Source organism: Cherax quadricarinatus, chromosome 36, assembly GCF_038502225.1.
Source record: "Cherax quadricarinatus isolate ZL_2023a chromosome 36, ASM3850222v1, whole genome shotgun sequence".
Classification (NCBI taxonomy): Eukaryota; Metazoa; Arthropoda; class Malacostraca; order Decapoda; family Parastacidae; genus Cherax; species Cherax quadricarinatus.
Genome location: NC_091327.1, coordinates 21,240,767 through 21,312,855, shown reverse-complemented (window position 1 = coordinate 21,312,855; position 72,089 = coordinate 21,240,767). Strand labels below are relative to the sequence as shown.

At 41.0% G+C, this 72,089-nt stretch overlaps 2 protein-coding genes across 3 annotated transcripts; both read right to left on the bottom strand.

The window, feature by feature from the left end:
* Positions 1-15,880: 15,880 nt before the first annotated feature.
* Positions 15,881-24,558, bottom strand: LOC128691286 (uncharacterized). Its single transcript, XM_053780115.2, has 4 exons — positions 24,530-24,558; positions 24,134-24,320; positions 22,138-22,218; positions 15,881-16,503 (listed from the first exon to the last, which is right to left on the bottom strand). Exons 1-4 carry the CDS (start codon positions 24,541-24,543, stop codon positions 16,273-16,275), a joined length of 513 nt encoding a protein of 170 aa, XP_053636090.2. The 5' UTR covers positions 24,544-24,558; the 3' UTR covers positions 15,881-16,272.
* Positions 24,559-34,128: 9,570 nt separating this feature from the next.
* On the bottom strand, positions 34,129-65,457 carry LOC128691366 (protein unc-13 homolog 4B; the record flags this gene model as incomplete). 2 transcript variants are annotated; one of them, XM_070091554.1, is given in 21 exon segments in its annotated part: positions 34,129-34,390; positions 35,666-35,850; positions 36,426-36,631; positions 36,997-37,130; positions 37,572-37,677; positions 37,924-38,121; positions 38,772-38,987; positions 39,384-39,557; positions 40,486-40,702; positions 42,192-42,273; positions 42,507-42,625; positions 42,782-42,919; positions 43,225-43,338; positions 44,011-44,360; positions 52,210-52,413; positions 53,340-53,448; positions 53,811-53,855; positions 54,546-54,651; positions 55,312-55,378; positions 56,234-56,479; positions 64,894-65,457. In XM_070091554.1, coding segments are annotated over 21 exon segments (3,708 nt in total), but the record flags the coding sequence as incomplete, so codon positions are not given.
* Positions 65,458-72,089: the final 6,632 nt, after the last annotated feature.

Here is a 72,089-nt window from a genome sequence, read left to right as displayed (position 1 = left end):
ATTCCTAAGAATTTTCCCTCTGTGAGTTTTGTGATAGGTGATCCGTTTATCATTATGTTAAGAGAGACATCTGTAGCTCTGTTACCAAACTGAATGAAGTAGGTTTTGTCAATGTTTAGATTAAGTTTTTTAGTCTTCATACAGGTAGATATTTTCTGTAATTCGGTACTTACAGTATTGGCTAGCGTGACTGGGCTTGGGTGAGAGAAAACGTATGTAGTGTCATCTGCAAATAGTGTGGGTTTGAGTAGTTGCTATGCATTTGGTAGGTCATTTATGTATATGAGAAAGAGAAGAGGGCCTAGGACACTTCCCTGTGGGACACCAACTGTAATTGGCTGTGCGGAAGAGTTTGCCCCGTTTGTGTACACATATTGGCTTCTGTTGCTGAGGTAAGACTTTAGATAGTGGTTTCTTTACTATTTATTTCCAGTGTAGTGCATCAATGCATTATTTGTTGCTCATCTGAGGCCGTTTCACCGCAATTTGTCCTCGATGAAGCTGGATTTAATTCGGCTGGTTTTATCACCCGACTTCACTGAATCTCCATTATGGCGTCCCTCCCTCTACCCTACCCGCTCAGGCGCAGATTTTCCAAGAGTCAAATCAGCATCATTTTAATACACAATTATTATTTTATACAAAATTACACATGCTGACTTCCGGAAAATTCAAAATTTTCTAAACGTAAAGCATTTAAGACTATGGTCCTAAATCATCTCAGGAAATCGAACAATTTGTCCCCCTGGCTACATGGTTTCATGCAAAGAAGGAGCTTGCATCATTGTATAACCTCCGTTTTCACCCTGCACACTGATAGCTCCTACACTACCTTTCTTGATCTTAAATTTGCATTTGATATGTAATCACTAGCGAACTTGCCAGAATGGATGTAGGGGGATGGCTTCTCCGCTGGCCAACAGAAAGTTTGTGTTCCAGGGGCACAGAATTGTAACTAAAGACTTGCAATTAGGAACCCCACAGGGAGGTGTCCTAAATTCCATCTTATACAATATTCAGTTTAATGCTTTACTAAATGCTATGCCTAGTCAGCCAAATTATTAAATGATTAGCTTTGCTGATAATATAATGTTTCACACCACCGGATTCTACAATATCCAAATTATTATTATTATAATAACTAAGCGCTAAATATAATATCCAAAACATCTGTAACCTTGTTCGAGATTCACCAGAACCTGGGAATGATCATCTTCGATGAGGAAAAAAAAAAACGATAATTAATAGGCGTCCGTCGTGACAGGAAGGCTCCAGTACGCAGTACTTGGGTCCCACTATTTAGACTTGTTTTTACATGACTTTCGTCACCAGTACACACACAAAAAAAGCTGAGGATGCTTAAATCTATGACAGGGCTTTATCCCAGTCATGGAGCTAATGTAAAAGCTATGAAAAAGATTGGCTTAGCGCTTCTTTTTTGATTATAATAATAATAATAATATGAAAAAGATCAATTTTGCTTATATTTCATGTATTTTGCTTGCATCAAAAACACATGTAAACAACATTATAATGTTTGAATGACTGAATTCATGTTTGCAAAACAGCTCATTACGATTAAAAACCAGATCATAAACTAGTGAATGGCTCGTTATAACTGTAACTTGCGTAGGTATCAGAACACTGGACCCAAGTTCCTGGACCCATTATGTGCCTCTTAATTTTTTTGACTACCATCCACAGGATGGGTATTGGGTGCATAAGCCATTAAGCTAACTAGATACAATGTGTCACACTGATTTTGGTGGATTATCCTAGGTTAAATATATGTTGTGTACTATTTTGTAACTACATCTGTTTGCTGTCAAGACCACTAAAAATTTTTTGTTAGGTAGGCACTACAGCTAGGCTTTTAGTAGTAAAATGTTACAAGGACCCAATGAAAACAAGTCATTTGACTTTTTTGGGGATTATTCTAGGTAATTTATACACTTTACTATGTATGATAATTGCAATCACCTAAGTTAGTGTAACTGTACTTATGTGTAGTACCTAAATAAACTTGCTTAAAATAAAACTTATTTAAAGTTGAATACACAGAACGTCCGTAGTTCGATTCCCGACAAGGATGAAAACATTGGACGTGTTTCCTTACACCTGTTGTCCCGTTCACCTAGCAAGCAAGTAGGTACCTGGGTGTTAGTCGACCTGTGTGGGTCGCATCCTGAGGGACAAGATTGAGGACCCTAGTGGAAATAAGTCAGACAGTCCCTCAATCAAACACTGTCTTTCTTGGGTTATCGTGGGTGGCTAACCCTTCACACACGGAGGGCCCGGGTTCGATTCCCGGCGGGTGGAAACATTTCGACACGTTTCCTTACACCTGTTGTCCTGTTCACCTAGCAGCAAATAGGTACCTGGGTGTTAGTCGACTGGAGTTAAAATCCGAACAAAATCGTATCTTAATAGTGCGAGTAGAATGTATGAAGAACTCAAGTTCTCCCTGCTACGAGACAATTTTCTTTGACAAGTTCAAACTATCTCGTTTTCTATAAGTATAAGAATGTTATGGTAAACTTCTTAATAATAATAATATCTTCATTTCTACAAGTACATGTACAAGGTATACAGGCCTAGCTGACATTAATGACATACTATGTAGAAAGTCGCTTGTTATGTTGAGCATTTCGGGCAAATTAGGTCAGTTTTGTCCCAGGATGCGACCCACACCAATCGACTAACTCTCGGGTACCCATTTTGCTGACGGGGAACAGACAACCGGTGTAAAGATACACGCCAAATGTTTTTACCCTCGCCGGGAATCGAACCCGGACACTCACCGTGTGAAGCGAGAGCTTTAGCCAGCAGGCCACAGGGCACCGTAATAAATCTTCAACTTAGACAAAGTTTATTCTCTATAAGGATTACAATGTGAATTTACAGAATTTGGTTATTGTGTGGTTTACATGTAGTAAAATAATAATTACAGAGTGTACCACTAGAACACCTAGCATGGCTAGGCATTTCGGGCAGACTTAGTTTAATTCTTAATTTTAAAATATTACAAATTATGAGGTAAGTTGGTATTATGGCTAAGTGACTAAATACTAGTTTGTGAGTTTAGCAATGTGAATGCTTTTGTTTTGGCACAATACATAGTTTCAGTATTGGAGTATCATAGGCAGGACTAGTTAGGATTCATTATTTTAAGATTGAGATTAATATTTCTGTTTATGGTCAAATGGGTGAGTGAGCGTAAGTGTGAACCACCAGGTGGTATTCGTGTAGTTAGTTGACGGGGTGTATCAGGGAGATAAGATGTTTTCTAATGGTAGTTTCGAAGGTGATGAATGTGTCTGCAGTTCTGAGTTTTCAGGTAGGGTGTTCCAGATTTTAGGGCCTTTGACATACATTGAATTTTTGTAAAGGTTTAGTCGGACACGGGGAATGTCATAGAGATGTTTGTGTCTGGTGTTATGCCTGTGGGTTCTGTCACAACTATCAAGAAAGCGTTTTAGGACAAGGTTAATATTGGAATTTAAGGTCCTGTAGATGTAGATTGCACAGTAGTAAGTGTGGATGTACTGAACAGGGAGTAAGTTTAGATCTATGAAGAGTGGGGGGGGGGGGGTGTTGCCAGGGATGGGATTTAGTTGTGTTGCTGCAGTTGATTCCCAAGCACAAATAGCATAGGTGAGGTATGGATATATAAGTGAATGGTATAGTGTGAGAAGGGCAGTTTGCGGCTTGTAGTATCATATCTTAAAGAGGATCCCCACCGTTTTGGATACTTTTTTGCTATGTGTTGGATATGGGTGCTGAAGCTCAGGTTATTGTCGAGGTATAGGCCTAGGAATTTGCCCTCATTATGTCTGGCAATTAGAGTGTTGTCGATCTTAATGTTAAGTTGCGCAACACCTGCTCTGCTACCAAACATAATATAGTAGGTTTTGTCAGTGTTAAGCGTAAGTTTATTGGCTGTCATCCAAGTCGATATTTTGAGCAGCTCCTCGTTAACAATGGTGTTGAGGGTGGCAAGATTAGGGTGGGAGATGACATAAGTCGTGTCGTCAGCAAAGAGAATGGGTTTCAGGTGTTGGGATATGTTTGGAAGATCATTGATGTAAATGAGGAAGAGCAGGGGTCCAAGGACACTTCCCTGCGGAACTCCAGTATCAAGTGGCCGTATTGATGAGGCTGTGTCTTTAATGGTGACATACTGATACCTATTAGAAAGGTAGGATTTGAAATATGCAAGCGCATGTCCTCTTATACCATAGTGGTCAAGTTTGTGGAGTAGGATGCCGTGGTCTACTGTGTCAAAAGCTTTTCTTAGGTCAATAAAAATTCCTAGCGGATATTCCTTATTTTCCAATGCTGTGTAAAGCAGATCTAGCATTTTTATAATTGCATCATTAGTGCTTTTATTTTTCCTGAATCCAAATTGGCAGGGGTTGAGTATGTTTTGTGACGTTATAAATGAATATAGTCTGCTGTGCACGAGTTTCTCGAAGATTTTGGATAGCAATGGTAAGTTTGATATTGGCCTATAGTTGTTTAAATCTGTAGGGTCACCACCTTTATGTATTGGTGTAACCCTTGCCATCTTGAGTAGTTTCGGGAAGGTGCTAGTTTCTAGTGACTTGTTAAAAAGTAATGAAATAGCATGCGAAAGGACATGGGCCGCTCGCTTGTACAATAATGGTGGGACATGAGACAGATTCCCTGAGTTATTTTTAAGTGACTTTATAATCTCGGTGACTTCCGTGGGCTCAGTTGGTGCAAGATAGAAGGAATTTGGGAAATTCCCATCTAGGTAGTCCCCGGCATGGGCATTGGTATGTGGGATTTTATTGGCGAGATTAGATCCTATGGTTGAGAAGAAGTCATTTATCTTGTTAGCTGTGTCAGTGGGATGCAGTGGTGTTTCATTAGGTTTAGTTAGGACAATATTCTTGTTTTTTTTCAGTTTGTGGGTCCCTAGAATCTGAGTGTTTTTTCCAGGTCTATTTTATATCAAAAAGAAGCGCTAAGCCACAAGGAGGACTATACAGCGCTGCAGGGCAGGAAGGAAGCGAGGGCATCAGGTGGCAAAAGGGAGATGGATGAGCAACAGGTTACGGATAACAGCGGGGCAGTGGATGGTGAAAGGGTAAAGGGCAGCAAGAGACTGAACCAGAAAGGGCTGAGGGGAGTGCGAAAAGTATCATCAGAGTTTGTGGAGTAAATCAGTCGTTGTCAAGAAGTCAATGAGAGAGTCAGGATTAAAGGAGGGTCCATCAGCAAGAAGGGAAGGTAAAGAGAGAGTAGTAGAACGAAGACGACGTTGGAGGTAAATTCTGCGTGCTCGTTGATAGAGAGGGCAGTCTAACAGAATGTGGCTAATCGATACTGGAACTTGACACTGCTCACAGAGAGGAACAGGGTGCCTCTCCATGAGATACCCATGAGTAAGACGAGTGTGGCCAATGCGAAGGCGGGAGAGAGTGGTCTCCCAACCTCGGCACTGATGACAAGAAGACGGCCAGTAACCTATGCTCGGTTTAATAGAATGAAGTTTGTTACCGAGCAGAGTTGACCAACGTTGTTGCCAACGGGTGCGAAGGTGGGTAGCTATTGCAGCAAAATAGTCCAGAAATGGAACACCTCGATAGGAAATTGGTAGGTCATATACTGCTGACCGCGCAGCAGTGTCTGCCTGTTCATTGCCCTGTACGTCGACATGACCAGGGACCCAACAAAAAACAATATCTTTATGTTTGGTAGAGATACGGCGTAGCCAAAGTTGGATACGGAGAACTAGGGGATGAGATGTATCAAATTTTCGTATAGCCTGTAGAGCACTAAGGGAGTCTGAGACTACTACAAATGATGACACAGGCATAGATGCGATACGAATAAGTGCTGCAAGAATGGCATACAGTTCAGCAGTAAAAATGCTAGCTGAAGATAGTAAATGCCCTCGTACGACGCTGTCCGGAAACACTGCTGCGAATCCGACGCCGTCTGAAGACTTAGAGCCATCTGTGTACACAGCGGTGGCATGAGAATGGGAGTGGAAGTGATCAAGAAAAAGAGAGCGGGAAGCCACCGTAGGCAGTTGAGCTTTCGAGCAAGGGAGTGAGAAAGAACAGACCCGAACAGCTGGAACTTCCCAGGGGGGTAGGGAAAAGTGAGATGCTACATGAACATATAAAGGTGGTAACTGAAGGGAAGACAAGAGTGAATGTAGGCGAAGAGAAAAGGGACGGAGCAAACAGGGGCGGCGAACGAATAAAGAATGTCTACTAATATCGGTGACCATTCTATAAATGGAAGGATTGTGTAGATCGTGAGAGCGTACATAGTAACGAAGGCAATGGGCATCACGGCGATCAGACAAGGATGGAACATTTGCTTCTGTATAGAGGCTCTCAACAGGGGAAGAGCGAAAAGCACCAAGGCACAAACGTAAGCCTTGGTGATGGATAGAGTTAAGGCTAGAGAGAGTAGCAGGAGAGGCCGCGGAATAAATCTGGTCACCATAATCGAGTTTCGATAAAACGAGGGCTGAATGTAGGCGAAGCAGAGTTCGACGATCAGCTCCCCAGGAAAGATGAGCAAGGGTTTTAAGAAGGTTTAGCCGGCTGTGACAAGTTGCCTTCAGAGAGGTAATGTGAGGTTTCCAGGTTAACCGACGGTCAAAGAGAAGGCCTAGAAACCTGACTGTATCACGTTCGGGGATACGGGAGCCATAGAGATACAAAGGATGATCGGAGATAACAGAGCGTCTAGTGAAAGTAATTTGGTGAGTTTTGGTACTTGAAAATTTAAACCCATGTGTGGTGGCCCAAGTGGAAACACGGTCGACCGCATGCTGGAGAGAAACTGCAATAAGGTGACAGTCAGCGCCTGCACAAGCAATAGCGAAGTCATCAACATAGAGTGATGACCAAATATTGGGTGGAAGAACAGAGGCCAAATCATTTATAGCAAGGAGAAAAAGTGTTGTGCTTAGAACACATCCCTGAGGGACACCTTCAGCTTGGACGAAGTCCGGGGAAAGAACATTATTGACTCGAACACGGAAATGTCTGTCAGTTAAAAAGTTCTTAAGGAAGGATGGTAGATTGCCTCGGAGGCCTAAGGAATGGGCCTGGGCCAAAATATTATACCTCCAAGTTGTGTCATATGCCTTCTCAAGGTCAAAAAATATGGCAATAACTGAGTGATTATTCGCAAAGGCATTACGAACATACGTATCCAAGCGTAGTAAGGGGTCTATGGTAGAACGACCCTTACGAAAGCCATATTGACTAGCGGAGAGACTGTTGTGAGTCTCTAAATACCACATTAAACGTCGATTTACGAGGCGTTCCATCACTTTGCAAACTGCACTTGTAAGAGCGATGGGGCGATAGTGGGAGGCATCATGTCCTGTAGTACCCGGTTTGCGGAAAGGGAGAACAATGGCAGATTTCCACAGCTGGGGAAGAACTCCTTGTGCCCAAATAAGATTGAAGAGGTGTAAGAGGACTACAAGGGCTGACCGATGTAAATGTTGTAACATACGAATATGAATGTCATCAGGCCCAGCTGCCGATGATCGGCAAGCTGAGAGCGTTGCCTCCAGTTCTTGAAGTGTAAAAGGCACATTATACTGTTCTTCTCCGAGAGAAGAAAAGTCCAAGGGTACTAACTCTCTGGCAGACTTTGAGGAAAGAAACGAGGGGCATAGATGGAGCCCTCGGGAAATACGGACCAGATGTGTGCCAAGTTCAATGGCAACGTCGAGAGGGTTTGCTATATCAACACCAGTGACCCGTAGAACAGGAGCCGGGTCAGGAGAGTATTTACCACTCAATTTCCTCACTTTTTTCCAGACTGCACTCATAGAAGAAGCAGAGGTGATGGTGGAAACATAGTCTCGCCAACAAGTGCGTTTAGCTTCACGGATGACACGGCGAGCGATCGCACGCTTCTGCTTAAAATCAACAAGTCTCTCAGCGGTTCTATTGTACCGGTACCTGCCCCATGCAGCACGTTTCAAACGTACTGCACGAGCACAAGCAGGAGACCACCAAGGCACGCACTTCTGAGAATGCCTGCCTGAGGTTTGGGGTATAGAATGAGAAGCTGCGGTATAAACTGATGTCGAGAAGATGTGTAGGAGCTCATCAATGGAGGATGAAGAAGGAACCTCACTAAAAGCAGTGAGGTGTGAGTAAAGATCCCAATTTGCCCGATCAAATTGCCAGCGAGGGCTACGGGAAGGTGGTGAATAGGAAGGAGAAGTAAGAATGATCGGAAAATGATCGCTGTCATGTAAGTCTGGTAGAACAGACCAGGTGAAGTCTAGTGCAGTGGAGGAAGAGCAGACTGATAGATCGATGCAAGAGAGAGTATGAGTACGAGGATCAAAATGGGTGGGAGTACCCGTATTTAAAACATGGAGGGGGTGAGAGGCAAGAAAAGCCTCCAACTGAATGCCACGTGAGTCACAATGAGACCCCCCCCCCCCAGAGGAAATGGTGGGCATTAAAATCACCAAGTAACAGAAGTGGTGGTGGTAAGGATGAAACAAGAAAGGCAAAGTCTGGGATAGAAAATGCTCGAGAAGGAGAGAGATATAAAGAACATATTGTAAACCACTTATTCAAGTGGATACGGGCTGCAGTGTAATGCAGCGAGGTATGGACAAATAGTTGACAGTACGGAATATCATTGCGTAGAAGAAGGGCACTTTCATTAAAGGTCCCATCTGAGAAAGGATCCGAAGAATACAATAAATTATAGCCTGAGATAGGTTGGAAAACAGCCGAGTGTAATTTTGGTTCTTGTAAGCAAGCACCAACAGGGGAAAACCTGGAAAGCAACATCTGAAGCTCACCCCGATTACCCCTGAGGCCGCGGATATTCCACTGTAAATAGGCCATGATTGGCGATGAAGAAAATATCAGGAATCTGTAGGTAAAGGCACCTACGGACTAGAGGGGTTAGAAAAGTCAACGTGTGGTGGCATTGGAAGATGTTCAAGTAGCGAAGGAACGGAGCGTTGCGAAGAATGGGGTTGTGAAGATGGAGGAGAGGGAAGAGAAGGAACAGGAAGTGAATCAGTGTCCATTGAAGGTTTAGTCTCTGCAATATATTCTGAAATGGCTTCAAGTGTTTCTGAATTCAAAGATGTATGGGAAACCATATTGGAGATAGGAGGAGGAGGGTGAGTAAAGATTGGGACAGTAATGGACTGTACCAAAGTAGAGGGGGAGGGAAAAGTGTAAGGGACTGGAGATGAAGTGTGGGGGGGGACAGAAGAGGTAGAAACCTGGGAGGTGACAGAAGAGGGAGAAACTTGGGAGGGGACGGGGGTGGAAGGCATAGTACGAGGAGGAGGGTGAATCTCCACACTTGTAATAGAGCCAGAGAGAGGGGAAGAACTAGGTACAGAGACTGGAAAGGTAACGTGTGGAGGTGGAAGAAGGGAAGGAAGGGGCAAAGAAGATTTGAGCAATGTGGATTTTTTGGACTTCTGAGTAGAGGGGCGATTGGTATTAGGTGTCGTACGAGGTCTTGTCGATACTGGGGCTTGTGAGGAAGGACGCGAAGATGTGAGAACAGACTGAGTTGTAGTCGGGACGTCAGAGCCAAGGACAGCAAAAGGATTAGATGCCGTAGTGGCTATGGGAGGGGTAACAACAGAGGAGGCTGCAGAAGATGGGACCCCAGAAGTGGGGGGATGTTTGGAAACACGAGAATAAGAAACACGGGGTAGTCTCCCTTGGAGGCGGAGATGAGTAACTGCCATAGCATAAGGGAGACCTTCTGCCTCTTTGAGGCAACGGATTTCACGTTCATTTAAGTAGACCTGGCAACGGCGGGAGTACGAAGGGTGAGCTTCATTACAATTAAGGCAAGATGGAGGTTGACTGCAAGATGTATTAGAATGGTTGTCGGCACCACAGACTGGGCATTCGGCCATAGATCTGCAATATTTCGCTGGGTGACCAAAACGCCAGCAATTTCTACATTGTTGCGGTGTAGGTATCACCTTTCGAACTTGTAACCGATGTCCCGCGACATATACAGAGGACGGGAGTTCTCGGCTGTCAAAAGTTAAACGAGCCACATTGCAAGGGTAACGTCTCCGCCCCCGGGCAGGAAGGACATAAGTGTCTACTTTGAGGATTGGGAGATCCTGGAGTTCCAGCTGTTCAAAAATGTCATTGCCACATGACTGGAAATTCTGTTGGACTATGGTATGGGGCAGAATGACAGTACCACTACAAGAATTGAGAGAAAGATGTTTTTCAATAGTGATAGGAGTAGTATCGATATTCGAAAGGAGAGAAAGATCATGAGCTTGGGTAGCATTCTGGACAGTGACGATGCGCGTACCGCTCTTGAGAGCGTGAAATGAAATATCTCTGCCAACATGACGCAGGAGCGCTTTGGCAATACTATGGTCAGAAAGGTAGGCAGAAGAAGAAGTTGGTCTTAAAGTAAAGAATTTAGTCCATTGTGTGGTCCGAAACTGAGCGTGGAGAGGGAGTGCTTGACGTGTCGGTCGTTTCCGAGTAGAATGGGAAGGTAACGACGGAGCATCATCAGGAGATTGACGTTGGCGTTTAGGAGTAGGACCGGAGTTGGTCCGGCATGAAATGGGTGGGCGATTCGAAAATTGCCGTACCGTAGAGGGAGAAGCCGGAAGCATAGTCAAAGGAGAGCGGAGTTCAGACAAATCGAAGGAGTCAGTCGAAGCCCCGGTACCTGAAGCGGGTGAGGAAACAGCACCAGCAAGAGGTACAGGGGCATCAGGAGTGTCCGAAGAGTGGTCTAAACACAAGGCAGGGTCAGAATGGGGTGCGGTATCAAGAAGGGGCCCGGGGGTAGTGGTTTCATGGACTAGGGCTGCCATGGTTAGGTTACTCCTTTGCTTTTTGTTTTTAAGAAAAAAAAAGAAAGAAGAAAAGAAAATAAAAATAAAAAAAAGAATAAAAAAAGGGGGGAGCGGGGAGGAATAGTTCCCAGGAGGAATGAAAGGGCCGGAAATCTCCCTCCGCGCCCAAGAGGACTCGACACCGCTAGTAGCGCAGATGCAGCATGGAACCCGTGCCATACCCTACCCTTCATGCCAGTAAACCAGCAATCCGGGATAGCAACCTCACATCTGCCGAGCTACCTCGGTGGACAAAAGAGAGGGCGGCCGGATATCCGCCACAAAGCATACCTCCTTCAGCCACCACCCCCGGAATCCGAAAGGTGGCTTCCAGAGATACACCCGTCGCCCAAAAGACACCCAAAGCTACTCCGGGATACCGGAGAGGGATCGGGACATCCCTAGGCAATCCAGATTCCACGGCAAACTACGCCACCGCCAAGAAACCTCAACGGAATGGGATGGACCCCGGTGTCCTTTCCCCTACCTAGGAACTAGCGCGCCTGTGGGAGAAATCACGAAGGCTAAAAAGAGGAAGGGCAAAAGGGAGGGGTGAGGAGGAGGAGGAGGAATGGAAAAAGGGGAGGATGGGGAGGATGGGATAGGGGAGGGGAGAATGGGGGGTAATTAGGTTCGGTCTGAGGAAGAAGACCGACAGGGCTAATTCCTCAGACCAAGAGCCTCTTCACCACGCCAAGGAGCCCCCCTTGAAGAGGTCAATGGTTTGGTGATTTCTTTGTGTATTAAGCCCTGTCTATATTGCTTTTTTTTTTTTTTTGGCTTTTCACATCATCCTCGTGTCAGGAATCTGCAGTAGTACAGTTGTTTGGCTTTCTTTATTACTTTGTCCTGAACTGGAATAGTGTTTAAGAATATCTTTGGTATTAGCCCTGGGCAACCAAGCTTTTCGTATTGGTTTTCTTATCTGGATTTCAGAATGCTGCTGGTTAGCCATGGGCAACCAAGCCGTTTAGTGATCTGTTTCGTTTTTATAGGACAATGTTTGTTGTATAGTCTAAGTAATTTGTTAAGAAAAATGTCAATCCAGTCAACAATACCATTGGCCTTGGAGAATTCTGTAGGCCAGTCAACAGTCTCTAGGTCAGCTGTGAAATTTCTTATTGAGGCCTCGTCATGGAGTCTACTATTATGGTTGCACTTGTCTCAGTGAGCCTGGTTGGTTTAGTTATTGTTGGTATGAGAAGTGTGTTGTTCATATTGTTGATGAAATCAGTTACAGGCTGATCATCTAGTAGGCCAAGGTTGATGTTGAAGTCTCCAGCTAAGAGAAGGTGGTGCTTATTCATTTGTCTGTTTGTTATTAGTGCCTTTAATTTCTCACTGAAATTTGGGATGTTTGTGTGGGGTATCCGGTAAATGGCACCGATTGTTATAGGCGTCTTAAGGTTTTTTACAGTAAAATTAGCAAAAATGTATTCCCCATATTCATCACTAAAGCAAGTGGTGCTAATACAAGATAATTGGTTAGAGTAATAGATTGCAATACCACCCCCAACTTGGTATGGTCTGCAGTTGTGGATTGCTGTGTATCCTGGTAGAGGGTAGATATCTATTGTGTCCTGCTTAAGCCAGGTCTCAGTAAGAATAATGCAGGAGAAGGGTGTCTTTAGTGATTCAAGGAGTGCCAGGAGGTCATCATAGTGTTTGCTTAAGGACCTGATGTTGTAGTTAAGTACTGATAGACTTTTAGCATTGTTTAGGATAGTGCTGGCTTGTGATGCTGTGTAATAAAGGCAGTTACTTTCCAATAGGTTTTGAACCCCAAACTAAATCTACATAATACAATAACAGACGCAAACATCTTTGTGCCTTAGAAATCACAAAACGGTTGGGGCTTGAACTCATGGCAAGTGAGTTCCAAAACTCAAAGGCGTTAACCACTCAGCCAATTGGCTCAAGTAAGTTTCATCCTACTAGGTATATTTCTGTACATCACAGGGAGGTTAGCACTGGTTCAACTGTGACTACAAATGCAGGAATTTACAGGTGAATTCCACACCAGCGTGGCTGTGTCGTGCTCTATCTCAAATTCCTTCAAAGCCGCGCCGTCATAAATTGAAATTGTAATAACACGATTGCAAACAAATCAAGGAACGGTTGGGGCTTGATTATTATAATCATAGCGAAGCGCTAAACCCTATGGTGCTTGAACCCTCAGCAAGCAAGTCCTAACTTTCACTCCCAGTGCGTTAACCACAAGAGTTCTGTGCTAGTTAAATGCGTAATAGTCAGGTACGGTCTAACTAATTAAATTTTTTTTTTATCTCACCGATACTACAACACGCCTGCTCTTCAGTCCTGATGGCTCATGGCCTTCAGGACTGAAGAGCCAGAATATCGAGGGAGACAGCAACATCCAAGAAAGACGATGGAGATATGACCCAGGACTATCGACAGACGTTAGAACCCTGGACCACCGACAGAGACGTCAAAACCCAGGACCACCGACAAGAGACGTCAGAACCCAGGTCCACCAACAGAGATATCGGAACCTAGGACCACTGACAGAGACGTCAGAACCCAGGACCACCAACAGAGGTTAGAACCCAGGACTGCCGACAGAGGTTAGAACGCAGGACAGCGACAGAGATAAGAGAAGCACAACCAGATGACACAGCAACATAAGAGTGACTTCCCTTGCCTCCCTACAACCTTCTTCCTCGCCTTGTGAGCGCTAATATCCAACCATTTATAACCTTGTGCGAGTTTGTGACGAACCAATCAGGTTACCTAGCGGCGATTAGACCAGGGCGAACAAGCTGACTACCGATCGCTGGAGATCGTTAATGTTCAGTAGTGTTAATACTCCCTATATAAACATACCTAAATAAGCAAAATAACCACAGGGGGAGTTGTTATTGTGCATCTTTTATCACTCGTTTGCAATTACTGCACATCTAAATATATTTAATACAGCTAAAACAATATACCTGTACAAATATATGGGAGTGTGTTTACTAATAGGAGTGTTTACTAATCACGGAACGGGTGGGGTTTGAACTCATGTCACGTAAGTCCTAAAACTCACTGGTCACTTCAGTGAGTTTTAAGACTCACTTGCCAAGGGTTCGAATCCCACCTCTTCCATTGATTTGTTTGCAATCATGCGATTGCGATTTCTCGAGTGGACTTATACGCACTTAAATTCACTTCAGAAGTCCCAGAAAATTATAAATGTTTTTATTAATGGATCCTGGCTCCATGATACAGCCTTCGGCTTACAACCGAATTCCCGGGCTCGATCCTTTGACGGGTGGAGACTCGAACATGTTACTTTAAAACCAGTTTCTGTTCATCTAGCAGTAAGAAGGTACCAAAGAGTTAGCAGTAAGTAGGTACCAAAGTGTAAGCAGTAAGAAGGTACCAGAGTGTTGGCAGTAAGAAGGTACCAAAGTGTTGGCAGTAAGTAGGTACCAAAGTGTTGGCAGTAAGTAGGTACCAAAGTGTTAGCAGTAAGAAGGTACCAAAGTGTTGGCAGTAAGTAGGTACCAAAGTGTTAGCAGTAAGAAGGTACCAAAGTGTTGGCAGTAAGCAGGTACCAAAGTGTTGGCAGTAAGAAGGTACCAAAGTGTTGGCAGTAAGTAGGAACCTAAGTGTTAGCAGTAAGAAGGTACCAAAGTGTTGGCAATAAGCAGGTACCAAAGTGTTGGCAGTAAGTAGGTACCAGAATGTTAGGCAAGTGTTTTGGACCCTAATGGTTCAATATTATTATTATTATTGCAGGTTACTCCAGGTCAAGGGGGAGCGGTAAACGCACATGGTCTAGTGCAGTGGTTCCCAAACTTTTTCAGCTTGTTACCCAATTTAACATGCCACATAAAGCATGTTACCCCTTTCACAAAATGTTGTTATTATTGATATATATGGCTAAACGTGAACGTATACAGCCTCGCATACTCTGCTAATCCTAGCAAAACCATTGAAAACGTAAGAACCACACATACATTATATATAAAATTAATAATAGCTACAAATTCACAGTAACAGTGGGTAAATACTAACTATATACTGCACAGGGCAGTACACATACATACCAGCTTATGTCTACCTCGGCTGATGCTCACAGATAAACTGACAGTGTGAAATAGAGGCAGCCTCAGGAAGTGAGTGACGCGTACTGGACAGGTCGATCTGGGCTACTGAGTGACTTTTGTCCTGAAGCATACTTGTCAAAATACTTTTGGGTTTCCACACACTTAGCTATATATTTCTTCTTTTCTAATACTGTATATTAGTTTTTGATGTTTATTGTTATTTGGTTTAACTTTATTACTTACTTATAATAGGTTTACTTTACAACTTTATATACTAAGACAAAGTTAACAATAATCCTCATACCGGGTACCGCATTGTTTTCTTGATTTTCAGAATTCATAACTTTTTTTCTGTCACCCCTCCATTACCCCCCAAAAATGGTTAAATTACCCCCAGGGGGTAATTTACCCCCAGTTTGGGAAACACTGGTCTAGTGAGTTAGGCTACGTATTTATGAACCAAGAATTAGGCTACGTATTTGTAAGTCAAGAGCTAGGCTACGTATTTATGAACCAAGAATTAGGCTACGTATTTGTAAGTCAAGAGCTAGGCTACGTATTTATGGACTAAAAGTTAGGCTATGTATTTTGGCTCCCGTTCATATGGCGTAATATCAAAGCCCACCTTTCAACTGTCTTTCTTTTACCTGGAATCCATGAATATTAGTACCCTCAGAGAATTAAACCATTGCTATGTATCACGTACGTGTGCGGGTCTTAGTCATATGATGACCCGCAGCTGGAGCTTTTGGTCATCTGACTGAGGCCTTCAACTGGCTTACCAGTCCGCCCCTTTAAAAATTATGGTTATGATTATAACCATTTCAGTTCACGTAAGATTATTATGACAGTATTTAAAAAATTGACAGTTATTTGCACTTGTGTGAGATAACTATAAACAATTATTATGTTAATCATGAATTATACAGGATGGGAAAAGAAAACATAGTTGATATTTATTTGATATTTATATATATGTAAAAATGGGCGAAACGAGGCACCAGGCCACGAGGAAAACATGACAGAACAGAATAACAGAAGTATAAGTGTGCTTGTGAGTGTGAATGTGCACTTGTGTGAATGTGCATTAGTGTATCTGTGTATGTGTTCGTGTGTGTGTGTGTGAGGTGCGAGAGTCAGCCAGGACCGTCGCACAGGTCAACAACATGACTGGGTCGTCAGTATATTTACTGGTAAGTGTTAAGTGTTCTTATGCACAGTGAACGTAACACACATTCTCGCCAACATTAATATCACTTCACAAAACTCATGTCGAATAATGCATGCCATCCATAAGAGATAGCAATGATAATAACAATGAATTCTCTCTCTCACACGCATTCATTCTGGATTCTTGGGAGTGGCGGAGCCGACAGGGGTCAGCACCAGGGAGTACTGGAAGCCCAGGTCACCCGTCACATTGTAGGTGAGAGTGAGCACCTCGTTGGTGGGAAGAAGCAGAGAATAGGAGCCGAAGACGTCGCCGCTGGCCGTCTTCACCTCCGCTCGGTTATGAAAGTTGTTGGTCTCCGGGTCAGAGACCTCGTACCCGAATTCGTAGGGGATGATTGGCTGGGGAAGGACGAAGGTGTTAAGTTATTTCCAGCGTTGTAAAAGTACTACTACTACTACTACTACTACTATTACTACTACTAATAATAATAATTTATTTTTGCACGTACAAGATACAACTATTACAGACCTAGCTGACATCATTAGCATATTCTATGGAAAGTCTCTGATTAGGAATAACACTTCTTGCAACTTAGGTTAATCTTTACCCCCCAGGATGCGACCCATAACAGTCAGCTAACATTCAGGTACCTACTTACTGCTAGGTGAACATGGACAACAGGTGTAAGTCACTGTATGAAACATGCCAACGTTTCATCCGTACTGGGGATATACACCGGACCCTCTGTGTGTGAGCTGAGGACACTATCAGCCAAGCACCCACGGATTGTGGTCGTAAGATACAGCAAATACGCAATCAAGATATCTATTGAAGGGAACGATTCGCTAATGGTGGAGACTGAAAAGCCACTAGTGGCGAAACGTCTTCTTTAATAAATGTGTCTTATAAATAACACTTCCTACGTTATATAGTGTGACTCCAGCCTGTCTTCATGTTTCTATCCTAGATAATACACGCCAGTTCATTATCCAGTAGTATTGTAGGGGTTCTTAAATGGAGATATCGAGGGTTGAAGGTAGACACACTTGTTGGATGGTAACATATATTGTCAGACTGAGGTGATGAGGAATGGAGCCCAGTGCCTTGCCTGTCTTCGCCTGTAGGTCTACGCCGAGTGAGAGGGAGGCAGAGGTACGAGCCTACACATGAGCATCCCGTGACGTCACACAAAGTCACAGGCCTACAAGGGATCTCCTATCTAAAGCACATGGATGATACTAATATGCTATGCTATATAACACAGGGATCAGCAACTACGCTGACAGTAGTAGTGTTTCTCAGTAGATAGCCTGGGGTGTGGACTTCAAAGAACCCTGCTATCTACTTTCCCCATGTACTCCTACGTACTCCCATGGGCTACTTCCTCCCATGTACTCTCATATAATACGTTAATTTCCTTGGCCTCCTACGTCAGATTCTAAACGCATCCTGGAAATTTGCAACTGGAATTTTTCATTGAGATACGTAAAAATCATAAAGACGTTCATTTAATTACAGATAAGCAAATGACGAGGACAGCCGCGAGGTGAGGCAGAACAGCTAGACAACGTTCACATCCGACCGACTGTCACTCGTGGTGGGAGAGCAGGTGGGCGAGTGAAGGAGCTCTGGCGTAGAAACTGGATAAAGTAGAAGACTGGAGGCAAAAAAACTGGTCCACAATTACCCAGACACAAAACACCGTAGCTCGGGGGAGAATTTCTACAACCCAAAGATTGGAGATAAGCTCTACGACCAAGTTTCGTTTCGGTCTGAACCATTATCAGGTCAAGACTAATAATGGGTGTACATGGACCGAAACGCCGTCGTAAAATTTACCACCAGTTTGTATAGTGCTTGTTAATTCGTCCAGCGACACTTATGTGACTATTTTTATGGGGAGGGACGGGGTTTTATGGGGAGGGAGGGGGGAAGAACACCGTTAACCTTGATTCACATTCCCTCACGGCCTGAAGAAGAAAAATGTCAAGTGACTTGAGTTACAAAACGGGGTCAGTCACTGAGAGTACCGTGACATGGCATCTTAGGAAGCAACTGGATGATAAACGCTGTCGTAAATTGCATCATCTAGATGGAACGAAGTTTGGCTGCTTGCCAGCCCATTCTCGCCCCACGAGGGATATATTCTAACGCCACGAGGGATATATTCTTGCCCCACGAGGGATATATTTTCGCGTCAAGAGTACAGAATTCAGCGTTTCCTATTTTTCAACATTTCCTATTTTTGTTTCAGCCACCTCATCGCCTAAGATGGGCTTAATGGTCAGCGACCTAGTTACCTAGAAGTTACTTGGAAATGATTTTGGGAGGCCACTGCCTCTCCGGTCAGGTCCTACACCAGGTCATTTGGCCAGATGTGCTCTTTTTTTTTAGTGTTTTGACACCTAGTTTCATAGTTTAACACCTCCTTGTCTCTTCTTAGGGACAATTATTATTATCATAATCAAAAAGAAGCGCTAAGCCACAAGGGCTATACAGCGCTTCTTAGGAACAAGGAAGAAATAAACCAGCGTCTACTGAGTGTTAAGTCACAGCGTGTCACTCTGGAGCGGAGGTGTGAAACACCAGTGTGTGAATGCAGGGATCGTTAGATTAGTGAGGGATGGTGTACGCTAATGTTAGGCATTCCCTGTCTTAAATAAAAAGTTTTGATTTTAGAATATAGGCAGAATGCGTTTCAGAGGAGAGAGTGGAAGAGGCACCTCGAGGGGAAGTGGCAGAAGAGCAAGTTTAAGAGTAAGTGGTGTGGGAATAAAGAGACTGGTAGTTATTGTTTACCATGTATAGTGTGTGGGAGCTGGAAAGACGCTGTTTATATACATACGAATGTGATCGGGTATGAATATACATACTACATCACCTCAGTCTAGTTTGTCGCTTTGAGTAAGTCAATCAGTGTCGACAGTATTTGCGTGATCGTCATGAAGGAGGAAGTCTTCTGTGAACTGAGATGGTTCATTGCACAGAGACGAAGGAGAAGGCGACGGGGAAGATCACTGAGGGAGCAAGAGGTAAGGATATGCAAGATGAAAAGGACTCTACTGCATGGACGTATTAAAAGAACCTGCCGGGTGTTGTGAGGATCAGAATGTTAGGTTAAGACTGAGGGCCGAGGCAATCTCCTCACGGCCACTAATTAGCCCGGGTGGAGGACAGACAGTCCACAATTATAGGTTTGAACTTAGTGCGACCTTGTGTGCGTCTGTGAGTGCAGAAAACACAAGAAAAAGAAAACTTTTGTTTATTATTATTATTCTCTCAGGCTTTTTTTTTTCTTTTGGTAATGGGCACAACACCAGCATAGCGCCGTGAGTTTAGAAACGTGTAATTACGTTCACAAATACGTCACTGAAGATAAAATAATAATTCACCATTTCGGTAGATAAGAGTAATTTCAATGATGTGAAAGGACTGATGGTGTACCACAACATACAGTAGAGGATGATAAGGGAATCGGGTATTATTAATAATGTTCCCACTGGTCTCAACAAGATCGTTGAGCCTAAAATGAATTAGTCACGTCATAAATTTGACAAACCTATAAGAAGGGTAAATGATGAACAAAAAGTAATTCGAGACCTTATTAACTTTGAGGTCGCCTGTCTCTGATGAGTTGAGGAATTTACTACAGATAAATTCGGATATGTATATATATATATATATATATATATATATATATATATATATATATATATATATATATATATCTGTGTGTGTGTGTGTGTGTGTGTGTGTGTGTGTGTGTGTGTGTGTAAAATTTCATTTTAATATACTGACAAATTTGACTGCTTACTCAATATAAATATATTCTAAAATATAAATCTGAGATAAACTGGCACTGGACGACCTACATTCACCTGACAAAAGTTTTCAACACTCAGGAAATTTAACTTTAAATACTCCAAAATAAAAATGATTGCACTGTTAACACTGGAAGAAACCTGGTTGAAAAAAAAAGAGGCAATTGATGTAGACATAATAGTGAGAGGAGACAAACTGGTTTATCACAGCCTAGTGCCAACAAATGTCTGTGCTGACCCCAGCCTCACCTAGTGACCTAGTTAATGTGTCAGGTGTAATGCCTACTACCTACCCTAGTCATTAAGGGCAGCAATTAACCTACACACTAATATCAAGACATTACTCTCTAGATTAGGGCAAAAGTTGAATTCAAAGAATATACACTGAGAGATACATACTGAGAGATATACACTGACATATATACACTGACAGATATACACACAGAGATATCCATGGGTCTCTGATAGTAGTCGATAATAATATTAGCTCATACGACGGCCAGAGATGGCTCTCCAGAGCCAGGCTGTTTAGGTCACTAGTTCAAACATTGGGTTCAAGCAGCGTAGTTGTGATAGGGAGCATCATGACCCAATACTCGCACCAGTTAATTCCTCTCAGTAACCTTTATACACTTGCCTCTTCAATATTTCTTAAGGTGTGAAAGGGGAATTCGTGTCGCCTCAATACGTACGAATTCACCTTTCACACCTTAAGAAATATTGAAGAGGCAAGTGTATAAAGGTTACTGAGAGGAATTAATTGGTGCGAGTATTGGGTCATGATGCTCCCTATCACAACTACGGTAAACCTCCACTGCATATACACCGAAGGTTTACTTTAAACCCGTTTTAAAAGCCTAATGTATTCTTCATGTTAACGTTTAACATTGAACTGGATGAATAAGACACTTGTGCAACACCTGGGTAGCTTTATTCTGAAGACGTTTCGCCCGCTAGTGGATTTTTCAACACATCTTTTAAACTGGAAACAATAGAATTATTATTATTATTATTACTATTATCAAAACTAAGCGCTAAATCTATAGGGGTGGAAACAAAAGAAGAGGAGGTAATCATTCCCTCAGCACTGACAGGTGTCCAGTCTGCGAGCCATTGCAGGGCGGAAGCTGGTGTGGCTCTCGAGACCAAATTTGACACTCTTACCTATATACTGTGTGTGTGTGTAGTTAGTATATAGGTAAGAGTGTCAAATTTGGTCTCGAGAGCCACACCAGCTTCCGCCCTGCATGGTGATGCAGATGGCCCGGAAATGGTTTAATGTGTTACGTTTAAAGCCTACCAGCTGCAATTTCGTCATTAAGGCAGCAGTTCAATGGCTCGCAGACTGGACACCTGTCAGTGCTGAGGGAATGATTACCTCCTCTTCTTTTGTTTCCACCCATATAGATTTAGCGCTTAGTTTTGATAATAACAACAATAATAATAATAATAATAATAATAATAATAATAATAATATTAATAATAATAATTCTATTGTTTCCAGTTTAAAAGATGTGTTGAAGAATCCACTAGCGGGCGAAACGTCTTCAGAATGAAGCTACCCAGGTGTTGCACAAGTGTCTTATTCATCCAATTTAGTGTTAAACATTCACATGAAGAATACATTAGGCTCTTAAAACGGGTTTACAGTAAACCTTCAATGTATATGCAGTGAAGGTTTACCGAATGAACTTCAGTGTAAACACACCTCTCAGTGTTTAAGTACTGAGAGATATACATGTATATCCCTCTTGGTATACATACACAGATGCTCAACTTGATGTGTATATTCAGATACACATTTCTCGGTGTATATACAGAAATAATACGTCTCTTGGTGTACATTATGCAATGCTAGATACATACACTATATATACAGAGAAATACCTCTCAGAATATATACAAATGCACACCTTTCCGTATATACGCTGAGGCATACGCACCTCCGTGTGTATATATATACTGTGTAGAGCTTTATCGTGATCTGTACTTTCTAACTGGCCAGGTGAGGAAAAACTGAAAGCAAATAAATGCAATTTCCTCCCTATAGCAACTTTCGGCACTGGCTAATTCTCCGTGAAATCTGTAAAGGTTAGTTTCGGTCTAGTTCGAGTACCTCGCCAAGGAACTCACCAGTTACATAAGCTGGTGGGTGCTAGCTAGCAGGTAGAAACAGAAGGCAAACCAGTAGGTATAGGAGGAGGTACTCACCCACTCTGTAGACTCCTGCGAGTCATCAGCAGAGGAACCAATCACCACCATCGTCGCCGCCGCCACCGCCAACACAAAGACCTGTAGATTGAAGTGCGATTACCGTTTCTTTTATGCGATTTATAGGGCCACTCACAGCTTACGCCGTATTGAATCCTAAGAGTGAATAATTATTATTATAATCAAAAAATGAAGCGCTAAGCCACAAGGGTAAGAGTGAATAAACATTTGGGATTATTTGTGATTCTTTGCGATTACTTATTTGTGATTACTTATGTATGATTACTTATTAATAGCTACATAACGTTGTTCAGCTCGTGGTGTCCCTTCTTCAGTATTTAACTTCTATATATAATTACAGGCGCAGCACCGTAAGTGACCTTGCTAATTCACGGCTGGTTCAGGAAGGTCACTTAGCTCAGTAATAGAGAATTCGGTGCACTGCCGAATGGACCCGAGTTCGAATTCCAGATTTGGCGAAACATTTTGGCACAGTTTCGTTCACACCTCCTGCCCCTGTTCACCTAGTACCACAATAAATACCTATTTTTGTGAGTGAGTCGACTGTTGTGGGTCAGATCCTGGATTAATACTGGTACAGAATGGCACGCACAGGTTTAGCGTATGTTTTGAATACAATAATAATAATAATAATAATAATAATAATAATAATAATAATAATAATAATGCTGTGGATGGATTCTGAAGTGATTAGAGGTTGGTTAACAGTTCTTAGGGTGTAAATTTTTCTATACAAGGAGCAGTATGCCTTAATCTTATATATTTTTATCAACAAGCTTGTCAACGTCAGTTAAAAATAGACTAACATGGCGTTTCACCTTTAAGGAGGGGGAAAAAATACAATGAAATATTTAAATGGAACTATCGGAGGAAGGAAAGGAATATTAACCAGGTAAAACATATATATATATATATATATATATATATATATATATATATATATATATATATATATATATATATATATATATATATATATATATATATCGTATCGAATACGAAAATTAGTTAATTAGCAAGAACTCATTTAAAATTAATATAAAAATTAATAATTTTGTACCAAAAGCACGTTGGAAAACTTACCTAACCGTATTATAACAAGCGCAATATAATTTAGCCTAAACCAACTAAATATATTTTAGATAAGTTTACAATAATTTAATAATAAACAAACAATGAAATATATTTTTTTCGTTAGGCTCAGAATTATTTTTGCGAAATTATTGCATACACAACATTTTCGCTTGCCTTATTCGGTAAGAAGAGCGTTGCTATTTAAGCTAGAATGGAGGCAGTGGAGATGTCACGTCTGAGGGCAATGTGTGGTGTGAATATAATGCAGAGAATTCGTAGTTTGGAAGTTAGGAGGAGGTGCGGGATTACCAAACCTTGTCCAGAGGGCTGAGGAAGGGTTGTTGAGGTGGTTCGGACATGTAGAGAGAATGGAGCGAAACAAAGTGACTTCAAGAGTGTATCAGTCTGTAGTGGAAGGAAGGCGGGTAGGGGTCGGCCTAGGAAAGGTTGGAGGGAGGGGGTAAAGGAGGTTTTGTGTGCGAGGGGCTTGGACTTACAGCAGGCATGCGTGAGCGTGTTTGATAGGAGTGAATGGAGACAAATGGTTTTTAATACTTGACGTGCTGTTGGAGTGTGAGCAAAGTAACATTTATGAAGGGGTTCAGGGAAACCGGCAGGCCGGACTTGAGTCCTGGAGATGGGAAGTACAGTGCCTGCACTCTGAAGGAGGGGTGTTAATGTTGCAGTTTAAAAACTGTAGTGTAAAGCACCCTTCTGGCAAGACAGTGATGGAGTGAATGATGATGAAAGTTTTTCTTTTTCGGGCCACCCTGCCTTGGTGGGAATCGGCCAGTGTGTTAATAAAAAAATATATATATATGTATATATATATATATATATATATATATATATATATATATATATATATATATATATATAGTATATATATTCTATAACAAACCTTCATGGTTGAAAGCTTAAAGGAGAATGATTGTTCGTAGTGTAAAGGTGTGGCGGACTGAAGGTGTTGTCTCGGGTCTGCTTTTATATACGGGGAAGAGATGCTGGAGAATGGGAGAGACGGGAGTGCACCAGTGATCTTTAAGCTGACCACACGCCCAAGCCACACGCCAGCAGACACGCCCAACCTATGGAGGATACAAGGCACTGTAGTGGGTGGTGGTGGCAGTGGCCTGTTGAACTGCTTGTTCCAGAGGTTTGACCATCCTTACCTGGCGCTGCTAGATCAATTGTTGCATCAGATTGCAAGTGTCTCACTACCTCTTCCAGGATGTAAACAATGTTGAGGATTTACTCCTTTTTAAAATTAGAACAGTATTAGCAGGGATATACTCACTGGGAGAAGTGCATACTATCAGTGCATGTACACCGAGAGTTCACATTAATCCTTATTTTAGGGATTAAAGTGTTCTTGACTGATGGTGAAGAAGTTACATAAAGCCTTGATGATTCTCGTGTGGTAGATGGGCTTGAAACCCAACTAACTATAGTGTGTGTCACTAACAGCACACATAACAATCAATACACAAACAACCACAACAACACATAACAACCGCAGCACAACAACCACAACAACACACGCAACCACAACACACAACAACCACAACACACACAACTACAACAACACACACAACAACCACAACACACACAACAACCACAACACACACAACAACCACAACAACACGCGCAACCACAACACACAAAACAACTGCAACACACACAACAACCACAACACGCACAACTGCAACACACACAACAACCACAACACACACAACTACAACAACACACACAACCACAACACACACAACAATCACAACACACGCAACCACAACAGCACACACAACTGTCAGCATAGTTGCTGATCCCTGTATTCCCAGTATTATATAGCATAGCATATTAGTATCATCCCTGTGCTTTAGACACGAGATCCCTCGTAAGCCTTTGGCTTTGTGTGACGTCATAGGCATACACATGGGCAGTGATCCCTTTGTCCCGCTCTCACTCAGCGGCAGACCTACAAGACGTAAACAGGCTAGGTAACTGTGGCTCCATCTCCCATCTCAGTCTGACAATATATCTACCATCCTACAAGTGTGTCTACTTTCAACCTGTGATATCTCCATTCAAGAACCCTTACGATACAACAACCGCAACACACAACAACCACAACAACACGCGCAACCACAACACACACAACAACCACGACACACACAACAACTACAACACACACAACCACAACACACACAACAACCACAACCCGCGCAACACAACCACAACAACACACACAACAACCACAACAACACACACAACTACCACAGCAACACACACAACTACCACAGCAACACACAACAACCACAACAACACACACATCAACCATAACACACACAAAAACCACAACAACACACAACCACAACACTCGCAATCACAACAACACACACAAACACAACATACATAACCACAACAACACACACAATAACCACAACAACACACACAACCACAACAACACACATAACAACCACAACATACACAACCACAACACACACAACTACCACAGCAACACACACAACAACCACAACACGCGCAACCACAACATACATAACAATCACAACAACACACACAATAACCACAGCAACACACACAACCACAACACACACAACTACAACACACACAACCACAACAACACACACAACCACAACACACACAACAACCACAAAACACACAACTACAACAACACACACAACAACCACAACACACACAACCACAACACACACACAACAACCACAACACTCACAACTACAACAACACACACAACAACCACAACACACACAACTACAACAACACACACAACCACAACACACACAACAACCACAACACACACAACCACAACAGCACACACAACAACCGCAACACACAACAACCACAACAACACGCGCAACCATAACACACACAACAACCACAACACACACAACAACCAAAACACGCGCAACACAACCACAACACCCACAACAACCACAACAACACACACAACAACCACAACAACACACACAACAACCACAACAACCACAACAACACACACAACTACCACAGCAACACACAACAACCACAACAACACACACATAACAACCACAACACACACAACTACCACAGCAACACACACAACAACCACAACACGCGCAACCACAACATACATAACAACCACAACAACACACACAATAACCACAACAACACACACAACCACAACAACACACACAACCACAACACACACAACCACAACACACACAACTACAACACACACAACAACCACAACACACACAACCACAACACACACACAACAACCACAACACACACAACTACAACAACGCACACAACAACCACAACACACAGTCACGACAACACACACAGCAACCACAACACACACAGCCACGACAACACACACAACAACCACAACACACACAACAACCACAACAATACGCACAACAACCACAACAACACACAACCACAACACACATAACACACACAGCCACAACAACACACACAACCACAACACACACAACCACAACAACACACACAAGCACAACACACAACCACAACAACACACACAACCACAACACACAACAACCACAACACACACAACACACACACAACCACAACAACACACACAACAACCACAACACACACAACCACAACAACACACATAACAATCACAACACACACAACCACAACAACACACACACAACCACAACAACACACACACAACCACAACACACACAACAACCACAACCACAATAACACACAACCACAACAACACACACAACAACCACAACACACACAACAACCAAAACGACATCCACCACACACATAACAACCACAACACAAATAGCAACCACAACACAAAAAACCACAACAGCACAAATAACAACCTCAACACAAATAGCAACCACAACACAAAAAACCACAACAGCACAAATAACAACCTCAACACTCACAACCACAACAACACAACCACAACAACACACACCAACAACACAACCACAACATACACAACAGAAACAACAACCACAAGAATACACACAACAACCACAGCAATACAACAACCACAACACAACAACACACCAACAACAGAACCAAAACACACACAACAGAAACAACCACAACAATACACACAAAAACCACAGAAACACAACAACCACAGCACAAAATCACACACAACCACAACGCATACAACAACTACAACACACAGAGCCAGCACAACACAAACAACAACCACCACAGCACAACCACAACACACACAACCAAAACAACACAAACAACCACAACAATCACAACACACAACCACAACAACACGCAGCAAACACAACACACGGCAACTATAGCAACAGACGGCAACCACAACAATGCAAACCAAACCACATCAACACAACCACAACACAAACAACCACACGAAACCACTAATGTCAACCACACAAAATCATTAATTAAAATTACAATGAGTATAATGTAAACTCTGTAATGACTATCATTACTAATTACAATATCTAACAACATAATTAAATTTTCACCCTTATGATAACACAAATCTTCCACAAGCATCAGTAACCTGGTCTGGTCACAGACCGGGCCGCGGGGGCGTTGACCCCCGGAACTCTCTCCAGGTAAACTCCAGGTCAGTATTATAGAATTAAGTTGGTCGAACGCCATGTATAAATTATCCCCCGAGGTGTTGACCTTTGACCCGAGTTGATCTTTCCAGGGTGGAGCCTTGATGCTGATGAAGAGCTCTTGCTCCAAGGAATTGGTGCTGCCGGTCTCTTTAACTCGGGTCCAGCTTTATTAACTCCTATTTTCCCTGGTGTTCTATAAATCTTGTGGCTTTAGCGCTGCTTGTTGAATAAATGCTGGTTCTATTACTACTGCAGCTACTACTGGGAGCGCCTTAAAGTCTGGAACATGTACTCACCTGGAAAGTACTCGAGGGCCTGGTTTCAAATCTGCACACTGAAATAACATACTGGAGGGGGAGATAGGGGAGGAAGTGCGAAATAAACCTAGTGAGGAACAGGGGCGCGGTGGGGACAATGAGGGAACACTGTATCAACATATCAGAAAGACATCAGAAACACGGCTGGAACAAGTGTAGAAGCCTTCACAAGGAAACTGGACAAGTATCTTCACCAGGTGCCAGATCAACCAGGCTGTGATGGATATGTGGGGCAGTGGACCTCCAGCAGCAACAGCCTGGTTGACCAGGCAAACACCAGACGAGCCTGGCCCATGGCCGGGCTCAGAGAGTAGTGAGACTCTTGAAACTCATCAGAAGGATATCAAAAGTACTACTATTGATACTACTACTACTGCTGCTACAACTATTATTGCCACTACTACTACTACTACTACTACTACTACTACTACTAATAATAATAATAATAATAATAATAGTAATAATAATAATAATAATAATAATAATTTTATTATGTTATAAATACATAGAGGCAACAGTGTGTGTGTGACAAAAACCACTTCCTCGGTAACCCACAACAACTGGTCAGGTCACTTAACCTTTCTTCCCTCTCTCTTCCTGTCTACCCACAACTTTTTTTCCACTGATCTATCCTACCCCAGGTCTACCCTTCTCTGTTCTTGCCACCTTTCTTAGAGCCTAACATTTAAAATAAGTAAATAAATAAATTAATAATAATAATAATAGCTACTCTGACATTAATGTGACTGGAATGTGTCCTTCATAGAAGAGGCTATCAGATTTACTCTCACGTCTTCCTTATGTAGTGGGTCTTAGTTGAGGTTCTTGACCCCTGGGGTGTTACCCTGGGTCCTACTTCCTCTCCCCTGGGTTCGTTTCCACTTCTTGGCATGTTCCGGGGTTGAATTTTAATGCCACTTTTCTCAATCCCTGTTTTTTGTTTACGTCATTCAGTGGTTCCTTCTGTGTTACTAACACACAGGCAATAGAAACAGTAGAGCTGTAAATATGATGTAATCAGTCCATCATCCTCGAAGACGTAGTTTTGAGGTGATCAGTCCCTCAGCCTGGAGAAGAGGAGGACTTATACATTGTCGAAGGTGAGGCACAGATAATCTTGATGACAGAACAGACGGGGCCCACTAGTAGAAGTAAGAAGGTAATCACTGAAAGACTGTAATAAACCTACTTGGTAGGTCCCTCTCAAATCCAACCCTTCTCACTCGTAACTAGTGGTCAGTCAAAAAATGTTATCGTCTTTACATTTCTACTGCATCTGCTGCCTCCTCTGCAGCCGACTGAACAAGTCTACTGTGTCGGCGAAACGTTTCGGAATAAAATACCTAACTATTGTACATGTTTCTTAATTATCTCCTGGAGAAGTAATAACGTTTCTGGTGGGCGAAACGTCTTCTCGATAAAATGCCATCAATAGCATATTGTCTCATTAACATACACATCAGTATGTAATATCACTGATATACAGTCTTCATCTTTTTCTAATTTCGTAGATAACTCTGTGGTGAATTAATGTTCCTATTTAGTAGTCTGCTCCTGCTGGACGATCATTCACGCCTACCAGCAGCTGTATATAACATAAGACCAATTATTACAATAAAAAACTAAGCACTAAACCCACAAGGGGCATACAGCTCTGCAGAACCGGATGTGGTAAAGACGAAATATGCAAATATGCGAAGATCAGAGACCAGGGAGGGTTAGGGGTGTGAAAGAGCCAGAGTCAGTAAGGGTAGTGGAGAGCACTAAAGGAAAAATATAAGTTTGTGTACAAAAAGTCAAAGAAGGAGTCTGCGTCGAAGGTGGGGCTGTCGGGGAGGAGGCCAGATAAAGCAAGTACATTAACAAAAGTTTAAGTAGTGAAAAAATGACACAAACTGCAGCTCGAGCTTTTACTCGGGACATCATACAGATGATATGTAGTGTTGAAATAAAAGCTTGTTCTGTAACGTGTGCTTCTCTCATTATTATTAGTGCGCTGTTTGTATTCTTGAGACCAAGTCTTGGGAAACACTGATTATTTAAATTAATAGTTCACGGTCTTCATCTGTCAGAGTGACTGTGTCAGTGACTGTGTCACTGTTAATACCCTGTACTATCACTCCAGATTGGTTGGTTTATGGTTTTAAGCTTCTCAACTGCCTGATGGCCATTAAGGCTACATATAACCTGTTCACCACCAGTCAACAATACTTTAATCTCGAAAATAAGGATTAAAGTAAACACTTGAATGTATGTACACTGAGAATCACCAGGTGGAGTCACCAGGTGGGGTCATCAGGTGGGATCACCAGATGGGGTCACCAGCCTCCAGATGGTAACTCCAAGTTATGTAATAGTCTTCTTCTGTGGCACTGGGTCAAAGGCTCTTTTTTTATGTACTCTAGAAATATCCAGTCCAACCACCCTTCTCTTTCTTGTGAGATTTTCATCAGCCTTTCATAAGCCTATATTATATCCACAAGCTATGACTTTCTGTTTTTAATCTTGTTCTGGTATTTGAATGATCTCACGGTGCCCCACTAATTCCTTCTCAGCGAGTCTACCAATATATGCCATTTTTGTTAGGTATGCCGGCCTAAAAGTCAACTGCTTCTTTACGAAGCTCGTCTTGAAGATTTTAAACATGTTAGCCATCTTCCAGGCGCCCGGTAGGTTTCTTGCTTGCCCAGTGATGCTGCAGCGTCTTCCTTGAGAGATATTTTGAAGCTGGTAAAAGGGCTTTTGAACCATGGATTTGGGGCTACTCTCCCATTCGTTAAATCGAATCTCATTATCTCTGATTTCTCAGGCGCTGTATGGTCCCCTACGGTTTTAGCGCTTCCTCATGAATGTTATAATAATAATAATAATAATTAATAATAATAATAATAATAATGTATAAACTTTTTCAAGTCTTCGTAATCAATGGCATCTGCTGAAGTAGGTAGAGTTTTTTGTAAATCTTCATAGTTAAGGACAGTCGTAGACTCATTTTCCCCGTAAGTTTAGTTGAGTCTAAATCAGTAAACAGTGTTCCTTCCGTATGTTCCATTCTTTTTTTATACAGTTGGATATAGAATGTAAGATCTGTCCTTAGTCCTAACTCATTTCAACGCCCAAACCTATTTAAGGTATACTATACTCCCCCATCCTCAGGATGCTACTCACACCAGTCGGCAAGCACCCAGGTATCTATTTATTTCTAGAAGAGGGGCAGCTAGTGTACGATGACTTGACCTTTCATCTCGCCTCTCCTCTGAACTTGGGTCAGTCCATCGCGAGTCAAAAACGCTGCTGCTGAGGTACCAGCCAGGTAGTAATTTCTTACTGTATTAGTAGACGAGTACGACACTTGGGTGGCTTTGTTTTGGAGACGTTTCGAAAACTATGAGCTTTATTAGTCCAGCAGCGCTGTATGACCCTGGTGGTTTAGCGCTTAGTTGTAATTACAATAATTTATCAATCCAATACGGAGAATAATACTGCAGACTGTAAAAGGGTATAAGGTGATCAGTCCCTCTGTCTTGATGAATCAGTTGGAGGCCATGGAAGACGTGGAGAATTACTTAGAGGTGATCAGTCCCTCAGCCTAGAAAGATGTTTCATCCAACGGTCATGAGGAGGTAGACATGTCCAACACCTGAGTACGTCTGTTTGAAGATAAATCGCGAACCAACCACTGGCAGGCGAAACGTCTCCACAATAAAGCTATCCACGTATTATTCATGTGGTTCATTCATCTACTTGTCGGCTTTGTAAAGCATTAAAGTATGATACGTGTATGGTTACTAAATGTTACGAAGGTGCGGTTGGCATGGTCATCAGGAGCGGGTAACATAACTGGCCTGCCCACTCCTGACAAGTCGGAAGTAGCATAGCACTCTAATGGTTACCAGACCATTTAGGGCTTCATATCACCACTAGATGGCTCTGATTCATTATGCTTACATTATTATTATTATAATCAAGGGGAAGCGCTAAACCCGGAGGATTATACAGTGCCTGGGGGGGATGTGGAAGGCATTCAGGCTTAATTCGGGGAACTGGAGCACAGATCCAATTCCCTAAATCAAGAGCCCCTCACCAACATCAAGGAACCTTCCTTGAGGGGCATTATGCTTGCAGTTTTCGGAGATGACTACATACAGTACTTAGTGGCAAGTGTTGTGTGCTCTGAGTAAATATATAAGGAACACAGCCCAGGAACTATCCTTCCATTCTTTAGATGAAAACTGATTACCTCCAACTCCCCAGGCGCTGTTGGATAGTTAATTGGGCTTAAAGTCTAACGACTACACGATGATCATTAAGGCTGCATGCCACCTGTATTCCAACACATGTCAATACTTTAGTCCCTAAAAGAGGAATAAAACTATCAGCATATAGTATACTGTACCGTACAGAGAAAAATACGCCCCATTCTTGTATGATCCTTTTGGCTCACGAAATCGCAATAACACTATGACAAACAAATCACAGAACGAGCCTGTGAGCTTTAGGACTCTCCTGCCATGGGTTCGAGTCCTACCCTTATGGGTTTAGTGCCTCAGCATTATTATAATTTGATTAACATCTTATAAGAATGTTTGATTTTAAGGATACATAAACACAATTATTTTCGACATGTATTTAAAATTGTTATAGATATATAAAATACTATCTTTTTTTTATAAATGTCAAATGTAACAAGAAAATTTAACAATAAACAAGACATAAGGTGATAATCAAGGTCACTTGCTGGCCATTCCACCTTAAAACAAAGCACATATTAATTTTCCTGAATATACTGTAGATTAACCTTTCAAGTACCTTGATGCTAGCGAAGGACTCCTGATCTAAGAAACTGCAGCCATTATGATTGCCTGCCATTCTTCCGGCGCTGTTTGACACACTACGGGATTAGCCTTTTCATATGGTAAAAAAAAAATATTTTATCTAAACCTTCAACATCCACTACACTCACCTACATAACATCGACACATCATTGGACATCAGACACCTAACTCTTATTATTCATTTCATACTACAAATACACATAAATCAAGAAATTAAGCCTAACATAAACAACTTGTGCAAAAATTACACTAGCAATATACCTACACAAATATACTACTAGCAATAGTTCGGGCAGAACTCATGATACATTTGTGAAGCAAGTTTGTACTAAAGATTTATTATCATTTAAGGCAATATACTAACTTAAGTGTTATGAAATGCTTGGCTAAATAGGTATTGTGATTCACGTTGATACTGAGTTAAACAGTATGCTGACGACAGTAGTTAAAACACGACACGTTGCAAATTTTCACTGCCTCAATGTTTCACTCTGTGTTGAGCTTTATCAAGTCGTCAAGTCATAACTCGATAAAGCTCTACACAGTGAAACCCTTGTTCCGCAACGGATGTTTTCTGCACGAAAAGTTTTCATACTTTTTTACGTATGCATAATGTTACACCTAACACTCCCAGCGGAATAAAGAGGAATTAGAAAAATTAAACTATTTTAACGTAATATGAGGTCACATGTACGATGGGTCACTTAACTCTCAATTACTGGAGATGAAGATCCTCTCCAGTACTAAATTAAGACGAATAAATGAAAAAAAAATAAAGGAAACCGGTTATTTTCAGAGCCGTCAAGTCAAAACCAATATTTCCCAAACGCATAATAACAGTAACTTAGCAACTGGTCTCGATATGGTGTAACCTGTCAGTAACTCTATAAACCATTAACAAGAAGTTTTGGCGTAACCAGTCAATAGCCCTATAAACCATCAACAACATGATGTAGCATAACCTGTCAGTAGCCCTATAAACCATTAATAAGATACGGCATAACCAGTCAGTAGCCCTATAAACTATCAACAACACGATGCGGCATAACCAGTCAGTAGCCCTATAAACCATCAACAATATGATGCGGCATAACCTGTCAGTAGCCCTATATGCCATCAACAAGTAGATGCTACGGCGTAACCAGTCAGTAGCCCTATAAACCATCGACAACATGATGCGGCATAACCTGTCAGTAGCCCTATAAACTATCAACATGAGGAACTGGCACCTCGTCTGCGAACAGTTGCCGCGTTGATCAAATAAATAGTGTCAACTTGCTCCTGTTTATAGCAAATCCTGGATAACGTTTGGCTATTTTCTTGAGAAAATGATGGGCAGTGTGGTCTGATTTTCTGTCCTGAAGAATTTCGAGAGACTTATAACCTGTGGAAAAAATATGGACATTAAACTTTATGAAGCAGTACAAGTTACATATTACTTTCTTATTCAAAAAGTTTGAAAACTGTTTATATTTTTGTATTTTTTAATATAAAGCAAGCGTGCATGAGCGTGTTAGATAGAAGTGAATGGAGACGAATGGTTTTTGGGACCTGACGAGCTGTTGGAGTGTGAGCAAGATAATATTTTGTGAAGGGATTCAAGGAAACCGGTTAGCCGGACTTGAGTCCTGGAAATGGGAATACAATGCCTGCACTTTAAAGGAGGGGTTTGGGATATTAGCAGTTTAGAAAGAGATCTAAATTGTTGTATCTGAGCCTCTGCAAAGACAGTGATTATGTATGAATGATGGTGAGTGTTGAATGATGAAAGTTTTTTCCTTCTTTTTGGGTTTTTCTTTATTTTTGGGTCACCCTACCTCGGTGGGAAACGGCCGATGTGTTAAAAAATAAAATAAATATTTTATTATCAATACTGATATTTATTGAAGGGCTGTTAAATAAAAGGGCAATGCTGTATGACCCTTGTTGGTTTAGCGCTTAGTTTTGATAATAATAATAATTTAATTATAATAATTTGATAACACTAATAATAATATTAAATAAAAGCTAATATTAACAAACTCAATTCATTCTATTAGTACTTATTTTTGGTAGGTATTCTCCTCTTCCTTGGATCACACGTCCTAGGAGTTTTGTGGCAAGAAGTTCACATTCTACCAAGACTGAAGGACTGAATACCCCAGAATTATCACTTCTTCCTCATTTATAATATTCGCGAGGGCAGTGTCCTGACACAACTCTTACCTTTTTGACGACCCGTCTCTACTTCTTCCACTATCAATATCATCTGTGTATTCGACTGAAGACTGTTACACAGGTGAAACGCTTCGACAATAAAGCTACCCATATTGCACGTGTCTCATTCATCAATAAATATACTTAAGTGTTGCACATGTATCTCATCAGTAAAGCTACCACAGTGTTGCACATGTCTCATCAGTAAAGCTACCAGTGTTGCACATGTGTCTCATCAGTAAAGCTACCACAGTGTTGCACATGTATCTCATTCATCAAGAGCTTCAGAATTTCTCGCTGAAGTTATTAAAAAGATAGGGATTAGTGTTAATAAAATCACGAACTGCTTCGACCCCACCTGTTCTTTCAGCTCATGCGACACGACTCGCACCTCACCACGTGTTATATGACTTGCTCAGCAAATTGTCTCTCTTAACCAGAATGTCGTCAACTTGGTACTTACAGTGGTTGTTGCACAGCTCGTGCAAGTGAAGATACAAGTTCTTCACTTCAGATAAATCTGAAGGGATGCTGGACAGAGCTACGAAGGCTTCACCCAGCACAGTGTCTGCGTAGATCCTGTTCTTGTCCTTCAGCGTTAACAATAATATACCTTTCATCTTATTCTCATCAGCTCCGCTGATGTCGCTGAAATTTAAATATGAAGAATAGTCTTATTATTCATAGTATGACAGTATATAATGTTGGCACGTTGATGAGTGAGACACACGGGCAACAGCTGGGTATCTTCAGTCGAACGTAGACGATTATAACGTCGGAGACAGAAGTAATTTTAAAGTGATCTGTCTTCGGTGTAATATTCCTCTGAAGAAGCCTACTATGCAGGCGAAATGTTTGGGCAATAAAGATACCCAAGTGTCGCACATGTATCTCTTGATCCAGAGACTTAGAGCTACCATATCTTCCCTTGCATGGCCTTTGTATGACTCTTCAACGTTTGCCACTTCCCCCTCACGTAAAAAAATAATCAATACACAACGATTCAAATGGCGTGTCTTAAAAATTAGTGAAGGGCTGTTGAAATAAGGTGCTGAAACTGCCTTCCCCTTTCTCGGATCAAATAAGATTACCCGCCAATCCCTCCCAACACCCAAGCAATGCAAGATCTTAACAAATTCAGCAATTTTCCACAATCGCAATAACAAAAAGATAAATCATGAAGCTATACACAGGACAGCCTCCATAAATACATTTAAACTCACAACTCAAATTCTTCGTCAAAGGTCGCTGGGTCTTCTTTTAAAACTTTCGTGTTTGTCTTCGTAGATTTTGGGAACCATCCATCAGGCTGGAGCTGTACTTTCACGAAGTATTCCAGAGGTAAGTGACGAGGCTCCTCACTCTCCACTACGATATCACGAGCCATGATTATTCTCACTGCTAGGTGGTCGGCGTCTTTGAAGAAGGTCTGTAATGGAGACAAACCCAGTAATAATAATAATAATAATAATAATAATAATAATAATAATAATAATAATAATAATAATAAAAATAATAATAAAAATCCAAAATGCATTTTCCTTCTCTGCATCAACCAAACCAAAACTTTGTGTACAAAAAAAAATGTCCTAATTATCAAACCAATGAGAGGACGAATTCACATCCAGAAAGAATGGGGATGAAATAAAAGAAAACCAGATCAAGCAAAACTATTTAAGTCGTCTATGAAGGCTGTTGCTCAAACTTACATTATCCCTAACAGAGACACACAAACAAAAGTCTGTCATATCTGATAAACTAAATAAAAAGAAAATGAGTGAAATACAATCTCACCCGAATGACAAGTAAACCCTTGCTAGGCAGTGTTTCTTGATTCTGTTCCCTACATCGTTCATGGTAGTACTGGGCAATAAGACCATTCGTATCCATCTTCATAATCTCAAGGTGGTCGAGGAGGGACGTGTATTCTGCATAAAAAATATTGAGATTTTAAACATGAAACAACCTCAGAATTGTTGATATTAAGAAGTAAATACTGTACATTTCAGGAAACGTTTTGGATAGTACTTCCTGATAGTCGCCAGACAAGCAATCTAACTCTCCTTTTCCTCTTGGAAAAAGAATTAGAATGATTTGATGCAGGTGACCGGCTCTTGATCCAAGAAACTGAGCTATTCCATCCTGGATCAAGCATACTCATTTTCTATTTATTTTAGGACGCTGCATGACTTATCATACAGTATTGGCAAAATAATAATTAATGATTCTACCTCGAACCACCATCATTCCTCTATCTCTTAATGCTGCTGTACTAATAAGTGTAAAAATTTGGATATATACTGGATAAATGTTAATACCGTTGTCTCAGGAAAGAATGTACACATATAGATATGAAGAACTAATCATACCTTCAGACTTGACACACTCGTCGTCTAGACCTCCCGAATCTGGTGTGAAGAACTTGTACAATTCTTTCAGTATTTTGTGAATCGTTTCAAAATATACATATTCCCTCTGAAATATAGGGCCGCAATATTAAAAACACAAAATACAGTTGATTAATATTTTGTTTACATAGATTTATACGACAGCCTATGAACAATAATTAATTGCATTTGGTGACGGGTAAGACACGTGTCAGCTGGGTATCTATAAAGATACCCAGCTGATGCACATGTGTCTTACTCATCTTGTAGGTATTTTATACCATTTTCAACATTTGCATTTGACAGACGAACCTTATGCATATATAATACAAACCTTGGCATTATTTTTTACTCTGGCTGAAATTATCTTCAACGTAACTTTCCAGAAACCCTTGAGGAAATGATGAAAATACTGATCTTCAAGACCATTGCGCAGAGTAGCTATGGAGGGGTCAAGTACGTCCTTCAGTAGTAGTGAAGACTCGTGAAACTCACTAGCATCATCCAAAGACTTTTCAATGGTTGGTGTCATCTGGGAAATTATAGTAATTAAATTATATCACATCAGACACACACACATACTTGCACAAAATGAAAGTCAGATAAAATCTTTTACGGTACCATCTAAAAGCTCAATTTATTGTATGAACAAAATGCTGAATTAGACACATATGTAATGATATTTCTTTATTCTTCATCTTGTCTGTATTATATATCATTGAAAGACTTAGACCCGCATCAGGAAACACTTGTTGTTTCCTGACAAACATTATACCTACCTATACTATCGATATGAACAAAATTATGTCTCCTTTGATGAAAAGTCGCTACTACGTTGAGAGTGGGACTCCCACATAATTAACTGAGCTTCCATGCTCAAAGCTGAAGTGTTTGCAACACGTCCAGTATAGCATGAATTGTTCGTACATATTTCATCCATACAGATGTGTTACAAAAGAAAAAAAATATCCACATGTACCACTTTCAACTGTAAACAACTGTGACTCACTTAGCCAAGACAACGTCTGCTCCAGATAGCCTGGTTATGCTGCCCACAGTGTGGATATGACAGTTAGGTAAGCTGAAATACCCGTCTGGAGGACGCCTGCTATGTTCAGGGCTATAATATAAATTTTATGTGGTCAAATAGTGGGTTAAGAGGTCACAGTACAACACTCTTACCTTGCTTGTGATTTCATCAATCAGGTCATGAGTTTTGGCCTTCAGATCATCTACTTTACTCTTAGTCAGCGACTCAACACTTGATTTAATCTGAGTGGCGAGGCTCTCGTTACCAGTTGTGCTGATTAATTTTACCAGGAATTCAAAGCCAAAGATTTCTGGAAGTCTCTCCATCTCATTCTGAATGTGTTGAACATTCGTAACTGCTACACAAACCTTGCCGAATAAAAATGTGATCATATTAATTATATAAATGGTTAGTTGATGCTGTCTGAAACCTGTTGCCTACGCTAGGGGTTATTAATTAAAGCTCCATGTATTTTTTTCACCACCAGACAGATGTACTTGCTCCATAAAATACTGATTAAGGTAAACTCGGAATACAAATGCTGAAAAATATACACCTCACGCTGTATTTATTCTATGATGTAAATGTGAATGTAAGAACGAATATGCAAACACGAATATGCAAATATAAATACGTAAATATGCAAATGAAAATATGATATAAAATGTAATTCCTTGGTATTTCGATAAGCTCTTTGTGAAACATTCTTACAAAGGCAACAATAGACCTACAAACAGTAAGTGATGAATTTCAGAATTTCTTACCTTTTCACCAATAAGGAGTCCATTTGACGTTTCTTCAAACACACTGTCCGTCCTGTCGAACAAGGTGTCAACATAATATATACAGAGGGAGTACAGGTTTTCCAGGATTTTTATAAAGAACTGAGAAGAGGAGTCTAGATCAGGCCACCCCAGCTTGTGCCACCACACCTTAATCTGTAATGTAAGTGGAAAGGAGATTAAAAAAAATTCTAAAATATGTGAAATAGGTTCCAACCAACAATTAAATAATTTTAATTTCCTACCTACCCTCCAGGCAGGTAGGTAAGTAGGTACTATGGGAGGAAACACTGTAGGGTTCTAGTTGGCTGGTTAATGAGGTTTGAAACTTATCTACTACACGAGGGTCATTATGGCTGCATGTCAACTGTTCACCACCAGTCAAGAATACTTTAATACCTAAAACAGGGATTAAGATGAACTCTCTGCATAAATACACTGAAAGACATACACCTCTCAGTGTATATATCCTATTTAAGTGAATATTTTAGCCACTGTAAATCAGCAACATTTGTCATACTCTTCTGTAATGTATTTCTGTCATACACATCAGACCATGAGTATTCTAAATGTGATATTTTATTTTATATTACGCATTTGGTTCCAATTTCTACTTAATGTACATCACTGATGTTCTTGTATGTTCAGTGTATCTGATTTTTAATAAAAATTTTCCAAATGTCTATATTTTGCAATATACTATAAATTAATTTTTCTTGCTTTTTTTTTTGATATGCAACATACAGTTTTAAAGTAGTGAAGCTGTAGTAACCGATAGACATAAAAAGAAAGACTTAATTTAAGACTGAAGTACACACTCGATTTAATGACCCAGCATCGATAGTGCATGAACCTAGCAAACTTTGTTAGAGCCTATTAGTTCACCTGACTTACACAAGGACTCGGAATCATTGTACATATTTGAAATGCCCACGTAGAACTTATGTTCTCATATTAACAGTTATGAAAATTGGATTCAGACTGTTATTTGTATTCGAAATTCCCACTTCGAACCTATTTCCTCATGTAGTGATTACAGAAAAAGGCCTCCAAATGTTTCAACGTGTCTGACCCTCCCACTTACACTATGGAAGATAGCTGTTGTTTCTACGGAAGACTGACTGAAGCTGTTGTGGGCGTCAACAGGCTCAAATGTATCATTCTGGAGAGCTTCTCTCACGTTGGTGTGAGCTTGATGGTTAGTGAACAGAAGCCAGCTATCTACTGCAGGCATGAACCATCGGTAGTACTGGCCAAGACCTGTACTCACTCTTACCGCGAGAGGAATGTCGTACTCCAGCCTAAAGGAAAACAATGAAATTTTAGGTTCACTACTTATATAAAAGAACTAAGTTCACATAGTATCGAAACACATAATTTATCATAATTTAAAATCAAACTTGCTGTCTAACCTGCATAAGAAGGGAAGAGTTGACCAATAGTGTACATTATTTTTTTTTGTAAGTTCAGTGACAAAAATTGATCTACTAAAGGAGAAAAAATAGTCACGAAATCGTGGCTGGAACACTTCACAATTCACAATACCGAGGCTGGAACACTTCATAACTCATAATACTGTGGCTGGAACACTTCTCAACTCATAATACCGTGGTTGGAACACTTCACAACTCATAATACAGTGGCTGGAACACTTCACAACTCATAATACCGTGGTTGGAACACTTCATAACTCATAATACCGTGGTTGGAACACTTCATAACTCATAATACCGTGGCTGGAACACTTCACAACTCACAGTAACATGGCTGACCAATTCACAACTAATCCACAATACTGTAGCTATTGCAATTAACAACGAACAAGGAATACCGTGGCTGGAACAATTCACGATAAACCATTAATATCGTAGTTGGAAAAATTCACAATACCGTTGAAAGAACAATTCATAAATAACCCACAATATAGAAGCTAGATCAATTCACAGCAAACTCTTAATACCGCAGCTGAAACAATTCACAAGTAACTCACAATATCATGGTTGAAACTATTCATAACCAACTTACAATAGTGGTTAAAACAATGAAGCATCCATACTGAGAGAGGCATCCACAATCACAGAGAAGCACTCATACTCACAAAGAAGCATTCATACTCACAGAGAAGCATTCATACTCACAGAGAAGCATTCATACTCACAAAGAAGCATTCATACTCACAGAGAAGCATTCATACTCACAGAGAAGCATTCATACTCACAGAGAAGCATTCATACTCACAGAGAAGCATTCATACTCACAAAGAAGCATCCATACTCAGAGGCATCCACAATCACAGAGAAGCATTCTTACTCACAAAGAAGCATTCATACTCACAAAGAAGCATTCATACTCACAGAGAAGCATTCATACTCACAGAGAAGCATTCATACAGAGAAGCATTCATATTCACAGAGAAGCATTCATACTCACAGAGAAGCATTCATATTCACAGAGAAGCATTCATACTCACAGAGAAGCATTCATACTCACAGAGAAGCATCCATACTCACAGAGAAGCATCCATACTCACAGAGAAGCATTCATACTCACAGAGAAGCATTCGTACTCACAGAAAAGCATTCATACTCACAGAGAAGCATCCATACTCAAAGAGAAGCATTCATACTCACAGAGAAGCATTCATACTCGCAGAGAAGCATTCGTACTCACAGAAAAGCATTCATACTCACAGAGAAGCATCCATACTCACAGAGAAGCATTCATACTCACAGAGAAGCATCCATACTCACAGAGAAGCATCCATATTCACAGAGAAGCATTCATACTCACAGAGAGATTGTTTCAAGATTCTTGAACAATTTCCACAGTGAGGAGCCAATCCCGAAGTCGTAATGTGGTTTGTGATCACTCTCTGTAAAAGATAAATCACAAAGCAGGTATAATAATAATAATAATAATAATAATAATAATAATAATAATAATAATAATAATAATAATAATAATAATAATAATGATTTCTCTTTGACATGCTATTCAAGAATTGCAAAATATTTTTTTTATTGTCTTGTGGATCTGACATCGTATATGAATTGCAGTAATTAATGTCAGAAGCATACTAGTGAGGTACGCACAACATGTACCTACCCGTGGATTTTTCTGAGGATATGGTGGTCTGGACGTGGACAATGACTGGTTGCATGGACCTCACCATGTGACCAACAATAGTCTCATATATGTACATCACTGCACGGATGTTCATCTCTCTAAAAAAAAAATGATCATAATCAAAATATAAGGATCGTATCGAGTCATTGGTTCTATCCCTTCATGCGCTCTATAGTATATTCTTCTTTTTGAGATTACTCCCATCATATAGTCATAACGATAGCATACGAACAAAAGAACAAGCATAGACTCACTGCTTGAAGATGTCATTATAAATATTGGAGACGTATTTGATGTGGACGAGCACTTCTTCCGTGATGGTAAGAGCAGCAGTCAAGTGTTCGCTGACGGTGTTCGCCTTCCCCAATGTCATGTGTGCCAGGCGATTCCACCTGGCGAACACGCAACCACGTCAGTAATAATAGGAAGCCCATGTGTCTTTTACGTTTACCATACGGAGGTTCGAGCCTCCACAACTCCATGCGCTTCATATAATGAAGCGGTGAAAAAAGCATTCGCAGGAATTTGTAAATACAATAAGAGAGTGGATAAACTGAGTCATTAACCTTTATAAGAGGAAAGAATTAAGCCTCGCTGAATTGCTATTTAATATCAGGTACCATTCAAGTTTACTTAAGTGTACCTTTACTAAAGAATAGAGGTCTCAGTGCAGTTTACCACATTATAGATCACTGACCATTCATCTGCATATTCTTTGATGGCTGCAATAACGTCCTCAATGATTGTTGTTAATCTGATCTTGTTAAGAAGTCTCTGGGTGTGTGGATGATCTTGCAAGCTCTGCAGTGCTCTGCAATATGAAGTAAATATGCAAAATATGAACTGTTAATGATTGTTTGAATTGGTTTAATAATTTAATTAAAAAAAAAGTTGCTAAACCTGTACGAGTCATACATTTGTTACGTTTAATTTAAGCTTTTCGCTTACACTAGGGTCATTATGGCTACATGTTGCCTCTTCACCACTAGTTAAAAATACTTTAACCCCCAATATAGGGGATTAAAATAAAGTCTCAAGGTATATACACTGAGAGGTATACACCACTTGGTGTATATACCCTGTGAATTATTGATCATGGGAGGTTAATTCGATTTAAAGTCCACTGACTACAAGAGGGTCGGTAAGGCTGCATATAATCGGTTCATCACCAGCTAAGAATACTTTAATTCCAAATATAGGCCTATTTAAATTAAAGTACACTCTAAATGTATATATAAATATATGTTGTTCTCTTAGCACATACATCAAAAGAAAGATATACTTACCAGAATAAGTAGTCTCCACGAGAGATGAACTTATTGGAATATACGTGAAGCGTGTGTTATATCATTGCATGTGGTTTTTATATATGAAAAGTAAATCATATATAGGATTTTGAACGTACTAACAAATCACACTTTGAATCTAGGGTATATGTTTGTAATTTTTATATATTAATAAGATAAGGAAGCAATGCACTTACTTTAATGTATATGTGAGCTGAACTCTGGAGCTATTTAATGCTACTGGAAAATATTCATCAAGAAACTTGATTTTATTTAAACATTTGGTAGCAAAGCAACATAGGGATGAACACAACTCTGACTGCTCTTCACTGGAGTACAAATTGAGCACTAGTGACGACTGGACTGCCTTGAGCTGAGCCAGTGCCCAAGAACTGTCCACGGACGCTGACTGTGAGGTTATGCTCCACCAAGCCAGCTGTTGGGCCTCTATGCTCAAGTTGAGCAACAGAGCGTGTTGGGCCAACACTGCAGTGACGGCATCTGGCACTCTGCCATTCCACAATACTCTCTCAGTCTTCGTGCCAGTCTGTAGGTACATACATATTATGTTATTCAATAACATTAACGCACGAATCTGAATTTAGGCTCCTGAAAGTTGACATTGCATCTCCCAAAATGCATTTGCATACTAATGGCTTTCTTTTGTGCCTAACAATGTTTTATTGCAGGAAAACTACATTATCCTTGTACAGCATTAAGAGAAATAAAAATGTGAATTTGAATTTTAAAGTTGGAAGGTAAAATGAGTATATTACTAGGCTGAAAAACAAGTAAAAATAAATGGCACATACATTTATTAACTAATACTTATTTTGCTATTCTTAATTTTTATTTGAGATTTTTTTGTCTTTTTTTTTCAATCTCTTCCATCTTCCCAAAGTCCTTTTAGTATATACAATGTGTGTGTACTCACCTAGTTGTACTCACCTAGTTGAGGTTGCGGGGGTCGAGTCCGAGCTCCTGGCCCCGCCTCTTCACTGATCGCTACTAGGTCACTCTCCCTGAGCCGTGAGCTTTATCGTACCTCTGCTTAAAGCTATGTATGGATCCTGCCTCCACTACATCGCTTCCCAAACTATTCCACTTACTGACTACTCTGTGGCTGAAGAAATACTTCCTAACATCCCTGTGATTCATCTGTGTCTTTAGCTTCCAACTGTGTCCCCTTGTTACTGTGTCCAATCTCTGGAACATCCTGTTTTTGTCCACCTTGTCAATTCCTCTCAGTATTTTGTATGTCGTTATCATGTCCCCCCTATCTCTCCTGTCCTCCAGTGTCGTCAGGTTGATTTCCCTTAACCTCTCCTCGTAGGACATACCTCTTAGCTCTGGGACTAGTCTTGTTGCAAACCTTTGCACTTTCTCTAGTTTCTTTACGTGCTTGGCTAGGTGTGGGTTCCAAACTGGTGCCGCATACTCCAATATGGGCCTAACGTATACGGTGTACAGGGTCCTGAACGATTCCTTATTAAGATGTCGGAATGCTGTTCTGAGGTTTGCTAGGCGCCCATATGCTGCAGCAGTTATTTGGTTGATGTGCGCTTCAGGAGATGTGCCTGGTGTTATACTCACCCCAAGATCTTTTTCCTTGAGTGAGGTTTGTAGTCTCTGACCCCCTAGACTGTACTCCGTCTGCGGCCTTCTTTGCCCTTCCCCAATCTTCATGACTTTGCACTTGGTGGGATTGAACTCCAGGAGCCAATTGCTGGACCAGTTCTGCAGCCTGTCCAGATCCCTTTGTAGTTCTGCCTGGTCTTCGATCGAGTGTATTCTTCTCATCAACTTCACGTCATCTGCAAACAGGGACACCTCAGAGTCTATTCCTTCCGTCATGTCGTTCACAAATACCAGAAACAGCACTGGTCCTAGGACTGACCCCTGCGGGACCCCGCTGGTCACAGGTGCCCACTCTGACACCTCGCCACGTACCATGACTCGCTGCTGTCTTCCTGACAAGTATTCCCTGATCCATTGTAGTGCCTTCCCTGTTATCCCTGCTTGGTCCTCCAGTTTTTGCACCAATCTCTTGTGTGGAACTGTGTCAAACGCCTTCTTGCAGTCCAAGAAAATGCAATCCACCCACCCCTCTCTCTCTTGTCTTACTGCTGTCACCATGTCATAGAACTCCAGTAGGTTTGTGACACAGGATTTCCCGTCCCTGAAACCATGCTGGCTGCTGTTTGTACTCACCTATTTGTGGTTGCAGGGGTCGAGTCCTAGCTCCTGGCCCCGCCTCTTCACCGGTTGCTACTAGGCCCTCTCTCTCCCCGCTCCATGAGCTTTATCAAACCTCGTCTTAAAACTGTGTATGGTTCCTGCCTCCACTACGTCATTTTCTAGGCTATTCCACTGCCTTACAACTCTATGACTGAAGAAATACTTCCTACTATCTCTCTGACTCATTTGTGTCTTCAACTTCCAATTGTGGCCTCTTGTTTCTGTGTCCCCTCCCTGGAACATCCTGTCTTTGTCCACCTTGTCTATTCCACGCAGTATTTTATATGTCGTTATCATGTCTCCCCTGACCCTCCTGTCCTCCAGTGTCGTCAGGCCGATTTCCCTTAATCTTTCTTCATAGGACATTCCCCTTAGCTCTGGAACTAACCTTGTCGCAAACCTTTGTACTTTCTCTAGTTTCTTGACGTGCTTTATCAAGTGCGGGTTCCAAACAGGTGCTGCATACTCCAGTATGGGCCTGACATACACGGTGTACAGTGTCTTGAATGATTCCTTACTAAGGTATCGGAATGCTGTTCTCAGGTTTGCCAGGCGCCCATATGCTGCAGCAGTTATCTGATTGATGTGTGCTTCCGGAGACATGCTCGGTGTTATACTCACCCCAAGATCTTTCTCCTTGAGTGAGGTTTGCAGTCTTTGGCCACCTAGCCTATACTCTGTCTGTGGTCTTCTGTGCCCTTCCCCTATCTTCATGACTTTGCATTTGGCAGGATTAAATTCGAGAAGCCATTTGCTGGACCAGGTGTCCAGTCTGTCCAGGTCTCTTTGAAGTCCTGCCTGGTCCTCATCAGATTTAATTCTCCTCATTAACTTCACATCATCTGCAAACAGGGACACTTCTGAGTCTAACCCTTCCGTCATGTCGTTCACATATACCAAAAATAGCACTGGTCCTAGGACCGACCCCTGTGGGACCCCGCTCGTCACAGGTGCCCACTGTGATACATCATTACGTACCATGACTCGTTGTTGCCTCCCTGTCAGGTATTCTCTGATCCATTGCAGTGCCCTTCCTGTTATATGCGCCTGATGCTCTAGCTTCTGCACTAATCTCTTGTGAGGAACTGTGTCAAAGGCCTTCTTGCAGTCCAAGAAGATGCAATCAACCCACCCCTCTCTCTCTTGTCTTACTTCTGTTATTTTATCATAAAACTCCAGAAGGTTTGTGACACAGGATTTGCCTTCCGTGAATCCGTGCTGGTTGGCATTTATACTCCTGTTCCGTTCCAGGTGCTCCACCACTCTCCTCCTGATAATCTTCTCCATAATTTTGCATACTATACACGTCAATGACACAGGTCTATAGTTTAGTGCCTCTTTTCTGTCTCCTTTTTTAAAAATGGGAACTACATTTGCCGTCTTCCATACCTCAGGTAGTTGCCCAGTTTCCAGGGATGTGTTGAAGATTGTGGTAAGTGGCACGCACAACATATCTGCTCCCTCTCTAAGGACCCACGGGGAGATGTTGTCCGGTCCCATTGCCTTTGAGGTATCGATGTCCCTTAGCAGTTTCTTCACCTCCTCCTCATCTGTATGTATGTCGTCCAACACTTGTTGGTGTATTCCTTGCTGGTGTCCCCATCTGGTCTGTCCCCCCAGAGTCCTTCCTGTCTCTACTGTGTGTGTGTGTGTGTGTGTGTGTGTGTGTGTGTGTGTGTGTGTGTGTGTGTGTGTGTATGTGTGTGTGTGTGTGTGTGTGTGTACTCACCTATTTGTACTCACCTATTTGTGGTTGCAGGGGTCGAGTCTCAGCTCCTGGCCCCGCCTCTTCACTGAACGCTACTAGGTCCTCTCTCTCCCTGCTCCATGAGCTTTATCATACCTCGTCTTAAAGCTATGTATGGTTCCTTCCTCCACTACATCACATGCTAGTATTCCACTTCCTGACTACTCTATGACTGAAGAAATACTTCCTAACATCCCTTGACTCATCTGAGTCTTCAACTTCCAATTGTGACCCCTTGTTTCTGTGTCCCCTCTCTGGAACACCTGTCTTTGTCCACCTTGTCTATTCCACGCAGTATTTTGTATGTCGTTATCATGTCTCCCCTGACACCTGTCCTCCAGTGTCGTCAGTGTGATGTTCCCTTAACCTTTCTTCGTAGGTTGTGTGTACTCACCTAATTGTACTCACCTAATTGTGGTTGCAGGGGTCGAGACTCAGCTCCTGGCCCCGCCTCTTCACTGATCGCTACTGGATCCTCTCTCTCTCTGCTTCCTGAGCTTTGTCATACCTCTTCTTAAAACTATGTATGGTTCCTGCCTCCACTACTTCACTTGCTAGGCTATTCCACTTGCTGACAACTCTATGACTGAAGAAATACTTCCTAACGTCCCTGTGACTCGTCTGAGTCTTCAGCTTCCAGTTGTGACCCCTTGTCCCTGTGTCCCCTCTCTGGAACATCCTATCTCTGTCCACCTTGTCTATTCCCCGCAGTATCTTGTATGTCGTTATCATGTCTCCCCTGACCCTTCTGTCCTCCAGTGTCGTCAGTCCGATTTCCCTTAACCTTTCCTCGTACGACATTCCCTTGAGCTCTGGGACTAGCCTTGTTGCAAACCTTTGTACTTTCTCTAACTTCTTGACGTGCTTGACCAGGTGTGGGTTCCAGACTGGTGCTGCATACTCCAGTATGGGCCTAACATACACAGTGTACAGTGTCTTGAACGATTCCTTATTAAGGTATCGGAACGCTATTCTCAGGTTTGCCAGGCGCCCGTATGCTGCAGCAGTTATTTGGTTGATGTGTGCCTCCGGTGATGTGCTCGGTGTTATGGTCACCCCAAGGTCTTTCTCCCTGAGTGAGGTCTGTAGTCTTTGTCCACCTAGCCTATACTCTGTCTGCGGTCTTCTTTGCCCCTCCCCAATCTTCATGACTTTGCATTTGGCTGGATTGAATTCGAGAAGCCAGTTACTGGACCACATGTCCAGCCTGTCCAGGTCTCTTTGCAGTCCTGCCTCATCCTCGTCCGATTTAATTCTTCTCATCAACTTCACGTCATCTGCGAACAGGGACACTTCAGAGTCTATTCCTTCCATCATGTCGTTCACATATATCAAAAATAGCACTGGTCCTAGAACTGACCCCTGTGGGACCCCGCTCGTAACAGGCGCCCACTGTGATACCTCTTCACGTACCATGACTCGTTGCTGCCTCCCTGTCAGGTATTCCCTTATCCATTGCAGTGCCCTCCCTTTTACATGCGCCTGATCCTCCAGCTTCTGCACTAATCTCTTGTGGGGAACTGTGTCAAAGGCCTTCCTGCAGTCTAGGAAAACGCAATCTACCCACCCCTCTCTCTCGTGTCTTACTTCTGTTACCTTGTCATAAAACTCCAGGAGGTTTGTGATACAAGATTTGCCTTCCATGAACCCATGCTGGTTTTCATTTATAATCTTGTTCCTTTCCAGGTGTTCGACCACTCTCCTCCTGATAATCTTCTCCATGACTTTGCACACAATACATGTCAGAGACACAGGTCTGTAGTTTAGTGCCTCGTTTCTGTTTCCTTTCTTAAATATGGGGACTACATTAGCTGTCTTCCATTTCTCAGGTAGTTGCCCAGTTTCAAGGGATGTGTTGAAGATTGTGGTTAGAGGCACGCACAGCATCTCTGCTCCTTCTCTAAGGACCCATGGGGAGATGTTGTCCGGTCCCATCGCCTTTGAGGTGTCAAGGTCACTTAAGAGCTTCTTCACCTCCTCCTCAGTTGTTCGTATGTCATCCAACACTTGTTGGTATATTCCCTCTTGATGTTCCCTTCTGTGCTGTCTTCCCACAGCCCTTCCTGTCTCTACTGTAAAAACTTCCTTAAATCTCCTGTTCAGCTCCTCACATACCTCCTGATCATTTCTTGTGAGTTCTCCACCTTCTGTCCTTAATCTGATCACCTGGTCTTTGACTGTTGTCTTCCTCCTGATGTGGCTATACAACAGTTTCGGGTCAGTCTTGATTCTCGATGCTATGTCATTTTCATACTGTCGCTGGGCCTCCCTCCTTACCTGTGCGTACTCATTCCTGGCTCTGCGACTGATCTCCCTATTTTCGTGTGTTCTCTGCCTTCTGTACTTTTTCCATTCTCTATTGCACTTTGTTTTTGCCTCCTTACACCGTCGGGTAAACCAGGGGCTCGTTCTGGTCTTCCCGTTGTTACTGTTGCCCTTGGGAATAAACCTTTCCACTGCCTCCTTGCATTTTGTTGTTACATATTCCATCATTTCATTTACTGGCTTTCCTGCCAGTTCTCTGTCCCACTGGACCTCCCGCAGGAAGTTCTTCAACCCTATGTAGTCCCCTCTTTTATAGTCAGGCTTTTCCCATTCAACTCCTGTTATTCTCTCCACTTGCAGCTCTACTATGTATTCAAAGCACAGAACCACGTGGTCGCTAGCTCCTAGGGGACTCTCATACTTGATGTCCTCAATGTCTGAGCTGCCCAGGGTGAACACAAGGTCCAATCTTGCTGGTTCATCCTCCCCTCTCACTCTGGTAGTGTCCTTAACATGTTGGTGCATGAGGTTTTCCAGCACCACGTCCAACATCCTGGCTCTCCATGTTTCGGGACCCCCATGTGGCTCCAGGTTTTCCCAGTCAATCTCCCTGTGGTTGAAATCCCCCATAACCAGCAACTTTGCTCTGCTGGAGTGAGCTCTTCTTGCCACCTCAGCAAGTGTGTCCACCATTGCTCTGTTGCTCTCTTCATATTCCTCTCTTGGCCTCCTGCAGTTCTGTGGTGGATTATACATCACTGCAATGACCACTTTGTGTTCCCCAGACTGAAGTGTACCTGCTATGTAGTCTCTTTCTCCCGTCTCATCTATTCCTTCCATTTTCTCGAATTTCCATCCATTGTGTGTCTCCATGAGTTTTGTTTCTGTAACTGCTATGATGTCTGGGGACTTCTCATTGATTCTTTCTTGCCATTCCTCATGTTTATTCGTTAATCCATCTGCATGTGTACCAAACCTTCAACTTCTGTTCTAATACTGTAACTGTGGTGCGGGGGGTGGAAACAGAGGGATCGTGTGTGATGGTTGTGTGTGTGTGTGTGTGTGTGTGTACTCACCTAATTGTGGTTGCAGGGTTCGATCCACAGTTCCTAGCCCCGCCTCTTCACTGGTTACTACTAGGTCACTCTCCCTGCTCCATGAGCTTTATCATACCTCTTCTTAAAGATATGTATGGATCCTGCCTCCACTACATCACCTTCCAGACTATTCCACTTCCTGACAACTCTGTGACTGAAGAAATACTTCCTAACATCCCTGTGATTCATCTGAGTCTTCAGCTTCCAACTGTGACCCCTTGTTGCTGTGTCCCATCTCTGGAACATCCTGTCTCTGTCCACCTTGTCGATTCCTCTCCGTATTTTATATGTCGTTATCATATCCTCCCTATCTCTCCTGTCCTCCAGTGTCGTCAGGTCGATTTCCCTTAACCTCTCCTTGTAGAACATGCCCCTTAGCTCTTGTTGTAAACCTTTGCACTTTCTCTAATTTCCTTACGTGCTTGGCTAGCTATGGGTTCCAAGCTAGTGCTGCATACTCCAATATAGGCCTGACGTGCACGATATACAGGGTCCTGAACTATTCCTTATTGAGATGTCGGAATGCTGTTCTTAGGTTTGCTAGGCGCCCGTATGCTGCAGCAGTTATTTGAGTTGATCTCTGGCCCTCTAGACTGTACTGTGTGTGTGTGTATGTGTGTGTGTGTGTGTGTGTGTTATAGGAGAGAATGTGTGGAAAAGAATGAAGAATTTCATATACGTTGGTGAATGACTCGTTTAGTGTAAGAGAAGTATGTAAGTCTTAAGATTAACAGATGGAGGCTCCAACTTCGTGTGTGTGTGTGTGTGTGTGTGTATGTGTGTGTGTGCATGTGTGTATGTGTGTGTGTGCATATGAGTGTGTGAAAGAGTCTGTGTCTGTTTATTTTTCTCCTTTCTCTATACCCTTCCAATATTTTCGTTTTGTTTACTTCAGTCACATCCATCATCTTATTTTTTTTCTCTGCTCCCTACATTTTAGTTTCTTTACACTACTATCTTCTCTCTTCTCTCTGTCCCATCCTCCCAAGTGTACCTTTCCCTAAACGACATCATCATGACACGAGACAAACCATCAACAAGATACTCGCCATATCCTCATCAGACTGAAGATAACGCATCAAGATCTGCTTCACCAGGTCACAATGGGCTTGGTAACCAGTGTTCGTTAAGTCAGACACAACAGAAAAGCTGCCTGAGAGTCGAACTCTGGTAGAGTGAGCCTCGTCATCCTTCTCACCATCCTCTGGATTACCAAACAAATACCAGCCATCAAGCGAAGATATCACGATATCCTGTTAAGAAATAATAATGAAAACATCACATTCCCACTTACAGACAATCATATACTTTATTTCTACAAGTATATGTACAAAACACACAGGCTTAGCTGACATCAGTGACATACTACTATATAGAAAGCCGCTTGTTATGCAGAGTATTTTGTGCAAATTAGGTTATTTTGGCCCAGGATGCAACCCACACCAGTCAACTAGCACCCAGGTACCTATTTTACTGATAGGTGAAAGCTGAGTGCGCTACCAATCAAGCTACAGGATCATAACGAAAAAGGAGAAAAGATAACATTCTATAAAGACAAAAAGGATCGTAACGAATAGGATTATATATATATATATATATATATATATATATATATATATATATATATATATATATATATATATATATATATATATATATATATATATATATATATATATATATATATATATATATATATATATATGTGTGTGTGTGTGTGTGTGTGTGTGTGTGTGTGTGTGTGTGTGTGTGTGTGTGTGTCTTAAATGGCGGGTGTAGATGAGAGGATAAGGTATTTTATCACATGCACACAAGTATACCCCCTTGAAAGGGATACCTTTGTGCGATAACATAGTAATGATTCTTAGTATCAGTCTCAAACTTTCATTTTTCTTATATATGTGTAAAACAAAGGTTAATATTATTCTGGGGTACTGTAACTTTCCTTTGAACAAAGTAATAATAATAATAATAATAATATTTGACCTGGTCGGGTCAAAACAAGAGATGAAATATTAATAATAATCACAATAATAATAATAATAATAATAATAAATTATTTCAGATTTTATTTATAAGGTCCCGCTCATTCAATAATTATTTATAATATGTTGTGCACCGGACACCCAATTCTACACGAAATAAAGACCAATTCTTTCCCGTAAATTCCAACACTTGCCTTAAGAGAGAGAGTTAAGGAAGCCAGAAGCACTAGAGAGCTGTGTGTGTTATGGAGAAGCTTGCTCAGTATACGATGTCGATGGCTGTCATCCTCTTCGTCTTCGTGCCTGGAAGATGCCTCAAGATTTAAGACTCACGAAATCGTAATAACACAATTGTAAACGAATCACGGAATGAAGCAACATTCCTTGTAATTTACTAATGCAAACTTCAGAATGTGCCTTTAAAATTTCTTCAGTTAGTTCTGTTCAAGAGTGATTATATCAAGAATCTTGAGGACTATGGTACTATCAATAAAAACAATGTACTCTGATTTAAAAGCAAATATTCTATCATTAAAAACAATGTACTCTGAGTAAAAACAAAGATTATATCATTATAAAATCATGAATTCTGATTAAAAACAAAGATTATATTAAAAACAATGTATCACTAATAACCATGATACGACCATAAAGAAATATCTCACCATAATTCCAGTAGGATATGGTCCCACTGAAGATCACCAATGAGCCTGGGGAAAAAATATAACGTTAACGAAATTCAGATCTGTTTTAGTATTGTCCTGATGACCAACGTCTTCAGTGGCCTCGTAATGGACTGTTATATTGTCTCATTACTTTTCTGGGGGAGTAAGAAAATTTCTTGTTGATCTCTCTACTCTTTCTTTGTCAGTTTTAAATTGTTGCTTTAATTGTGTGTCAGACTTGATGCTCTGAAGTGGTCAGTGTTAACGTTATCAAATCTATTTCGCAAATATTATGTATGATTAACTCATGACATGTCTTATGTACATTCATTGACATAAGGCTTAAGCTTGCCCGAAATTCTCTGCATTAGAGCGAAAAACTAATGTGAAGGACCTGGGAGTGATAATGTCAGAGAATTTCACTTTCAAAGATCACAACAATGTACCTGCCACATGGCTTTCAACATGCTCACAAGTGTCATCCATTTCTGCATGAAAAATGTATCATGTGGAAATACAACTGAATTTGTATTTAACTTACAGAAGCTGGAAAAACTCTTAGTAAGCAGTGAGCTGTTTAACAGCATCATATAAAATCTAGGAAAAATTAATTCCAATCTCAGTAATCTTTTACAATAACTAAGATGATTAAGTATTATAATAAATATTATATTAAAGAGACACAGATTTTTTCACATACAAATACATTATATAAAAAATGACATAATAACGTACACGTCAAATTTCTGCATCCACTTCGGATAAAGAGTATCTTTTTCTGTTTGTGTCCTCTGGTCCATGTTGCCGGGAGCAGACACACTCAAGTAGGTGTTTGTTGGACCTGCGGATAAACTCTTGATGATGAGTTCGGAAGACCAAGCTTCATACATCATGGCTGAGTCAGTGTTATAGATTTTTTAAGCCACGTGTAGGTCATAGCCTTATGTTATTATTGTTACTGAGACCAGTGGTTGAAAGTCAGTGTAAAATTACAAAAATGAATTACGCTACCCTAGTTCACTGAAACCTAAATTGTTGCCTCTGTAAATTTCCTAATATTACTATTACTACTAGTAAAACTGCTACTACTAGTACTACTACAACTAGTACTACTACTACTTCTAGCACTTGTACAGACGCACTTAAAACTGGCGATGGTTCTTGGTCTAACTTTAGTGTCGGGTTAATCTTCTTAATTATTAAACTAAAATCGAATTTAATTTATATGACACTAAACAGTCATTACATCAGATTAATATAACTTCATCGTTTAATATACTGAGAGCGCGCTCAGTCTGTAAATATCTAGCATTTATCAGCAAGTAATGGAAAGTAGTACTACAGCGTGTGTGTTAATTTACATTTACAATTTTTCCCCAGAATCTTTCCAGCTTTTAAAGTTCGGACAATCCTGCACACACACACACATTCTAAAAGTTTTCAAAGCAGAAACTAGCTGCTTGCAACAGGAGAGAAATGTACAGTAAAACAAGGTACGTACCTTTGGAATCCCTGCGACACAGAACCTTTGCTTCTCTCACCATCAAGTGAAGAGTTACTGCAACTGGCTGAGGAAGACGTAAAGCTCCACCATAACTAATCATATCATGGAAGGTGTTACGGGAATATTGACAAAGTGTAGTTGAAGATGACACACAAGCAGTGGTTTTAAGCTTTAAGATAATGTTTTGGAAACATTAAAGATAACGTTTTGGAAACCTTTAAGATAACGTTTTGGTAACCTTAGGAAAATCTAAGATAACGTTACACTTGAACAACAGGCTTTTTCTAGTCTAAAAAAAAAAAAAACTGTCTTACAGGCTGCTTTTATCTCTGTACTTACACAATTTATTGTTATCTCTGCACTTAAACATACAAACAAGTTATTAACAGACTTTTACGATAACCTTCGAAACAATTTATTATACCAGTCCTCCAAAATTAATTAGTGTTTGATAATAACATCGTCATATTTTTTTGAGTGTTTTTAAATAAAATATATCAGATATAATATAAACACTAATGACTTTATTAACTGCTTAGTACTGCCTAATAATAAAAATAAAGTAACTGTCAAAGTGGGAAATCATAACACTGTTGATATGTTAATAGTCTAAACTAAATTAACTAAACACGTATTATCTCCCTTGAAATCAGTGACCAGAATAATTTATTTTGGTAAAACAGGTCCTCAGCATCATTCATTTACTAGCTGTCTTGCCTTGCCAGGACGGTGCAAACCTCACAGATCAGTCAACCCTCCAAACTTCAACATCACCACACACCTCTTGCAGAATGGAGGCACTGTACATCCCACCGCCAGGACTCAAGCCCGGCCACCACCATCAGCTGACAATTTTAATAGTCCCCTCCCTCTATTTTTTATTACACTGTTTAACTAGACTTTTCTGCAATTTTTTTACCTTTCTGTGTTGAACTTGTGTCTTCATCCGCTGAATGGTTTCTTCGTCAACACTGAAAATGTCTTGAAGACACTGCATCACCTGAGGTACTGTTGTTCTTACTATGGGACAGGTGATGTTACTAGGCTTCCTACCAGGCACACAGTTTGCTCGACCAGCTGCAACACTTGCAACATGCCACGGTCCACTCTCACCCATAAGGGCATTAACGCTGTACAACACATCCAGCAAAAGCTCTTCTGTCTGCTGGAAAAAAAAAACGGTTATTTTATTTAGTTTGCTAGAGTACAAGGTAGGTGTAATGTTAGTCAGGAAACAGGACAAGTGTTTCCTGACGCGAGTCTTAGTCATACGATGACCCACAGCTGGGAGCTTTCGGCTGGCTGGGTCAGTAAGAGAAGAGTTCATGTTAATGAAGATAAATACTTCATTTATTATTATTATTATTATTATTATTTATCACAACTAAGTGCTAAACCCACAAGGGTCATACCATTTTTTTTTTGCCTCCTGATTTTTTTATGTAACAATATTTTGGTTTTGACTTTTGTTTAAATCGTACATATGGATGAAAAGTTTTCATGGTTCACTTAATAAAATGCTTTGCCGGTCAGTTGAAAAAAAAAATTCAACTATTTCCATTTTTCTTATTGTATAAAAATAATTTAGGCACATGAATATAAGTATTAAATATTTTACAATGACTTAAACACCATGTCAAAAACAACAGCTGTGACTGTCTTAAATATTTTTAATACTGTAATATCTTATTAATACTCAATTATTCTTTTAGGCTGACTAGATTAATTTTATTTTATTTTATTTTTTTGGAGAGGATTAATAAATAATTCTGAATTATACAATTTTTTAAAATACTGAAAATTCCCCAACAAAAGATTTGCATTATTATAATATATCTAAATGTCATACTGACACATGTTATATCACGTTGAGACGTGTATTATATGCTGCGAAAACAAGGTTACTTAAGCACAATTTCGTGGGTCAAAATAAAGAAAAATAAAACAATTCTAACAAACTACTGATACAAGTAGGTCGAAAGTCCAGCTGTTGCGGATCAAAATTAGTTAAATCGTCAAGTTATTTGGCTTCTAGACTCCTCCCTTCTCTCTTCTTCCTCCTCCTTCTATCCCCATACCCATCCCCTCCCCCCGGACTCCATCCTCCTCAACACAGGGCTCTTTTCTGCAGGGAATGAGATACTGATCCTAGTAAGGAATCGTTCAAGACACTGTACACTGTGTACGTCAGGCCCATACTGGAGTATGCAGCACCAGTTTGGAACCCACACCTGGTCAAGCATGTAAAGAAATTAGAGAAAGTGCAAATTTTTGCAACAAGGCTAGTTCCGGAGCTCAGGGGAATGTCCTATGAAGAAAGGGAAATCGGCCTGACGACACTGGAGGACAGGAGGGTCAGGGGAGACATGATAACTACATACAAAATACTGCGTGGAATACATAAAGTGGACAGAGACAGGATGTTCCAGAGAGGGGACACAGAAACAAGAGGTCACAATTGGAAGCTGAAGACTCAGACGAGTCACAGGGATGTTAGGAAGTATTTCTTCAGTCATAGAGTTGTCAGGAAGTGGAATAGTCTAGCAAGTGATGTAGTGGAGGCAGGAACCATACATAGCTTTAAGACGAGGTATGGCAAAGCTCAGGGAGCAGAGAGAGAGGACCTAGTAGCGATCAGTGAAGAGGCGGGGTCCAGGAGCTGAGTCTCGACCCCTTCAACTACAATTAGGTGAGTACGCACACACACACACACACACACACCAAGGCCCAGTAACAGAGCCACTCCATAAACGCTCCAGGACTCCAGCTGTGTCTCCTTCAGAGTCGTTGCCAGCTGCGCAGTGCATTCTTACGACGGCCAAGTTTTTTTCTACCTATGTCAGCAACTCAAACAATATCAGGTGCACCTCCCATGAAGTTATCGGTCTTCTGTTGCTTGCAACATACTGGGCGCTGCCTGAGAGTTCAGGTATAACTAATTCTCTCCAGCGAGAAGGCAGGAGGTGCCCTTCCCTACCCATTCACCAGCGTCGAGGAACCTCCTCTGGTGTAGTTGGAAGCGCACTCAGCTCAGACACCGAGTGTCTGTGGTTCAATTCCCGGCATGGGTGGAAACGTTGGGTATGTTTCCTTACACCTGCTGTCCCTGTTCACACAGACGTTGTATAATCTCTAAGGATTAAGCGCTCCATCATCATCATCATAATAATAATAATGGCCCTGTTCACCTAACAGTAAGTAGGTATTTGGGTACTAGTCGACTGTTGTGGGTCGCATCTTGGGGGTGGTAGTATACCTTGGATAGGGCTGGGCTTAGAAATGAACTGAGGCAGGATAACAGGACTTAGTCTGTAAAACTGACGTGCAAAAAACAAAAGGCATAATGACACCTTGTCTGAATGGCGGAGAGAATACACATTGTCCTGTCAAAATTATTCACAGAGAAGAAATGCTAAAGTTGATTTGATCATTTATCGGGTATCCAAACTTTGTATTAAATTTCTAAACTGGAGCATTTTACAGCCATGTTGCTTCAGTTGTCACCTGGATGCTGGTTGCATCTCCCAGCAAGTTGGAGACGTGACCTTGCACACGTTGCAGAATACATCACACCTGTTTCATCTCGCCTTCATTTAGTGCCAATTCACCATGCTGGCTGAACCACTATAAATGCAGGTACATATTTCCTGTATTTTGAGTCAGCTGTTTTAACTATTGGTTAAATTACTAGTTTAACTACTGGTTCAATCATTGGTCCAGTCATAATTCAATTTATTGGAACCTGTGTACATTCCGGTCCACCACCTCCATTGCTGGTCCTACTTTTTTTTTTCAAACCAGTTCTTATACCCTGGCTCACCTCCTCTGCTTGCTGCTGCACTGCTCTTGAATTTGCTGCATCCTTCGTGACTAGCGGAGAGACAGTAAACAACATGTACAGAAGCAGTAAAATCAACAGGGGGGTACATTTCGCACAGTTTCTCCTTCAAAATGATAGTCATATTTATTAAGGCATTTCAGTTTGTGCAGACAGGAATGCAAACAATAAACCTGTTGCCTAGTAACAAAATTGACATCAGAAGTGATAAAGAATGCAAAGATGGCACTATTCTGGAGCCTTTCAAGCCATGAACTGGAACATCGGCACGATCTTACGCATTTAATAGAGCACTATAAAATACATGGGTGCAAGTAGAAAATATTAATGTGCCATGACAGTCTATAATACCACAAATTCTTATTATTGTCTTTAGCAATGCTCGTCCAACCGCCGAGTGTTCTGAATACTTACCGGCCAAACACAAACCTCATCACCGGGATGCTGCATCATTTAGCAGGCAAAAAGATGTACTTGGTCAGCGCAGTTAGTGGCACCAGTTTTACTACCAGTGATCCCAACCTGGACTCAATATTTCTGCAAGAATCGGATGTTTATAAATCAGCTGTCATTGTCAACTGGGGCTGCTGGACATCAAACACAAGCAGGACCTTGACATTTTATAAAGATTATTATTTTAGATCACTAGGCTAGTCAACAACTGCTTTTCCGGTTTAATTCTTGACTAAATAAAATTATTTTTTGGCGCGTCACTAGGCACCTTGAAACAGAAAGACGAAAAGTAAGACACATATGCAACTGTTGAGTCTCTTCATAATGTAGCAATAAAAAATACTCAACCGTTTTACCTGTGTCTTATTCCTAAACTTGTCGGTATTATATACCAGTTTCAACAAGATGATGATGAAATCAAGAGCTTCGAGGCCACAGCAGCCATCAGAAGTATTCGTTCAGAAGTTTCCATGATGCGTCGACTAAACCAGCTTTGGTTTTATAATCTCTCGTCTGCCAAGCGCATTATCTAACGAGCAAGTTTGTATCAATGACCTTAAGGAATGCATTAATTTGTAACAGAGAGATATGTGGTTTGGAAAGGCGTTCGAGGACATTTTCCTGGTTTTATATCATTCATATCAGATACAGCTTGGATTCGACCTTGTTGCTTGAGGAACACTTTACTGTACGCTCGTAAAGAGCGTACAGTAAAGTGACCCTCACTCCAGTCCTCTTCCATAGCGGTTAAGGAAATAACTGGCAGATCTACCAGCGAACCCTTCTTCGTCATTTCCAGGTTGTCAACTGCTGTTAAATCATCCTGCTCGGAACACTTCTGGCATACAGGGACACTGTCGCAGTCCTCGAGGTACCAGATCATATACAGTCTAACTTGTATCCGGAGGTTGCTAATAACATAATCTCAAGTATATATATATATATATATATATATATATATATATATATATATATATATATATATATATATATATATATATATATATATATATATATATATATATATATATATGTCGTGCCGAATAGGCAGAACTTGCGATCTTGGCTTAAATAGCAACGCTCATCTTGCCATATAGGACAAGCGAAAATTTGTGTATGCAATAATTTCGCCAAAATCATTCTGAACCTAACGAAAAAAATATATTTCACTGTGTTTGTTTAGTATTAAATTATTGTAAACAAATCTAAAATATATTTAGTTGGGTTAGGCTAAAATAAATTGCTCTTGTTATAATAAGGTTAGGTAAGTTTTCTAAGATTCTTTTGGTGCAAAATTAAAATTTTTTACATTAACATTAATGAAAAAAATATATCTTTAAACGTATAAGAGAAAATTTTAGAAAGGACTTAATTTTAAATGAGTTCTTGCTAATTGACCAGTTTTACATATTCGGCACGACATATATATATATATATATATATATATATATATATATATATATATATATATATATATATATATATATATATATATATATATATATATATATATATATATATATATATATATATATATATATATTTCGTGACGAATAGGCAGAACTTGCGATCTTGGCTTAAATAGCAACGCTCATCTTGCCATATAGGACAAGTGAAAATTTGTGTATGCAATAATTTCGCCAAAATCATTCTGAACCTAACGAAAAAAATATATTTCACTGTGTTTGTTTAGTATTAAATTACTGTAAACAAATCTAAAATATATTTAGTTGGGTTAGGCTAAAATAATATATATATATATATATATATATATATATATATATATATATATATATATATATATATATGTCGTGCCGAATAGGCAGAACTTGCGATCTTGGCTTAAATAGCAACGCTCATCTTGCCATATAGGACAAGTGAAAATTTGTGTATGCAATAATTTCGCCAAAATCATTCTGAACCTAACGAAAAAAATATATTTCACTGTGTTTGTTTAGTATTAAATTATTGTAAACAAATCTAAAATATATTTAGTTGGGTTAGGCTAAAATAAATTGCTCTTGTTATAATAAGGTTAGGTAAGTTTTCTAAGATTCTTTTGGTGCAAAATTAAAAATTTTTACATTAACATTAATGAAAAAAATATATCTTTAAACGTATAAGAGAAAATTTTAGAAAGGACTTAATTTTAAATGAGTTCTTGCTAATTGACCAGTTTTACATATTCGGCACGATATATGTATATATATATATATATATATATATATATATATATATATATATATATATATATATATATATATATATATATATATATATATATATATATATATATATTTCTTTCTTTCTTTCAACACACCGGCCGTATCCCACCGAGGCGGGGTGGCCCAAAAGGAAAAACGAAAGTTTCTCCTTTTACATTTAGTAATATATACAGGAGAAGAGGTTACTAGCCCCTTGCTCCCGGCATTTTAGTCGCCTCTTACAACACGCATGGCTTACGGAGGAAGAATTCTGTTCCACTTCCCCATGGAGATAAGAGGAAATAAACAAGAATAAGAACTAGAAAGAAAATAGAAGAAAACCCAGAGGGGTGTGTATATATGTGCTTGTACATGTATGTGTAGTGTGACCTAAGTGTAAGTAGAAGTAGCAAGACGTACCTGAAATCTTGCATGTTCATGAGACAGAAAAAAGGACACCAGCAATCCTACCATCATGTAAAACAATTACAGGCTTTCGTTTTACACTCACTTGGCAGGACGGTAGTACCTCCCTGGGCGGTTGCTGTCTACCAACCTACTACCTATATATATATATATATATATATATATATATATATATATATATATATATATATATATATATATATATATATATATATATATATATATATATATATATATATATATATATATATATATATATATATATATATATATATATATATATATATATATATATATATATATATATATATATATATATATATATATATATATATATATATATATATATATATATATATATATATATATATATATATATATATATATATATATATATATATATATATATATATATATATATATATATATATATATATATATATATATATATATATATATATATATATATATATATATATATATATATATATATATATATGCAAGGAATTCGCGAGAGCAGGCGAAATATACACAAACACTGATCTCTGGCTGAAGGAAGAGAGAGATCAGTGTTTATATATATATATATATATATATATATATATATATAGAGAGAGAGAGAGAGAGAGAGAGAGAGAGTGAAGTTTCTTACACACAAGACTGGGATGTTTTCTTAAGCAGGATTTAAATGTTTATTAAAAGTGGACTTTTCTAACACATTCTTCCCCGGATGTAACCCAAACTAGAGGGTTAACACTCAGGTGTGTCTACTGGTAGATGGAGAGGAGCGGCAAAGGTGTCAGGAAACTTACCCAGAGAATCGAACCCAGGGCCTTGAGATTGAGAGTCAAATGTTTATCCCCCTCCCCACAGCTCGTAGGAGACCCCCAGTACTCGCCACTGTGCCAATTATATGATCATTTCCATTTATGTAATGCATTGGGTGACACCATAAGTTTGCTGGTATTCAGACTGCCTGCGCCACTGGCCTATACTGTGTATTCATGAGACACAAACACGTGAGAGAAAATTACAATGAATATTTTAAAACAAAGTCGAAACAAAAACAACATTCACTCAGGGAGACGCCAGATGCTTCAAGGAAATAACCGTTTTTAAAACAACGGAAAATATTTTTAGAACAAAGGATGGTGAACCTCGATTATGTTGTGATCCGAGTACGTATATTGTTTTTGATACGGTGACATTTCGTATCAGATCATCATTGTTAGTGAAGATGAGGTCCAGTGTATTCTCCAATCTAGTAGGTATGTACAACACCTGGGTATCTGTACAGAAAGACGGCACATCCCTGGTGAGCGAAACATCTCTCAATAAGGATATACATGTGTTGCATATGTGTCTCATTCATCATTAGGAAAAATGCCACATGGATGAGTTGCTATACAATTCTGACAGATGAAAATATATGTTATGTTAAATCCGCATCTTGTTTTTCCATGACTCATACCCACAAATAATATATAATACGTTGTTCTTAATCTAGACAGAATTATGTTGATAATGGTATGTTATACCGAGAAGTTGAAGAGTAAGACACATATGCAACAGTTGGGTATCTTTATTGTTGATTGTAATCGAAACGTTTCAATCAACAATAAAGATACCTAAATGCTGCACATGTGTCTTAGAAGCAGATCACCAACTGGAAAAGACCCGGGTCAGGACAACACTGGCGAACCTACAAGAAGAATTAGACGTAGAAAGGTCTCAGCAGATTGCCTCGGCGTAGACTACAGAGTTCTCTGCTATTTGGACTTTCTCCATGTACTCCTAAATGTCGAATGATGGTATTGTACTTTAGTTCAAGCAGAAGCCGGATCCTTCTCAAGGTTATGAAATTTCCATTAATCAAGGCTTCTCTTCCCGGTTTTTCCAACAAATGCAGCAAGAAACTCGCATTTTCCTTATTGTGAAGGAAAACAATGGTCACCTAAAGATTTGCCTCCACCCCAAGAAAATTAGTTACCTAAATTTGTACAGATTTTTAGGTTAAGTTATTTTATACTACGTTTGGAGTTGTAACTCCAAGCTCAAGTAACCTCGTAGAGTTAAAACTGCAAGCTTGCCAAACCAGCTTGCGGAGTTGCAGATCTAGCGAGTTATATCTCCAGGCTCATTAAATTAGCTTGCAGACAAAAAACATGAGGCGTTGCCTAATTCTTCGACCTTACCTTGAACTTACAGTCGACTGTCTCAGGTGCTGCAAATGAAGGTTCCTTCATACACTGAGAGGTACTCACCCAGTTGAGGTTGCAGGGGTCGAGTCCCAGCTCCTGTATGTCTTTGTGTATAAACTGCGAGGTGTATGTGTATATACACTGAGGCGTATGTCTCAGTATATATATAATGAGAGGTTTATATTTGTGTGTGTATACGTTGAAAGCTTCTTTTTGTTCCTATTTAAGGACTGAAATGTTATTTTTTAATCAAATTTTCAGTTAGTCTTGCTTTGTTTGTGTGCGTTAATACGTATCTGCTTACTTCTCATCTTTCAGAGACACTTGTAGCAGACAAAAAAACTATTTACAGACAAGATTTTACTGAAAGGGGAACGTTTTCAACCAAGAGAACAGGCTGAAACCAAACGTGGCACAAGTTTGCACTGGTTATAAATGAACAACACAATGTCCTTACCTCTAGATCTAAGTCTTGGCTTTCTTTCTGGAAGTGGCGGCTGGTCTCTAACTCAGGACTGGAACCAGGGTCGAATTCGTCAAAAGGATTGGGACTGGCTTCGTGATCGTGATCAGACTTAGGGCTGTGACGATGATCAGGCTTAGGACTCTGGCGATGATCTGGTTTAGGACTGTGACGAAGACCAAACTTAGGACTGTGATTATGACCTAACTTAGGGCTGTGACGACCAAACTTAGGGCTGTGATGACCGAACTTAGGACTGTGATGATGATCAGACTTAGGGCTCTGAAGATGATTTGATTTTGGGCTGTGATGATGATCAGGCACGGTTTTGTAAACATGGTCTGTCTTAGGGCTGCGGTGATGACTATGCTTGGCTTCGAGATCGTGACCAAGCTTGGCTTCATGATCGTAACCAGGCTTGACTTCGTGATCATGGTGAGACTTGGCCTGGTGGACATGGTGATGATTGGAGTCTTCTTCTTCGACATAAGTGGCGTGGCTGGTGACAATTTTCGGCAGATATCTTAAATCCTCGAGGGCCTTAGACACGAACGTAGACTGAGGGAAGATAAATAAAAAAGGCGACTTAGTCAAGACACATTATCTAACAAAGTAAAAACCAATAACTTGTCTGCACGAACTTTTTTTTTAAACACACCGGTTTCTTCCCACCGAGGTAGAATGACCCCAAAAGAAGAAACACGTTCACCATCACTCATTCAATAGTTTAGTAAATCTCCAACACACTCCTGTAACGTCTTGATATCGACACCTTATTTGAATACATGATAATATTATCCTAATGACACGATGATGGACCAGAATGAACCGAAATGTCCTAAGTACGAGTCTTCGGTGAGTACAAAAGACTGTTTATCCATGATTCATGCAACATCAGCCATAATTATTTTTTCGGATAGTGTGTTAGTAGAGAAAGATGAGTATATGTCAGTAGATAATCTACCTTCTGTGTTGTACCCCTCCTGTGTTGTACCCCCCTCCTGTGTTGCACCCCTCCTGTATTGTACCCCTCCTGTGTTGTACCCCCCTCCTGTGTTGCACCCCTCCTGTATTGTACCCCTCCTGTATTGTACCCCTCCTGTGTTGTACCCCCTCCTGTGTTGCATCCCCTCCTGTGTTGTATCCCCTCCTGTGCTGTACCCCCTCCTGTGTTGTACCCCGCGTGTGTTCCACCCCCTCCTGTGTTGTATCCCGCGTGTTGCAACCCTCCTGTGTTGCACCCCCTCCTGCGTTGCACCCCTCCTGTGTTGTACCCCTCCTGTGTTTCACCCCCTCCAGTGTTGTACCCCCGCCTGTTGCACCCCTCCTGTGTTGTACCCCGCCTGTGTTGTACCCCCTCCTGTGTTGTGCCCCTCCTGTGATGCACCCCCTCCTGTGTTGTACCCCTCATGTGTTGTACCCCTCCTGTGATGCACCCCCTCCTGTGTTGCACCCCTCCTGTGTTGCACCCCTCCTGTGTTGTGCCCCTCCTGTGTTGGGCCCCTCCTGTGTTGTAACCCTCCTGTGTTGTGCCCCTCCTGTGTTGTACCCCCTCCTATGACGCACTCTTCCTGTGTTGTGCCCCTTCTGTGTTGTACACCCTCCAATGATGCACCCTCTTGTGTTGTACCCCTCCTGTGTTGTGCCCCTCCTGTGTTGTGCCCCTCCTGTGTTGTACCCCTCCTGTGTTGTACCCCCTCCTATGACGCACTCCTCCTGTGTTGTGCCCCTCCTGTGTTGTACACCCTCCTATGATGCACCCTCTTGTGTTGTACCCCTCCTGTTTGTGCCTCTCCTGTGTTGTACCCCTCCTGTGTTGCACCCCTCCTGTGTTGTACCCCTCCTATGTTGTACCCCCTTCTGTGTTGTACTCTTGTGTTGTACCCCTCCTGTGCTGCACCCGTCCTGTGTTGTACCCCTCCTGTGTTGTACCCCCTCCTGTGATGCACCCCTCCTGTGTTGTACCCCTCCTGTGTTGTATCCCCTCCTATGATGCACCCCTCCTGTGTTGTGACCCCTCCTGTGTTGTGCCCCCTCCTGTGTTGTGCCCCCTCCTGTGTTGTACCCCCTCCTGTGTTGTACCCCCTCCTGTGTTGTACCCCTCCTGTGATGTGCCCATCAAGGGGCCTTGATACAAGTGAGGGGCTCTCGTAAGCAATTGAACATCTCCTTTCTATCCTAAGATCAAACCTAATTGTTTTCCATTCCCCCAGGCGCTGTATGACCCGTACAGGTTTAGTGCTTCCTCCTGAATGTAATAATAATAATAATAATAATAATAATAATAATAATAATAATAATAATAATGATAATTCCTGTAATACAAGGGGGTTTATAGGCTGGGTGAAAAGCTTTTCTCGTGGTTAATAATTAATTAGTAAACAGACGCAAAATTGCGCATCTACTGACGTACCATAATAAGCACTTATTAATCACGCTATTGTCTTTTAAATAAATCCATCTCATCGGACTGACATGTGCCATGATTAATTTGCCTGGGCTGGTTGTGTTGTTAACTGCACGGTGTTTTGAGAGTAAGTTTATTTATCCTTGTGTTCTGTCCTTGCGCTTACATGCAGGCTTATTCGTATATAATTTTGTGGGCAACAAACACGGTAGTTGTTTCCACCGTAAAGGAGTTTAGGTGGGGATGATGGTATATATCTCATGTATACGTGAGTAGGCTGCTTAATTGTGCCTGATTGGTTCATTTATATTTTGTCCGCCAAAGAGGCTAGTTTTTGTACTCTCCATGTTCATCCTGTGGGTGACAGTGGTTAGTTTACTGTGTATCCCTTGTTCATTCAGTGAACGGTTGCACAAGAGCATATGTATACACAAATGGCCTAGGAACTAGGCCTCAAAAGAGTTAACATAAGTACATCTGAATTTATTACTACAATTTATCTTGTCTGTTGCCAGCAAATTTAGATTATTATTATAATCAAAAAGAAGCGCTAAGCCACAGCAAATTTAGAATATTTGCTCAATGTCTGGTATTGAGATACCTAGATATATCACATAGGTTATTAATTATGCTAGTTATGTTAATAAGATACATGTGGTTTATGGCATTTTTTGAAAAGACGTTTCGCTCGCTGAATCAGTTCAATCCGATGAGAATTGATAACTACCTGGTGGAGAATACGCCTCTTGAAAAAATGTCAAACCACACATATTATTATTATTATAATCAAAAAGAAGCGCTAAGCCACAAACCACACATAGTCTCACTGTATATTTCATCATAAAATTTATATGCCTCAACTAGTTGGACATGACTAGTTTTTCTTATATGACGCGCTCACTAATTCTCATTTGGTCAGGCGTGGTGGGCTAGTTGAGAATTTATTGTGGGTAGTGACGCGCGCGCGTGTGTGTAGCCTTCACCCCCCCCCCCTACACCATGTGTTAGTCCTGGCTCCTGGGGTCCCTCTAGATCAGTGTTCATGTTATTTGCATGTTAATATGATCACGTGTATCAGAGGGGAAGGAACAATGGCTGGGGGATGTAAGGGGTAAGATTTAACCCGCATATCTTCGGGTATATTATAATTATTACATAGCCAAAGGGAGTGTGTAGACACTAACACATTAACGATCGAGCCACACGGCTGAGAGTATTATTATTATAATCAAAAAAGAAGCGCTAAGCCACAAGGGCTATACAGCGCTGCACACGGCTGAGAGTATTCTTTCATTATTATTATCAGTAGAAGCAGCAACAACAGCAGAAGTAGTAATAGCATTAGTAGTATATTCCTGGAGAGAGCTAAACTCGTTAGGGGTTATTCAGAACCTGAGGAGTGGGAGATGGATGGGGTTGAGCAGCATCCAAGCCTTCTTCCTGAGCATCATCCATCCTGGAGAAGTATATGGGCGGACAAGATGAACTAAGGGAAAATACACAAGACACACATTGCGGGTTATGCAATTTATTTTCAAGACGTTTCGTCCATCAGGGTCGAAACGTGAACTGATAAAGTCCCTGGTCGAAACGTCTTCACAATAAAATACCATAACCCGCATTGTGTGTCTCGTTTACATATTGTTGGAGCACTCCACCATTGTTACCAACTGAGGTGCGATATATCACAACCCCTGCAGAGCTTTAGTGAAATATGTGAGACTGGACATGTTAATGACTGTCATGTGGAAAGAGAGGACAATGGCAGGGTGGTATGCAACAAATTATTGAATACGTTGTCTATATTACGTCCTGTGTAATTAACGTTGTATCGAGGGAAGGGGAAGTTACTGATCAACATATTGCAATATTCCGAGATATTTTTTTTATCCTACAAAAAAAAAAAAAGTACGTCGGGACTTATGCGAAAGTCAGAATTGCTGTCATGGAATATTTTTGTGTTGCATTACGTTAATGATCTGGAATACTAACAAGAACTTTTATACTGATAAGGATAAAAGGAGGGTTACGGTTGCCGAAGAGAGGGAGGCATAAGGATGCATGATATCTGGATAAGGGCTTTGCTTATATTTCAAGCGTCAACTTATCCACAAAGGTACCTTCAGCACTGGTAGTCGGGGAACATGGCAAGGTCAGCAGCGACCTTCAAGAACATGAGTGGTCGAGAGAGACACGGAAGCAAACACTAAGACATTTATTAGAAATGTTCCAGGACCGAAACGTTTTCTAATAAATATGTTTTAGTGTATGCTTACATGTGTGTTTTTTTTTTTAAACCAATTTGTCGGTATGTATTACCAAGGTGAATACCAAGAACGAGTGAATGATTCACGATGACCTCTAGGCGGCTGTGCATCATCGTGACCTTCAGACCTTACACTGGCTGTGTGGGTTGATGACTCCGCCTGTGAATACACATGTCGAGTCACTGGGTAAATTGTGCATCTAAAGACGAGTGTGATTCGGTTCAGTACTCTCCAGAGTGCCAGAGGTGAGAGAGGTGGCAGTCAGGCTCTTGCGAGGTACGATAGTGGTGAATATTGTGGAGGTGGTGGTGGAGGCGGCTCGCACGGCCGGTGCAGCCCGTGTGTGTGATCAATGGTTTTGAAAACCGACAAGTTGAAGACTGAGACACTTATGCAACATATGGGAATCTTCAACTTGTCGGTTTTCAAAACCATTTATCACATCTGTCAGACAGTGCAACATCAAAGAATTCTTCAACACTTGTCCAACTTTTGGACGAAGACCTACTTACACTAGTGGATGGTCCCACTGTGATCCCGCCTCCTCCTGCTTCGACTCACCTGTCTACAGAATATAAGCCACTTCTCTGGCCCTATGCTGTACTTTCTACAAAACTGATAGACTTAACACATCGATTCCAGGCTAAGAGACTGATTACTTCAAAATCCTCCACTCCTTACACCTTTCTGCATTGTATTGGACTGATAAAGCCACTGTGTGGCGAAACGTTTCTTCAATAAAGATTCCCATGTGTTGCATAAGTGTCTTCAACTGTGCAACCCATCCTCACACAGGACATGAAAAACGTGTTGTTTCCAGTTATCTGCGTGACTGGTTTAATGCAAAATAACAAAGTGGTAGAGTGCGACTATGCAAAAACTCTCAGAAATGCCTAGAGGACGAGTTGGTCTGTGGTGGCCTGAGTACTGCTTTCCACGAGATTTCATTTGTGATCACACTAGTGTGTGCGGCGGTACATGATGGCTTCCTCGCTGTTACCAGCCTCGCATCTTTCTTTCGATACTCAAGAAACCAAGGTAGTGAGAGAAGCGCGCTACTTTATGCGTATCTGTATGTAGCACGCTTGGGTGTGTGTGTTTTACAAAAGAAGAAATGGGTATATAGGTATATGGGCATAATTATAGCAGTCATTTTTCTGACTTTCTAGAATATTCTTTAATACATAGAAAAAAAAAATGCTATCCATAAGGCACAAATAAAGTTAGCCAAGTGTTGTACATGTGTCTTACTCGTCTACTTTTAGATATTCCATACTATTGTTTTAATGATAAATAAGACTTGTATTGCAGGTAAGAGTGTGGTGTAGTCTCCACCAGCAGTACACTGTGCCTTTGTTAAATGTTGCAGCGCTGTATGACCCTTGTAGGTTTAGCGCTTAGTTATGATTGTTATAACAATACGCTGACGTCGAGCTTCAGCAATAATAATATCTTTATTACTACAAGAACATGTACAAGGTATACAGTCCTAGCTGACATCAATGACATGCTACTATATAGAAAACCGCTTGTTATGCTGAACATTTCGGGCAAATTAGGTCAATTTTGTCACAGGATGCGACCCACATCAGTTCACTAACACCCAGGTACCTATTTTACTGATGGGTGGACATGGACAGCAGGTGTCTTAAGGAAACACGTCTTAATGTTTCCACCAGTACCGGGGATCGAACCACGAACCTCAGTGTGTGAGCTGAGTGCGCTACCAACCGAGCTACGGGACACCATGAACGAAGTTCATGAACTGTGTAATTAAGGTGAGCAGGGAAGCGCTAAGCCTGTAATGGGTCATACAGCAGCTAGGGGAATGAAAGACAATCAGGTTCGACTGGTTATCTGACTGGACTGGAGGTTATCTGACTGGAGAGAGTTCCGGGGGTCAACGCCCCAGCGGCCCGGTCTGTGACCAGGCCTCCTGGTGGATCAGAGCCTGATCAACCAGGCTGTTGCTGCTGGCTGCACGCAAACCAACGTACGAGCCACAACCCGGCTGGTCAGGAGCCGACTTTAGGTGCTTGTCCAGTGCCAGCTTGAAGACTGCCAGGGGTCTGTTGGTAATCCCCCTTATGTATGCTGGGGGGCAGTTGAACAGTCTCGGGCCCCTGACACTTATTGTATGATCTCTTAACGTGCTAGTGACACCCCTGCTTTTCATTGGGGGGATGTTGCATCGTCTGCCAAGTCTTTTGCTTTCGTAGTGAGTGATTTTCGTGTGCAAGTTCGGTACTAGTCCCTCTAGGATTTTCCAGGTGTATATAATCATGTATTTCTCCCGCCTGCGTTCCAGGGAATACAGGTTTAGGAACCTCAAGCGCTCCCAGTAATTGAGGTGTTTTATCTCCGTTATGCGCGCCGTGAAAGTTCTCTGTACATTTTCTAGGTCAGCAATTTCACCTGCCTTGAATTATTATTATTATTATAATCAAGGGGGAAGCGCTAAACCCGGAGGATTATACAGCGCCTGGGGGGGGATGTGGAAGGCATTCAGGCTTAAT

Excerpts from the sequence above, each read along its gene's own strand:
- LOC128691286 (XM_053780115.2), bottom strand. Across the intron at positions 22,219-24,133 it reads TTAAGCTTTCAACCATGAAG|GTCTTTGTGTTGGCGGTGGC; the intron begins GTTTGTTATAGA and ends TTCAATCTACAG. Across the intron at positions 16,504-22,137 it reads CGCAGGAGTCTACAGAGTGG|CCAATCATCCCCTACGAATT; the intron begins GTGAGTACCTCC and ends GTCCTTCCCCAG.